At 42.1% G+C, this 72,089-nt stretch overlaps 1 long non-coding RNA gene across 1 annotated transcript; it reads left to right on the top strand.

Moving 5' to 3' along the window:
- Positions 1–17,233: 17,233 nt before the first annotated feature.
- On the top strand, positions 17,234–26,114 carry LOC112848058 (uncharacterized). Its single transcript, XR_003221978.1, has 3 exons — positions 17,234–17,521; positions 25,605–25,680; positions 25,966–26,114. It is a non-coding gene; the product is annotated as an uncharacterized LOC112848058 (long non-coding RNA).
- Positions 26,115–72,089: the final 45,975 nt, after the last annotated feature.

Raw genomic sequence — 72,089 nt, 5'->3', positions numbered from 1 at the left:
ATGTTTCCCTCTCACCACATATCCAAACCATCATGACCAGCAGCTTTACAGCTGTGGCTCCAGCAAACATCAGCTGATACTAGAAATTAATATTAAATAAATTCTAACAACAGCTTATCAAGCTTAAAGGTGCTGACATCTGCTGGTTTCCTCTTTCTGGCGCAAAGTGGGCGATAAACAAACAAGAGAAAAGCTGATCAGCTGATCATTGATCAGTTTAATGATTGAAGTAGCAACAGGAGAGGGAGGGGGAGAGAATGAGAGAAGAGGCAGCTGTGCAGCGTAAACACAGAATAAATCCAGCTTTGTGTCTTTTTCATTCTAGCTTAAGTACGGGACAAACTGCGTCTCTTCTCAGCTCAATACAAAACCTGTAATATTTTCTCTGAATGAGGGACCATTCCATTTTTAAGGAGCCGTTGGCAACTCTACTAACTAACCTTATGAATTAAATAAAGTTCACCATCAGTAACATCACAGCACCCACCCAGCTGTACAGAAACTCCGTCATGCTAGCTAGCACGCAGTACCAGTTATTGTAACTGACTGTAAAAAGTCAGTACAACGAAAATAAACTCCACCTACACTTGGTTTATATCTGACCCAGATAGACTGCAGGTCATAACTTCTTACCTGAAGTTCAGTTCACCTGACACTCGGACTGGCGGCTGCCTCGGGTCTCTCCTCCTCCTGCCTACACTTCCCTCATCCACCTCCTGGCCGCTGTGGAAGCTCCGCCATGCTCGATGGCCAGTCCAGCTACGTTAAACTGTTAATCTTTCGCCGAAAAACTGTTTTCTGCGGTGCCTCTTTCGTGCTTGGCTCTCCTACCTTTGCTAACGTGATGCTCATAGCGCAGAAGCCGATGCTGCATTCACTTACACTCGGATATCTGCACTTCACTGTGAAAACATAATCGTACATTTGATATTTCATTGGATTTTATTGTTTTGGCTTCGGGGTGGCACCTGGGGTGGCCAGTCTGGTTGGGGGGTGGCCTGTGCCCCCCCAGGCCACCCCGCTGGACACGCCACAGGTTGGACTGACTGAAGCTTCCAGTCACAGTGAATCAGTGTGTGTCAGTGAATGCATCGTGTGTGCTTCAGGCTCCATCTAGTGGACTGATAGTAGAGCAGCTGATGGCAGCTTCCTCTGCCTCACACTGCTGTCTGACTGCATCCAGCTGACACTGAGATGAAGCAGGAAAGAAGCAGCTGATATTTGGACAGCACACATGATGGAAAGGAGGATTTCAGTTGATGTGCACATGAATGATTTGTGTTTCCTCTGCAGGTGAAGGTAGAAAGTGTGTGTGAGCTGATGTGAGCAGCATGGATCAGTGTGAGGACAGAGAGGAGGGAGTCCCTCCCTCTAAAAGCACTCTGTGTGGGGAACATGAGAGCCAGACCAAAGCTCAGAGGTGAGATGACCATCTCTAACTGTCCATGACTCTTCTTCATGTCACAGCTCAGCACTCACATCACTGCTCCATCATTATTCACAGGAACCAGCCTGGACCTCCACCCAGCTCTGTGTCCTTACAGAGCAACTGGTCTAAAGATGGTGATCCTGACTTTAAATCAGGCATGTGTCATCCTGCAGAGAGGTAATGTGTGTGTAAATGTTGTTGTGTGTTTGTGAATAAATCCTCCATCATGTTTAATGTCAGCTGTTTCACACACATGTCTATGTTCATATGTGCAGCGGTGTGTGTTGGAGTGTTTCCACAAACACAGCAGATACTCAGAGAGATTATTTTTAGGAAGGGGAGATGTTCTCAAACTCTGTCCTAAAACTCTTCACTCAGTCTGATCCCCACTTCCTGCTCCTCAGCAGTGCTGCTGTTTTCATCAACCAGCACAGAAATGAACTGAACTGTTGTTTCCTCATCAGCTTCTTTCTGTCTGCTGAATCTGTAGTGAATCAAAGTGAAACGTGTGTGAAAATGCAGCTGTTAATAATCCAGTTTGTTAGATGAACGTGTGAATGTTGCAGTGTGCTGTTAAACAGTAACACGTGTCCTGATCTGACAGTAGATCACGTTTGTGTTCTTGGTCACATGACACAGGTCAGCTGTTCACACAGAGTTCAGCTTTATAGGCTGGAACAGTTTGGAATAATACTGGGAACAATGGTTCTTATATGGAGCTTTTCTCCTCTGAGCTCTTTGATACTTGCCTCATTCACACATTTATACGAGTGTGTTTCCTCTTTTCCTGTGAGTTCATATATAAATGATAACTCACTGTTAGTGGATCACACTGGGACTGCATCTTTCTTTTTAATCTCACCTTCAGTGTCACACAGACAGGATCTGATGAGCTTCTTGTTCCTATAATGAAGTGACTGATAAAGAAAGTCCTTTAAACATGAAGCAGCGATCCAGCTGCTGTTGGCGGCAGAGATCCAGCTGCTGTTGGCAGCAGGCCGACCACAGTGATGAATCCACAGACACCTGGATCAATGTGACAGATCAGGAGGAGAGCAGGATTCATCCAGAGGAGTTTACTACACCTTACTGACTGTGCTGATCTCACAGTGACAGCAAGTTTGTTCCACAGTGTTGATGCTGAAACAGTGAAACACAGTCCTGTGTTTGAACCCTGACCTTTGACCCTGTAACTGTCATTTATTCTCTGGTCTGAGGGTCTCAGCTAGACGATGCTCTGAGATATAAAGTGCAGCTGTAACATGTAGAGAGTTGATTCAACTGGATTCTGCAGTGAACGTGAAGCTGCTGCAGTGATGTGTTCACTGTCCTCAGTGTGTGTAGGAGCTTTGCTGCTGTGTGTTGTACTGACTGTAGACGAGACGCTGCTGCATCATTTAGGCCTGAATACACTGAGCTGCAATCATGTGATCAGGAGGAAATGAGGGTGTGGATCAGCTGATCAGGAGCATTGATCGCACTCTAGAAACCTTTGTAACCTGTACAAATGAGACTGAACTAGTCATTAGATTAAAAATGCCTTTGACTGTTTCTCAACACTCAAGTACTCCCGTTCTCACGTTCTTGGCAGAGATGGCATCATACCACTGGTTTATGTACTGATATCATAAATTTGGATATGAATCTGATATGGTCTATTTTATAATCACTAAAACTGCTTTTTTAAATCTATCTGCTGCATTTTTTTACTCAAATTTAAAAACAAACACTAAAGCTGTTCTGTTATACCTGCAAAAACTACACTGGACCCAAAATATCTCACAGTTCAGCAACACTGATCTTTTTATATAAACTGTTAGCAAAATTTTAACTCTCAGTATGTAAAGTAATATTAAAAAAAGTACATGGTGGGCCATTTATGTGGATACACCGTAATAACATGGGGATGGTTGGTGATATTAAAGTCCTGTTTGTGGCACATTAGTATATGTGAGGGGGCAAACTCCTCAAGCTGGGTGGTGACCATGGTGGCCATTTAGAAGTCGGCCATCTTGGATACAACTTTTGTTTTTTCAATAGGAAGAGGGCCATGTGACACATCAAACTTATTGGTAATGTCACAAGAAAAACAATGGTGTATCCATATAAATGGCCCACCCTGCAGTCTGTGTGATCACAGCTGCTTCAATGACTTTATCATGTTTGTGTCTGCAGAGGTCAGAGGTCACAGTCTGCAGGGTCCAGCTGTCCGTCTGTGAGGAGTGACTGGTCCAAAGAACCACCTCTTCGTTTCAGTGGTGAACCTGGACCAACGAGGTCAGAGAGCTGTGATGACTCCTTTACATGTTTGTGTTTCCTGGATAAATCTGACCTGAAACATCCTCAGATTGTTACAAAGATTCATTAAAAAGAAAACAATGAAAGAGAAAAGATCCAAATGTTAGACTTGGTCATTTGCTGTTTGAGGACAGTGATGCTCATATCTGTGGGGAAAGTGTGACCTGAGTGGGTTCATGTTTGTCTTTAAAGAGCTGCTCTGATTCTCTTTGTGTCTGATCTGTTAAACAGTCTGAGAGGTCACACAGAGACCCAGCAGCTAAAGCCTGGATCATACTGGCTGCTGTTACTCCATCAGGACAACACTGGACCACAGTGCTGTTCATGGAAATCAATCAGTGCAGCTTTACACTGTATTACCAAAAGTACTGACTCGTCTGTCAAGTTTACACATGTAAACTTGAGTGACATCATATTCTGAATCCACAGCACTTAATATGATGTCAGCCAAGAGTTCAACATATAACAGCTTAAACTGTTGTAAAAAGCTTTTTTTCACAGGTTTAAAATTAGAAAGGCTAAATTCATATTTTAATAATGAAAGTGGCTTTGTGTGTGTGTGTGTGTGTGTGTGTGTGTGTGTGTGTGTGTGTGTGTGTGTGTGTCCATGGTTCGTCCACAGAGTGGACCAGCAGAGCTCAGAGGTTCCCAGTGGTCAGTCTGCCCAGCAGCATCAAACACAGCTGGACTCCATATTTATGGTCTGTACATGTACAACAACTACTTTATTATTAATATTAATAATAACACATTTATTTATAGTTCCCTTTCAGAACACCAAGGACTCTGTGGACTAAATGAGCAAAAGAAACAAACTTTGAAATCAGACGGAGCAAATGTGATCACAGGGAAACGTTTTAAACATCGAGGCTTTAAACAGAAACCAAAGTGAAACAGTTTGTAGTTGAGATCAGTGGGAATGAAGCTGAATAACTGTTTCTTCAATAACTTTGAGCTCTTAAAAAAGAAAAACTAGCTGAAAGTCTGGCTGCTCTTATGAAAAGTACAGAGAAATTATGGGTCGCTCAACACTTTTGCACAATATAAGTTTAAATAAATCTAAAGAATAACTCAAAATCCTACAATCATACTGAGAAAATCATCAACATCTAACTATCCAAGTGGATTTGTTTAAGAAAGCTCCATCTGCTGGTGGCCCTCTGCAGGTGCATGAAAGGGGCGTATTTATAGTGAAAGTAGTAGAGAAAGTAAACCCCATGGGAAGGAGGAGGACTCTGAGCGGCTTCCAGCTCATATTCAGACATTTGACTTCTCACTGAAAGCAGCAAGTTTAAGTGTCTGTACCTTAATTAGAAGAGATAACATGGCAATAGTAATTAGAGTTGATTGAGCAATGCTGTCCTTGTAATGTAGTTTATGATTTTTATACATCTTTTTGTGGACAAGTCCAGTTTTTCTGTAGAGCCTCTCAAGTTGGTGACAGCAGTCAAAGTTCACGTGTAAACCAGAGCAGCAAATCGGGTCCAAATGTGTTGTTCACAGTGAGTGGGATCATCAGTGTGCTGCTATGTTAACATCCTGCAGCAGGATGTGTTTGGTCAGAGAATGGATAGATCACTAAGTCATTGTTGAGTTTAGGGGGATGGTAGACAGTTGGAGTAGGTTCAGCCAGTTGACACACAGTAGATAAAAATAACTGAAGGCAGGAGCAGACACCTGTATGACTTCCCACCTCTCACATAGATTATTGTCCCTGGGCAGAGCCACAGGGCTGGTAGATGTAAACAAACCTGGAGGAGAGGATTTATTCAACTGAGAAAAGTCACAGAGTTGTGTCTTGATGCTCAATCATCCAGGTGAGTAAATCCCAAAAAGGTTGATTCTGTTCATCTGGACGTTTTCAGTGAGAGAAATGTTTCATCATCATCAGGTGACGTCTTCAGTCTCAGCTGACTGCAGGTTTCCAACCTTATAAACTGAAACCAGCCTACTGAAGGAACAATGGGCTGGGAGGTCAGTTCATTGATCATTGGTACGCATATTGTCAGGACCACTGATCAACAACCACTGATCAATGGCCATGAGTCCCATTCACAGAGAGTTGGGCCGTTTCTCAATTCTCAAGTACGCGAGTATGTACTCGCGTTCTCGGTAAGTACGTACCCGCCGAGAACGCGAGCACGGACTCGCGATATGTACAGTCGGAACACCAGCGTACGTGATGATGTCACAGGTCCGGAGTTTTTACTGCCGTCCCCTCCTAATTTAACTGTGAGTAACATGTTATGAAGCTTAACTTTAATCACAGCCAAACCGGTTTACTCAGGAACAAATAAAACACTGAAATAAACCAAACATTAACATTTAGAAGTGATCTAAGTGACTTATATATCATTGTTAACCTCAGTAGTGAAACCTCTATTAATAAAAATAGTGTACATGTACATACGTGTACATACCTTAATAAAAACAAGCAGGTGAAATGCTAGAACGCTTTTATTTCTATTGTAGTGGACACTCAATACTATAGACAACTGCTGGGGTTTGTTTAACCTGAGTAGTGAGAAGACCGCGAGCGGGGGGGGGTTGAAAACGATGTGCCGGGAGTCCGCTGTTGAGTTTTGGACGAAATGCATTCTGGGATATATAGCTGTCCCAAGTCCACACCGATGCATGCTCGATAAAACGGGCGGATCGAGAACACATCCGGGACTTTTTCGCGTTCTCGGCTTGATGCGTACTTCGAATTGGAACAGTACTTGGTCTCCGACTGATCACGTATCACGAGTACACGAGAACGCAAGTACGCACAAGTACGCATATTGAGAAACGCCCTTGGGGAATGGCTGCAATCACAGCATTGTAAGATGGTGACAGATGTACCCTTAGACCCCTCCTCCATTCAGAGATGGTCTTTCCCTTTTCACATAAATGGCCTCCTTGACTCCGCCCTCAAACCAGCGTTCACATCTACTCAGGACCTTCTTGATGTGATGTTCTTCTGCTTCCCTGGCTGCTGTGTCTGTGGGGATGGTGTTTGTTCTGTGTTGTAGCGTCCTGATGACGCCCAGTTTGTGCTCCAGTGGATGATGAGAGTCAAACCTTAGATACTGATCCGTATGCGTAGGTTTACGGTACACGTCAGCTTTTAGATGTCCCCCATTACCGATGGAAATCTCACAGTCTAAGAAGGCTAACCTGCCACTTTTCACAGCTCTGAACACCAGTGAAATGTTTCTCCCACTGAAATCGCTGCATTCATATGAACAGAATCAACGTTTGGGATCATGGAGTTGTGGAGAATGTCTCAGTGAATCAGATAAAGTCAAACTTATAATTGGTGAGGAGATCGTGGATGATATGCTCCTTGATCGTAAAGAAGTGCATGTTGTGTAGACTGAAGTTCAGAGTGGTGGGTCATTCATAAAGTATTCTGTTGCAGCTGCTGGAGGACAACATCATCACTTTTGTGAAGAACGAGCTGAAGAAGATCCAGAAGGCTCTGAATCCAAATAAGCCCCAGTGCTTGGAGTTTCAGAGGGAGGATGATGAGCAGAGGAGCAGCAGAGAGGCATTTGTGAAGATCACAGTGGACTTCCTGAGGAGAATGAAGCAGGAGGAGCTGGCTGACCGCCTGCAGAGACGTAAGAGGATTTCTTACTTAAGGTTTTAAGCTGTTAGATAAATGAGACACCTGTGACACCAGCGTGTTCAGTCAATTCTCAGTGGGTCAGAAAATGTCATCAGCATTTTGTAAAATAGGATTGTTGAAGTTGTATTTTTATTATTATTATTCAGAACTTCCTGCTGCAGTTTGTCATCGTAACCTTAAATCCACCCTGAAGAAGAAGTTCCAGTGTGTGTTTGAGGGCATCGCTAAAGCAGGAAACCCAACCCTTCTGAATCAGATCTACACAGAGCTCTACATCACAGAGGGAGGGACTGCAGAGGTCAATGATGAACATGAGGTCAGACAGATTGAAACAGCATCCAGGAAACCAGACAGACCAGAAACAACCATCAGACAAGAAGACATCTTTAAAGCCTCACCTGGAAGAGATGAACCAATCAGAACAGTGCTGACAAAGGGAGTGGCTGGCATTGGGAAAACAATCTTAACACAGAAATACACCCTGGACTGGGCTGAAGACAAAGCCAACCAGGACATCCAGTTCATATTTCCATTCACTTTCAGAGAGCTGAATGTGCTGAAAGAGGAAAAGTTCAGCTTGGTGGAACTTGTTCATCACTTCTTTACTGAAACCAAAGAAGCAGGAATCTGCAGCTTTGAAGACTTCCAGGTTGTGTTCATCTTTGATGGTCTGGATGAGTGTCGACTTCCTCTGGACTTCCACAAAACTACAATCCTGACTGACCCTAGAAAGTCCACCTCAGTGGATGTGCTGCTGATAAACCTCATCAGGGGGAAACTGCTTCCCTCTGCTCGCCTCTGGATAACCACACGACCTGCAGCAGCCAATCAGATCCCTCCTGACTGTGTTGGCATGGTGACAGAGGTCCGAGGGTTCACTGACCCACAGAAGGAGGAGTACTTCAGGAAGAGATTCAGAGATGAGGAGCAGGCCAGCAGGATCATCTCCCACATCAAGACATCACGAAGCCTCCACATCATGTGCCACATCCCAGTCTTCTGCTGGATCACTGCTACAGTTCTGGAGGATGTGCTGGAAACCAGAGAGGGAGGACAGCTGCCCAAGACCCTGACTGAGATGTACATCCACTTCCTGGTGGTTCAGGCCAAAGTGAAGAAGGTCAAGTATGATGGAGGAGCTGAGACAGATCCACACTGGAGTCCAGAGAGCAGGAAGATGATTGAGTCTCTGGGAAAACTGGCTTTTGATCAGCTGCAGAAAGGAAACCTGATCTTCTATGAATCAGACCTGACAGAGTGTGGCATCAATATCAGAGCAGCCTCAGTGTACTCAGGAGTGTTCACCCAGATCTTTAAAGAGGAGAGAGGACTGTACCAGGACAAGGTGTTCTGCTTCATCCATCTGAGTGTTCAGGAGTTTCTGGCTGCTCTTCATGTCCATCTGACCTTCATCAACTCTGGACTCAATCTGCTGGAACAACAACAAACAACCTCCAAGAACTCTGACACAAGAGACTCTCCACAGAAACTCTTCTACCAGAGTGCTGTGAACAAGGCCTTACAGAGTCCAAATGGACACCTGGACTTGTTCCTCCGCTTCCTCCTGGGTCTTTCACTGCAGACCAGTCAGACTCTCCTTCGAGGTCTGCTGACTCAGACAGGAAGTAGCTCACAGACCAATCAGGAAACAGTCCAGTACATCAAGAAGAAGCTCAATGAGAATCTGTCTGCAGAGAAAAGCATCAATCTGCTCCACTGTCTGAATGAACTGAATGATCGTTCTCTAGTGGAGGAGATCCAACAATACAGGACTTCAGGAAGTCTCTCCACAGGTAAACTGTCTCCTGCTCAGTGCTCAGCTCTGACCTTCATGTTACTGTCATCAGAAGAAGATCTGGATGAGTTTGACTTCAAGAAATACTCTGCTTCAGAGGAGGCTCTTCTGAGAATGCTGCCAGTGGTCAAAGCCTCCAACAAAGCTCTGTAAGTAAACATGAACTCATCGCTTAAAATCTTATAATCCATAAAAATCTTAAAACCATGGGAAATAAATCAGAAATTGTGAGTTCAAAGAACAGTTAAAAAACATAAAAATAGTGACTTAAATGATCATCAGTCACTGAGTAAATATTTTTTCAGTCCAGCAGGACGTGTCAGCAGGGTCCTGTTTCTTGACAGTATTCATATCTAACTGTAAGGCTGCCATAACCAGTGTTCCCACAGCATTACAGTGGGTTCACTCTGGGTCCTCTACAGTTTCCTCCCACTGTCCACAGACATGCAGTTAGGTTACCTGGTAATCTAAACTTCATGCAGGTGTGAGTGAGAGTGGTTGTCTGTCCCTCTGTAGGCTTAGTGGAAGAGACTGGATGGATCTCTGCTTTTCCTTTGATATTTCCTGACAGCAAACATTCTCCATGAAGTCTGTGTTTCAGCTCATCTCCTTTATACACACCTTTAACAGGAACAGGTTTATACAGCTAGTGTTTAAAATCCAGTGTTACTCACAGTACGCAGGTAATTAGCATAATAATTACTGAATTAGTAAAATTTTCTAAAATAATTGTTTTAGTTAATATTGTGTGATAGTGTACACAGAATTATTAGCTCAGTAGGGTGAGTGGTCGCACCATGATCGTAAGGTCGGGGGTCGAATCCACCGAACAGCTACCCCGAGGTTCCCCTGAGCAAGGTACCATCAAGGTACCAATAGTGGGCACTGGACTGGTAGCACTCATAGTCTCATAGGTTTAAAAAAAAAACCAAACAAACAAACTTTAACATGTAAACAAATTTCATTTGATCACATATATTGTCTTTTGTTTTGTTTTTTCCTTTCTCTCTCAGACTGAGCAGCTGTAACATCTCAGAGGAAGGCTGTGAAAATTTGTTGTCTGTGGTCAGCTCTCAGTCCTGTAGTCTGAGTGAGCTGGACCTGAGTACCAACAGCCTGAAGGCTTCAGCGGTAAAGCTTCTGTCTGCTGCAGTGAAGAGTCCACACGCCAAACTGAATATTCTGAGGTCAGATCAATTTGTATTATGTTTAGTTCTGTTTGTTTATATGTTTGATGTTTTGTTTATATCAACTAACAAAAATAATCAACAATTTAACCAGTAAAGGTAAACTTTATCCAGTTATCCTTGTTTCATAGCATTTGTATTCATTTCTAAGTTAAAGTGAACTTATACCAACCTGCTCAGCACAAGACAATAAGCTATTGCACCCTCATTACACATTAACAACTATCTCTATTCATGTTTTTATCTTCAGACTTAACATCTGTGAACTCTCAGAGGGAAACTGTGAAGCTCTGTCCTCAGTTCTCAGCTCACAGTCCTCTAGTCTGACAGAGCTGGACCTGAGTATCAGAAAGCTGCAGGATCCAGGAGTGAAGCTTTTATCTGCTGGACTACAAAGTTTAAACTCTAAACTAAATACTCTGAGGTCAGATCAGAAAACAGTTTTTAGAATTATTAATTAAAGTTCATACATATGATGTTGTATCTTAGTATGTTAATGTTTCCTTTAAAAATAGAAAGTCAAGATTTAATGTTGTGAAATGTGTTAACAAACTCTGCATGAGTATTTGTTTTATAGACTGTCTTTTATTTTTCAGACTGAGTGGCTGTAACCTGTCAGAGAGAAGCTGTGAAGCTCTGTCCTCAGTTCTCAGCTCACAGTCCTCCAGTCTGAGAGAGTTGGACCTGAGTAACTCTGACCTGCAGGATTCAGGAGTGAAGCTTCTGTCTGCTGGACTAAAGAGCTCACAGTGTGCAGTGGAAACTCTCAGGTCAGGATTCAAACGTTAACACATACAATCATTTAAAATGTGAATTATATTAATTCAATTCAATTCAATTTTATTTATATAGCGCCAAATCACAACAAAAGTCGCCTCAAGGTGCTTTATATTGTACAGTAGATCGCACAATAATAAATACAGAGAAAAACCCAACAATCATATGACCCCCTATGAGCAAGCACTTTGGCGACAGTGGGAAGGAAAAACTCCCTTTTAACAGGAAGAAACCTATTATTGATTGACTTATCTATAGAGCTTTTAAATGAACTTATATTTATATTTGAGTGGATTATTAGACTGAATTACTGTGGAAAATTTGTCACAGTCATGTGTTTGTTTGTTTATTTTAATTAATGTACTGGCCATTTTACATAAATTTGGCTAATCTTCCACAATATATACATTTGACTTCGTTTAGAATAAAATGTACAAATTATATATTTTGCTGGATATTGGGTATTAATGAAATTATTATGTCTTTAATGACACCACATTTCCATATGTGGCAGGTTACTGGTGGTATTGTTTCAGTGTTTGAGTTTTCCTTGCAAAGAAACATCTGGAATTTAACAATACATATTTTAAAGCTGTTTTCTCCAAAGGGGTTTGTATTAGTGATGGTAAATTTGATTCTTTTTACCGAATCGAGTTTAAATGAGTCACTCACGAAAATGCATCAGGTTTTTAAGTCATTTGAGTCACTGAGTCAGTTGCCCAGAGAGTGCCAAAAATGTACTTTTTCACTCAAACTTAAGTTGTTTTTATTTTCATGTAAATCCTACTGCTACGATGAGTGATTGAAAAATAAAAACAACTATTTTATAGAGCAAAAAAAATTAAGATTTCTAAATCGGACATTTATTTTGTTTATTTTATTAGTATTTCCTCAAATGTGTAAATATATATTTTCTCATCTAAATAATTTAGTCAAATAGTGACTTTTAGATTATTTTACTTGCAATCTGCTGCTGCAGTAATGTGAGTCAGACACTGTTTTCTTTTTTTAGTAGTGGTGGAACTGAGTTCATATATTTTTTCCTTTAGTCTGCTTATCATCTTTGCAAAAAAAACCCCAAAGTGTAGACTGAATGTTATATTATATTCAGTTATATCATCCAGGTAAGTAAGTCTCCAAAAGTTGATTCTGTTCATCTGGATGTAGCGTTTTTGTGGGAGAAACGTTTCATCACTCATCCAAGTGACTTCTTCAGTCTCAGCTGACTGCAGGTTTCCAACCCTATAAACAGTGCATCTACATAATGACTGAAACCAGCCCACTGAAGGAACAATGGGCTGGGAGCTCTGTTCCTTAATCATAATTATGCAAATTCTCATGACCATTGATCAACAACAACTGATCAAGGCCCACTGATCAAAGCCCACTGATCAATGGCCATGAGAACCTTTCACAGAGAGTTGGGGAATGGCTGCAATCACAGCATTGTAAGACATCATCATGGAGGAGAGGAAGGCACTCACATCACTTAGTGATGACAACAACATTAATTTTTAATCATTATTTTAAAGGCTGTAGATTGGGGCTATTGCTCTAACAGTGTATAAATGTAACAGGGCTTGGTGCTGATGCTAACAGTGCTAGCTTTATTTACACATTATAAGCACATTTAGCTTATTTTAAACAGTATGTAAAACAGCTAGTACTGCTGTGACTTTATATTTTCACAAGCTAACATGAGCCAATCAGTGAGACGTCTAGCCATGACAGTTGTATGTTCCTGTGAGAAGAGTTGGGCTACATACAGTGATGCTAGTGTTAGCCATGTTAGCATGTTAGCTTCTGTGTTTTTATAGTTTATTTTTTTTATTTTTTTTTTTTAATTTGTTCATTTCAGGCACAACAATAAAGTTGAACATAAAGTGCACAAAAAACAAAAACAAACAACAAAATGTACCTGAAAAGGAGTGGGATGAAGAAAACTTATTAAATCCCACCCCTATATTCACTTATCAACAGAAACAATAAACTTCCCACAGCTACGCCCAAGCAAAACAAATAGAACCTTCATAACTGAATACAGAATATATTAATTATAAATTGCGTTACCACAGGTAACAGGCAATAATAATTACAAGTAACAAACACACATACATATACATACATACATATATATCTACACACACATGTACATATATATACATACATACACACAAACTTTTTTTTTTTTTTTTTTCTTTTCCCCCTTGGAATCCATACCAGCAATGGTAAGAGAACAGACATTTCAGAGCACACTAACACCATCATTGATTATACTGTGACCAGACCAACTGTTTGTAGAGAAATTTAAATCTATGAATATTTTTGCATTGTTTCAGTTGTAAACTCAGACTGTTCCAGATTTTCACACCACATACAGACACACAAAAACCTTTACGGGTTGTTCGAGTTCTGGGTAATTTGAATTGTCCAAAGCCTCTCACATTATAAGCCCTTTCTCGAATTTCAAATATAGATTGTAAATTTGCAGGTAGAAGTTTATTAAAGGCTTTGTATAAGATTATGGATGTATTGTAATTAACCAGATCCTGGAATTTAAGTAACTTTGCCTGAAGAAAGAGTTTGTGAGTATGATCTAGATAACCAGCCTTGTGAATAATACGCAGTGCTCGTTTCTGTACTGTGACTAATGGATTAGTTGTGTTTTTATATGTGTTTCCCCACACTTCCACACAATATGTAAAATATGGAAGAACCAGAGTACAGTACAGAGTACGAAGTGCATCTTTATCAAGGTATGGTTTCACTTTATTCAAAACTGCGAGGCTTCTGGAAATTTTGGTTTTTATGTGTCTGACGTGGGGTTTCCATGAAATTTTGTTATCAATTATGACTCCCAAAAATTTGTTTTCACTCACATTATCAATGGGTACACCTTCTATAGTAATTGGTAATTCTATATTATATTTTAAATTACCAAAAAACATTGCCTTAGTTTTATTTATATTTAATGATAATTTATTTATATCCATCCATTTTTTAATTAATTTTAGCTCCCTGTTTACGGTCATTACAAGATCGGTATAATCATCGCTACTGAAAAATATGTTAGTATCATCTGCGAACAGTATGAGTTTAAGTACTTGAGAAACATCAAAAATATCATTTATGTAAACATTGAAAAGTTTTGGTCCCAACACTAACCCTTGGGGAACACCACATGTAATACCAAGTTTCTCTGAATGGTAATGCCCTATACTAACATATTGTTCCCGACCCGTTAGGTAACTTTTTAACCAGTTTCCAGCTTTCCCTCGAACACCATATCTTTCCAATTTATCCAATAAAATTGAGTGATTGATTGTGTCGAAGGCCTTCTTGAGATCAACAAAAATACCGACTGCATATTTATTTTTATCCAGTGCATTGGTAATTTCTTCTACTGCCTCAATTATCGCCATAGAAGTGGTTCTTTGCGTTCTGAAACCATACTGACCAACATTTATTATTTTATGTTTTTCAAGGAATTTTTTAGACTTCTTGTTTATTGTTAGCTGCTCTGTTTAGTTGCTTTAGGGTTTATTAGTTTACTCTTCCTGCTTTATTTTGGTAGTTATCGTGCTTGGTGTCATAAGTTCAGTTTGACTTCCTCCCCTGACATTGTCTACATTAGTTTCAGCTGTCGAAGGTTTTATTGAGTGTTTTCTATTTCTTCCATTTGAACAATAGAGGTGCACTCTATGCTTGTAGCTGCTGTGTGCTAAGTTCTTCTGTCAAGCAAGATGACGCCTGTGTTTGGCTTTGCCGCTGCTGCAGCTTGCTGGAGGCAACAATGTAGTTTTTCACTGTCGTCAATCATTTTTTATAATGTCATTTTTGCTCTTTTGTGTTCTGACTTATTTTCTGCTGCTTTAAATTATGATTGGGAGATACTGTTAACCCTTTAAGGCCGGTCTAAGCGGGAATGCTCAGGTTTGCGTAACTATTTTTAAACGCCTGTAGATCTGCAACCACATAAGCTAGCGCAATAATTTTTATTTTTGCATGTGAAACCGGAGTTGTACTTACATCTTATGCATCCAGCTTATCCTAGGTCATTGTTTCCTTCCACACATAGCTTTGCAAAAGTTGCATGAAAAGCACTTGCAGCAACAAAAAATATTCCAGAAACACGCTTTGCCAATCCGATCAGCTGTTCATAGCACTTCCTACATTGGAATAGATGTCAGTGCGAACTTTCGTATGTCCGCCATTACCTGCCCGAAACCTGAAGTGACGTCATTTTTGCGGAAATTGTAGTTGTTTGTTTTTTTATACCTTCAAGGCCTTACAAGCCTACACTGGTGTTTTTTAAACCCATGTTTGAGTTTATGCTTTTCTGTATAGTTTCTGGGATGCTTACAACTCAAATTACACAGTTGGTAATAGTTTATTTTGATGCACTGCAGTTTTTCTTGCAAATTCGCATTGTAATATTTATTTTCGTTTTTCATGCAGTATATAAAAATGGGTGTATCTCAAAAATAAAACTATGGATACACTCAAATTACATTTCCTGTGGTTGGAAACTATTTTGTGCAACCTTTTTTGGTTCTTCAGTTTTGAAGGATAAACCTCTTAAATTTCTCTAACTACAAATATATGTAAAAAAAAAACAATTTAAAAAATTTTGTAGTTTATTGCTCTTTTTTGCTATATATGTAGTTACTATGGACTGAATGCATACATATTATTAAAATCTGGGCTATAACGGTTGTTCTGATGTATAGCTACTTGAACTGCTCCCCAAAATGGCACTACAGTATGTAAAATTCTAAAGATAAGCTCTGGTGGACCTGGTTCTATGGTAGGTCTTAAAGGGTTTAACATCAAAGATTCAGTGGAGAGCTACTGTAACAGCTGAACAGAAAAACTCTTCCTCCTCCTCTGGTGTGCTACTGTTCACAACCCGCAGGACTTCCACCCTCAAGAGACAGAAAAGGGGAACGAGGGCCAACGTCCAGTTAAAACTGAGAAGGTACCAGAGGCTAGCTTCTTGTCTGTGGGGAGAATCCTGGTGCCTGCGGCCACTTCCTCTCCTGACATTTAGTTAATATGTTACGCCGGTGCCTGGGACCTGGGCTCCGTGGCTCAAAAGCAGTTTGCTCACGGTGTGTCCGTCAAACGCTCACTGTTTTTATTGATAACCGCTACGTCTGCTCATCGATCATTGCTTCCTCCAGTTCTGGAGTCACCACCCTGCCCAGCAGGTCCACAGGTGTGCATTGGTCTTTATTTCAAGTGCCGCTGCAGTCAGCTGTTGATTTTGCAGATCGACCGCCATCAACTCGGTTGGCCCTGCTTAACGTTCGCTCCATAACAAACAAATCATTTATTCTAAGCGATCTCTGTATTAAAGAGTCTCTAGATTCTATGTGTCTGACTGAGACGTGGCAGCAAAATAAGGATTATGTCCAATGTTCCCTCTAATGTTTCATGTGTCTGAGCGAACACATAAACTCCCTGAGCGGTCCCTTGGATCACTGGATCACATTGTCATTAACGTGGCTTCACTCCACATCAACCAAAACACCGGTGTCGCCACATAAGGACGCTGTCATAGCCTGTCAGTGACATTGATTTGCTGCGTATATACGAATGTGAATCGCATCATTGGCTGGACTATAGGATAAGGTGGCATCGTTCTAATTCCGAACTGGAGCAGCCAGTCACTGACTAACACTGCAAAACAGAATTTTTAACCTATTTATTTTAAATTCAATTCAGGTTAGATTAAGTTTTTTTGTGCGCAATGCAGATTTTCTGTGTGCAGAGACCGTGTTAACGGATTGCACACGTGCGCAGCTTAGAGGGAACATTGATTATGTCCACTTGAATGAAATCTGCCCGGCTGGCTGCTCCGTCATCTGAACTCCACGTCTTTTAGGACGTGGTGGAGGACTCGCTGTTGTTTACCAGGACACATTCACATGCAGCAGGGCTCTAGACTAACTTTTTGCCATGGGCGTACCGGCACAAAAGTTAGGCGCACACAAATTTTATAATAATTTATATAATATAATGTGTTTTTCTGCATACACTGTGCTTTTTCAGCATTCAAAGATTGATGACACCGTGTCAGAGCACTGGCTATGAATTTCAGACGGATCAGGCCTTAACAGAAAAGTTAGTGTAACCCATATTTAAGGATGGCTTGGATAAAATATACCAAAATGAAAAAAGGACCATTAATCCTAGCAGTACACTCTGTTTATAGTGAATAAGCCTCAGGTGCAGCAGTTAAAGGGTTAACTGCTCTGGTGTAGGCGTGAGTTGCTCTAAGCCAATGAGCTGCTGAGACGTGGTGCAAGGCCCCGCCCGCCATCTCCGTCTGAGAGAGCACAGGCTTTTCCTTCTCTCTCTCGTGAGCTCTCCATGAGCACGCTAGCGAGGAAAAAGACACGGCGATTCACTGAAACGAGGTATGAAAAAAAGTAATATAAACGGGAGAGTTAGCACTCGCTGCTTATGAACGATCGTTTTATCGTATGTGTACTGCTAAGACAAGTAACTAGCTGGTTCCTTTTACATTGTTTGGTCGACGAAGGTCGGGAGTTAGAGACGACACCAATTCATCATTCCTGCGCCATCTCACGCTGCTCCGCCTTTCTTTTCTGAGATCGGTGAGCTAAGTATTTTAATAGTTCATTGCTTATCTGCACTTTTCATGAGTTCTTTGCAAGCAAAATGTTCCAGTGTTTATTGGATAATTGTTTAAAAATATTTTGTGGAAAACTTTATTCAATCTACTGAAAAACAGCATTTGAAGCAAATGCACAGTGTGTGTTTTACTGTTTATTTTCAATTTGTAACATGGGTAACGTTGCAAATAATACATTTTAGGTGATAGGACTTTGAACTGTGATTATATGAGAACTTAATGTGTCCTATGACACTGTCGTTGACAGGTCAGGTTTTTTTTGTTTCCCTTTGTATCTTCCTTTTGATGCATTGCAACGGATCCGGTAATCGATGGCGAGCCAACCCCGTTGATGGACCAATTGACTTTGTTCTGTGCTGCACAGCAGAGTGTGGTAGGCCAGTTGCAACAAAACAAAAACACACCACGCCACTTTGAACTTGCTGTTCCCTTTCTTCACACACATCCCCCTGGACTTACGGACGGTTTATTTTAAGGACTTTTTACGGACTCTATACATCCCACGAACAAGAAGGGAAGTGGGTGTGGGCGGTTGGATCCATGTTTCCAGCTTAATGGTTGTTATACTTTATTAACAAAGTCTATGAAGATACAACCAAGTGTTGTTATTTGGATTTTGCTAAGTGATATTGTGGTTCATTTTGGAAGTGAACTTTGTACATTTAGAAGGGTGCACCCAGGTAAGGTTTCTTTTTTTGTGATTACTGTGATTGTGCCACAGGGTTGTCACTGAGGAAAATACTGGTACCAAAAGGAGACTTTTATTTGTAATGTTTTGTATGTTTGTCATATTTTCTTTCTTTTGTTTCTCGATGAGTAAAAATACAAAGCCGGCATTTTCAAAACTCACAGTCGCCTGAGTCTCATTCAGTTTGCCTCTCCTGTACGTAGCTGAACCTACTGGTCCAAAGCCTTTCGGTCTTAGAGTATTTGAAGCACATCAGTGTTACAGTTGGCGAGCCAGCAGCCAGGAGTTATTGTGAAACTGCATGAGACTCATCTTATTAAATATTACAACAATAAGAAACAATCAAAACTGAAGTCTGGTAAAATGGACATAGTACTTAAAGAGGCAATTAAAATCCCTAACTCAGTAATCATAAAAGGGCTTACCAACAGTGACCTTGATGAAGAAGTAGCTATTTACCTGGGGAAACACGGTTCAGTTAACCGTCACATCCGCATAGATGATCCGCATTCTCAGTTTCACAGGCAGATGATAGCTGAGTTCAATCATGCCAGTGCAATGGACACTTTAAACCCCCTTTTGCCACATACTATCCAAAGCTCTGCTCAGCCTGAAATCACATTTGAAATCAGGAGTTTAGCTGAGGTGTATGCAGCAAATGCAAGGGATGTCACCAGAGCATACATGAAACAACTGTCTGAAATGGCTAACCTGAGTGGACACTCACTAGAGGATATGCTCAAAGAGGGGCTAGCTAATTTAAACGCGCCTCCTCTATCCTCTCAGCCTACAGTTTCTCCCCCTGCTAACAGAGGTGAGACAAGCTTGTATGTACAGGGTGACCATTCCTCCGATCAACCTGCTGTTGATTCTTCACAGTCTAAGGATCCGACTCCAACCTTAAACCAAAACCTGATCGATCTTAACTTGCCGACACAGTTCTATCCCACACTTGAGCTTAATCCGCCAAGTGTCCAGCGGGTAGTAGTTGAACATGTAGTGCGCAGTAGTGAAATCTCTTCACACTCGCCCATGCCAAGTAGGTTTAGAGCCTTCTCTGGGCGCATCCCCCGCCCAAACAATGAAGCAGATTACGATACATGGCGCACAAGTATTGAAGTCCTCATAAATGACCCAGCCGTTTCTGACTTGAACTGCACACAAAGAATACTTGACAGCCTTCTGTCGCCTGCTACAGACATCACAAAGCATTTAGGCCCAGATGCTAAACCCCCTGAGTACCTGAAAGTACTGGACTCTGCGTTTGGAGCTGTCGAAGATGGTGATGAGCTTTATGCAAGATTTATGAACACGCTTCAGAATGAAGGAGAAAGACCATCAGCCTATTTGCAAAGGTTACATGTTTGTCTGACAAAAGCTATGCGGCGCGGGGGTGTCAGTGTGTCAGATTTTGACAAGCAATTGTTAAAGCAATTCCTTCGTGGCTGTTGGGAGGACAGTCTCATCAGTGACCTCCAGCTAGGACAAAGGAAAGAGAGTCCACCTTCGTTTTCTGAGTTACTCTTGCTTTTACGCACGGAAGAAGACAAGCAAGCTTCAAAAGTCAGCCGTATGAGACAACATCTTGGTCAGAACAAACCTGGCCCTAACAATCCAAAGCACCGGGCCATGTCAAATGTACAAACCATAAGTAGCAGTGAATCAGACTTTGATGTGTTAAAGAAACAGATAGCTGATTTGAGTGCACAACTTAACAGTTGGAAAATGGAAAGTCAAAACCAAAATCAGCCCAAGCAGTCAAAGTCAAAGTGCCAAACAATTAATGCCAAAGTTGAGGCCTGCCCCATGAAAAAGAAAGTTTCAACCACACAGAGCCTTGCTAAAACCAATGCAAAACCGCGCCCTTGGTACTGCTTTTACTGTGGTGAGGACGGTCACATTGCCTCATCGTGTGAAAACGAACCAAATCCGTCCTTAGTTGCCACGAAGAAGAAGCAGCTGAAAGAAAGACAATCCAGTTGGGAAGCTTCAACTAGGGCCAGTGATGAGCCGCATTTAAACTAATCCCAGCCTCCAGTGTGGGACAAGTGGGGGCTTCAGGAGACAACTCTCGTCCCAAACCACAAAGGGCCTTTTTAAAGGAAACTCAGTCAAAAGTGCAGTCTGTAAGCCTTCCAAGGGGTTTGGTTGGAACCAGAACTTCTGCTACTGTCATTATTGCTGGCAAAGAAACAAACTGTCTTTTAGACACAGGGTCACAAGTGACAACAGTACCTCAGAGTTTTTACGAGCAACACCTCTCAGACTTACCTATAAACCCACTGGGCGATCTCCTGGATGTAGAGTGTGCAAATGGCCAATCCGTCCCTTATCTAGGTTATGTAGAGCTCTCAATCACTTTTCCCAAGGACTTCGTGGGTTCAGATATTAATGTTAACACCCTGGCATTAGTTATCCCCCCACTGCGAGCCGAGGCGCGAGAACAGATTTTGATAGGTACAAACACTTTAGATGCCCTTTATACCGACTTCCATGAGTCCAGTGCAAACTTTCAGCCAGTCCCTTATGGCTACCGAACACTCCTTAAAATCCTTGGAATACGTCAGAAAGCAGCTAGCAATTGCAGTCTTGGGTGTGCAAAGCTAACGGGTAAATGTCAAACTGTGGTGGCAGCAGGGCAGACGGCAGTTTTGGAGGCCTCAGTGTACATTCCCAACTCCATTAATGAGAAATGTGCAGTTGTCGAACAGTCATCAGCCTTTCCCTTGCCCAGTGGTTTGCTTGTATTAAGTGGTCTTGTTAACCTGCCAGCCAAGCAGCCCTGTAAACTGCCGGTCGTAATAAAAAATGAAACCTATCACGACATTGTTGTCCCTTCAGGCCGTGTGCTAGCTGACATTAATGCCGTAACCAGAGTCATACACAAAGAACAAACAGAGAAGGTGTTAAACTCCTCAGACCAGTCAGAAGATCCTTCTCAATCTAAAAAGATCAGTTTTGACTTTGGAAATGACTTACCTGATGAATGGAAAGATCGTGTCACAAAAATGCTAAATTCAATGCCTGAAGTGTTTTCGCAGCATGAATTAGATTTTGGACACACTAAAAAAGTACAGCACCACATCAAGCTCAGTGATGAAACCCCAATTAAATCCAGACCCCGACCAATACATCCACATGATGTGGAGGCTGTGAGGAAACACCTCCAGGAACTACTCGACACGGGAGTGATACAGGAATCTGAATCACCATTCGCCTCCCCGATCGTAGTTGTCAGGAAAAAAGATGGTTCTGTTCGCTTGTGCATCGACTACAGGAGGCTAAACCTCCAAACCATAAAAGATGCATACGCACTACCAAATCTGGAGGAAGCATTTTCTGCTCTGGCAGGGTCAAAATGGTTCTCGGTCTTGGATCTCAAGTCGGGATACTATCAGATTGAGATGTCAGAGTCAGACAAGCAGAAAACAGCCTTTGTGTGCCCTTTAGGGTTCTGGGAATTCAATAGGATGCCCCAAGGGATCACCAATGCACCCTCCACATTTCAAAGGCTCATGGAGCGGTGTATGGGTCCGATGAATCTTAAGGAGGTCCTTATCTTTATTGACGATCTCATCATTTTCTCATCATCTCTTGAAGAACACGAGCAACGCCTGAAGAGAGTCCTGTTGAGGTTGAAAGAGTTTGGGTTGAAACTGGCACCCGAGAAGTGTAAATTTTTTCAAACCTCTGTTAAGTATCTTGGCCATGTAGCGTCAGAACGTGGAGTCGAAACTGATGCAGAGAAAATCAAAGCCCTCACAAGTTGGCCTGTCCCCACCAACCTTAAGGAGTTAAGGTCATTCTTGGGCTTTGCTGGGTATTACCGGCGATTCATCCAGGGCTATTCTAACATTGTAAGGCCATTAAATGAGCTAACCACTGGCTACCCACCACTGAAAAAGGGGAAGAAAAGACCCACAAAGCAACAAAACTCTGCATACTACAACCCAAAAGAGCCATTTGGTGAGAGATGGGCTCCAAAATGTCAAGAAGCTTTCGAACAGATCATTGGTAAGCTAACCTCAGCCCCAGTGTTGGGTTTTGCAGACCCCAAACTCCCGTACATCCTCCATACGGATGCTAGTACCATTGGCCTCGGTGCAGCTCTTTACCAACTTCAGGATGGACAGTTGAGGGCCATAGCGTTTGCTAGCAGAGGACTTTCAAAAAGTGAAATGAGATATCCAGCCCACAAGCTGGAATTCTTGGCCCTTAAATGGGCTGTCACTGAAAAGTTCTCAGACTACCTTTATGGTACAGAGTTCACAGTAGTGACAGACAGTAATCCGTTAACGTACATTCTAACATCTGCAAAACTGGACGCAACGAGTTACCGTTGGCTCTCAGCCTTGTCTACCTTTTCATTCCAACTCCAGTACAGGGCTGGTAAACAAAACGTAGATGCGGATGCGCTGTCTCGTCGCTCTCATGGTAGCCCAGGTGATGATCCTGTATCACAGAAAGAAAGTGAAAGGATCAGGCAATTCGCTCTCACTCACCTTAGCAGCGATGACAGAGAAATGGTCTCCAGAGAGGTTGTACAGGCCATCTGTGAAAGGCACTCAGTTAATTCTGTAGGCCTGGATCCAGAGTCATTTACTTGCCCAGGCTTAGCCTTAGTTGAGTCTTTAGCCCTACATGCTACGGCTGTTCCTGATAGCTTTGAGGAAGAGCTGTTAGGTGGTTCCCTTCTTGCCCCGCCTATAACAGAGGATGAACTCAGACAGAAACAGAGGTTAGATCCTGCTCTTAACGCTGTAGTCACTCAGTTAGAAACTGGCCAGACTCCACCTCCCAGTCTTAGAGCAGAACTACCCGAGCTTCCCTTGTTACTGCGTGAGCTCAGCCGTCTTGAACTTCAGAATGGAGTTCTTTACCGAAAAAGGCAAACCGGTCCAGACATTTCCTTTCAACTCGTGTTACCCGAGGAGTTAAGACCAATGGTCTTCCAACACCTCCACAATAACATGGGGCACTTAGGGAATGACCGTACTATTGATTTGGTCAGGGCTAGGTTTTACTGGCCAAAGATGCAGGTGTCAGTTGAGAAAATGATCAGTACGTGTGAACGTTGTGTTCGCCGAAAGTGTAAACCTGAGAGGGCAGCTCCTCTCATGAACATACAGACAAGTAGGCCCCTCGAATTAGTCTGTATAGATTATCTATCTATTGAGCCAGATCAGTCTAACACTAAAGACGTATTAGTTATGACTGATCACTTCACTAAGTTCGCGGTGGCCGTCCCTACACCCAACCAACGAGCGCGCACTGTTGCAAAGGCCCTCTGGGAGAACTTCATTGTTCATTATGGTGTCCCAGAGAGACTCTTAAGTGATCAAGGCCCCGATTTCGAATCAAAGACAATAAGTGAACTGTGCGAAATCATTGGCATGAAAAAGATACGCACAACACCGTATCATCCCAGAGCCAATCCAGTTGAGAGGTTCAATAGGACGCTCCTCCAAATGCTTGGTACCTTGAGTGACAATGAGAAGTTGCATTGGAAAGAGTATGTAAAACCTCTAGTACATGCATATAATTGTACCAAGAATGATGTGACAGGCTATTCGCCCTACGTACTGATGTTTGGAAGGCAGCCAAGGCCTCCCCATTGACCTAGTATTCGGGTTGCCTGTTAATGCCCAGAAGAAGTCACACTCACAGTATGTCAGTGATCTGAAACATAGGTTGGAGGAAAGTTTTAAGATCGCAACCTCAAACGCACAAAAGAATGCTGAGCGCAATAAGACACGCTTTGACAAACAAGTGGTTGACTCAACTCTCAATGTGGGCGACAGGGTCCTTGTACGTAATGTTAAACTGAGGGGAAAGCATAAGTTGGCAAACAGATGGGAGGATGATGTTTACGTGGTTCTGAGAAAAGCAGGTGAACTACCTGTCTATACGGTTAAACCGGAAGCGAAAGAAAGACCAGTCCGAACATTACACCGAGACTTGCTCCTTCCTTGTAGTTTCATACCTATCACGGAGTCAACCGAAAACAGTTCCCAAAAGCCCCATGCTCAGCGGAACACAAGGCAAACTGTTGTTCAGGAGGATGATGACCTTGACTCCGAGTACTTACCAATACCTACCTGGATACCAATGTCCATTTTCAACTCTGCCAAGTCACCTAAAGTGTCACCAGCTCTTGTTGTGCCCCGTACTGAAAGTGTGCAAAGGCAGTTTTTAGCTTATGATGAAACCGAATGTGACAATTCCACCGGACGTGACAATTCCACCGGACGTGACAATTCCACCGGACGTGACAATCCCACCGGACGTGACAATCCCACCGGACGTGACAAACAAACAGAGGAAATTAAGGAAACTGAAACTGAGAACTTACCTGAACGTGCAAACTTACCTGAGCCTAGCTTGCTGGGGACCAACATTCAAGTTGAGGATCCTGTGGAGAAAACCCAGCAACCTAGCGAGCAAATCCTGCCCAGTGCAAATGCAACAATGCCAGAGCATCTCAATGACCACGAAGCAGTCATAACTGAGCAGCCCAGTGCACCTGCTTCACAGAATAGCTCTCAGGAAAATCATGACGTTCTTCGTCGATCCCAAAGGTCTCATCAGAGACCAGAGAGGTTGCAGTATTCCAAATTAGGTGACCCCTTACTGTATGTTGTTAATGCAGTATTCAATAGCCTAAATGAAGCCATTTCAAGCTCTATGCAGTTTAGCCATTTAGATGCACAGGGACGTGCATACCATCAAAGTGGGGAGGGTGTAACCCATATTTAAGGATGGCTTGGATAAAATATACCAAAATGAAAAAAGGACCATTAATCCTAGCAGTACACTCTGTTTATAGTGAATAAGCCTCAGGTGCAGCAGTTAAAGGGTTAACTGCTCTGGTGTAGGCGTGAGTTGCTCTAAGCCAATGAGCTGCTGAGACGTGGTGCAAGGCCCCGCCCGCCATCTCCGTCTGAGAGAGCACAGGCTTTTCCTTCTCTCTCTCGTGAGCTCTCCATGAGCACGCTAGCGAGGAAAAAGACATGGCGATTCACTGAAACGAGGTATGAAAAAAAGTAATATAAACGGGAGAGTTAGCACTCGCTGCTTATGAACGATCGTTTTATCGTATGTGTACTGCTAAGACAAGTAACTAGCTGGTTCCTTTTACATTGTTTGGTCGACGAAGGTCGGGAGTTAGAGACGACACCAATTCATCATTCCTGCGCCATCTCGCGCTGCTCCGCCTTTCTTTTCTGAGATCGGTGAGCTAAGTATTTTAATAGTTCATTGCTTATCTGCACTTTTCATGAGTTCTTTGCAAGCAAAATGTTCCAGTGTTTATTGGATAATTGTTTAAAAATATTTTGTGGAAAACTTTATTCAATCTACTGAAAAACAGCATTTGAAGCAAATGCACAGTGTGTGTTTTACTGTTTATTTTCAATTTGTAACATGGGTAACGTTGCAAATAATACATTTTAGGTGACAGGACTTTGAACTGTGATTATATGAGAACTTAATGTGTCCTATGACACTGTCGTTGACAGGTCAGGTTTTTTTTGTTTCCCTTTGTATCTTCCTTTTGATGCATTGCAACGGATCCGGTAATCGATGGCGAGCCAACCCCGTTGATGGACCAATTGACTTTGTTCTGTGCTGCACAGCAGAGTGTGGTAGGCCAGTTGCAACAAAACAAAAAAAAAACACACCACGCCACTTTGAACTTGCTGTTCCCTTTCTTCACACACATCCCCCTGGACTTACGGACGGTTTATTTTAAGGACTTTTTACGGACTCTATACATCCCACGAACAGGAAGGGAAGTGGGTGTGGGCGGTTGGATCCATGTTTCCAGCTTAATGGTTGTTGTACTTTATTAACAAAGTCTATGAAGATACAACCAAGTGTTGTTATTTGGATTTTGCTAAGTGATATTGTGGTTCATTTTGGAAGTGAACTTTGTACATTTAGAAGGGTGCACCCAGGTAAGGTTTCTTTTTTTGTGATTACTGTGATTGTGCCACAGGGTTGTCACTGAGGAAAATACTGGTACCAAAAGGAGACTTTTATTTGTAATGTTTTGTATGTTTGTCATATTTTCTTTCTTTTGTTTCTCGATGAGTAAAAATACAAAGCCGGCATTTTCAAAACTCACAGTCGCCTGAGTCTCATTCAGTTTGCCTCTCCTGTACGTAGCCGAACCTACTGGTCCAAAGCCTTTCGGTCTTAGAGTATTTGAAGCACATCAGTGTTACATTAGCAATAGTTCTTTTCTTATTACAGCTACATCCACTTCTGTCAGGCCTAGGCTGCTCACTAGGGCTGGGTATCATCACTGATTTCTATAATCCATTCGATTCCGGTTCTCAAAGTCCTGATTCGATTCAACTTAGCCTCAGACAGTCAGAAATATTATAATTCTGATCAAATTATCAGTACTGACTTCATCAGAATTGTGAACATCACAGCAGATGCCTTTGTGTGAAAGTAACTGAGAATAAAACACAGAAAAACATGAAGGAGATTTTTCTGGTCTGGCTTTTTATAGCAGATAACCTTATAAATATTCTACAATGTTCTGCATATAAAGTTTTAATTTCTTCAGTATTGAACAACAGAAAAAATAGGCTTTCTTGTCCGAGGTCATTTAAGTGAAAAAAAGAAAAAGAAAAGAAAAGACAGGGCCAACAGCGCTGTAAACAACGGTAGACTGGTGGGTAATAAGCGAATAAATAATACAGAAGACAGAGATTTGAGACGGAAACTGTTCTTGAAGTACAGACACACAGAGAGAGAGAGCTGTGCATGAAGTGTGATTTTAATAGTCGTGGACGCAAAACAGCAAAACTCATGACGACATTGCTCAAATGTGAAGCGCAGTTTGCTGCTTCTTTTGCTGCTGGCTCAGTGAATTTTGGTTGGAGAGACAAAATCTGCAGCTCAGAATCAGCGCAAAAAGACGTAAACACAGAGCGGACCCGACGCATCAGAATCGCTGAGCTCCGACAGCGTGTCCGTGTTCGGGCCGTGGGGTGAGAAAGCCAAGAAAGACAAAGCTGATTCTGATGCGTCGGGTCCGCTCTGTGTTTCCGTCTTTGTGTGGAATCCGTGTGCCTGCTCTCATTTACTGTTTGGTTGTTGTTGAAATGGTTTTGTGAGCTTTAATTTGTTTTTAATGTACTCTTAGTTTGATCTGTTATTGTATATTTTACACATGTTGGTATGGGATATTGTATTTGTTTTAAACGTTATATACTTATATGGTATGTGTATTTTGACTTTTGTTGCCATGATGCCAGGTCTCTCTTGAAAATGAGACTTTTAATCTCAATGAGATTTTTTACCTGGATAAATAAAGGACTAATAAAAAAAAATAAAAAAAATAAAAAATCTGAGAATCTGGTCGCATTTGCGACCAAATTGGTCGCACTCTAGAGCCCTGTGCAGTCTGATGTCCTCGGACTCCTTTCCTTCATTTGAGTCACAGATGATGGTCAGTTCTCTAAAAACCATTTATTGTATTTTATTCTCCCTGATGGGGTCTTTCTAACTGAATTTAACGACCTTCTGACATCCATCATTACATTGGAGAAGGTTGGTTGGGAGATTTGAACCTTCATGTTGATGAAGAATCCTGTAACACTGCTGCTGAGCTCATCACTATCACTGAGTCTTTTAACTTTAGGCAGCATGTTTCTGGCCCCACACATACAAAGGGTCACACATTGGATCTTGTTTTCTCCCTGGGTTTAAATATACATGATGTATGTGTGGAGGATGACCATGTGAGTGACCATAGCTGCATATTTTTTAACTTGTTATTTTACTTGGATCCTTCATCTCCTAAACTGATGATCCAAAGGCGGATTATAAACCAAGATGCTGCTGGAAGGTTCTCTGCCATGTTTGACCCTCGCATGGCTCGTAGTGACCTCGACTCACGTATTTGATCTTTTAATGATCAATGTAAATTGTTGGAAACCCCACTGATAACATGTTGTTTACATGGCTAAAATGTTATGGCTCATTCATTGATAGTATTTTCGCCGTAGAAATTGTTATGTCCTATATTATTGATGCTGATGCTACTTGAACGCACCACACAGGTACTCGAGGCCATGCGGTGGCTTCTAGTCTGTGTTCTCAGTATTTTTCTCCTCTCACCGCCAACCTGTGTTTCCTTGGTTTATTGCTGTGTGTGAATGACAGAAGGTGGGTTCTGATTATATGATGTTGTGTAGGTCAAATGTTATTGAGCTAATTGATGCTAGTTGTAACCTTGTGTGCAGTGATTGTTGAGGTGTTGGTACCTGTGAGTGCTGAGTACAGTTTCCTTGTGTAATCATGGATCTATGTTTGGGTGCATTGAATGTTTGATGCTTCTTTACTGATGGTTCACTTTATGTATCATCACTACAGACCTAATAAATCACCTGAACTTGGAAGTCTGCCTCCGTGTTCTTTAACCTGAACACACCCACCGTACCTGGCCACTCTAAACCAGCTAAACTCCTGGAGACAACACTTTGTCCATTTTATTCAGATACAGCGGCACCTCTGAAGCAAAGTGTTGTCCATTCTTCAAATATCTATCCCTGGATAAATGAAAATACTGAAAATTTCAGGAGATATTGTGGCAAGTTAGAACGTTTATGGAAGGCTTCCAAGCTTGATGTTCATCGAGTACATCTCAAGGAATCAATATCCTCACTGAACGACATGATAAAAAAGCTGGAACTGAATATTCTTCAAAAAAGAACAATCCCAAAGTGTTGTTTGATACAATTATGAAAATTGTCTCTCCTGATATTCCTCGTGTACCAGTCTATACTAAATCTGATTGTAATGAATCTTTTAACTGTTTTGTAAATAAGGTCGCTGCCGTCAGGTCTAATATTTCTCCATCATCCTCCCAGTATCACACTGACATGTTGCTTACTTCTGATACCTGCTTGTCTTTTACTCCTGTCACCTTACAGGACGTCAGTGCTCTGCTTGGTAAGATGAAACTGACTTGAAGCCACCTTGATGTAATTCCTCCACCATTTTTCATCAGTGTGTTTGACTATATTGGCCCCTGTATTCTGGACGTAATTAATACTTCTCTTCATACTGGCTCAGTTTTACACAAGCTGTCGTTGAACCATTATTAAAGAAACCAAATTTGGACCCATCTCTTCCAAGCAGTTACAGGCCAATATCAAAATGACCATTGGTGTCAAAGATCTTGGAAAAAACAGTTGCAGAACAACTAAACAACTTTCTGGAGAAAAACAATGCGCTGGACATTTTCCAGTCTGGTTTCTGTAAACTGTCCTCCACTGAAATGGCTTAACTTAAAGTGTGTGGTGACGTTCTGATGGCAGCAGACTCTGGAGAGTACACCGAGTTGGATCTCACCTCTGCTTTTGATACTGTTGATGACAGCATCATGATAAATAGGCTGAAGGACTTGTTCAGGATACCTGGTGTTGCTTTAAAATGGTTTCAGTCGTATCTATCTGAGAGATCTTTGACTGTCTGTATGAATCATGTGTTGTCTGAAACATCAGTTCTGCAGAAAAGTAGAAATGTTTCTGTTTGGTTCTAATCTGCTGCTGAGTCTCTTTTACAAAGATGGAACTGCAGCTAATCCTGCTCATGGAGCCAGTTAGTAAAAACCCAAGTCACCGTCAGACACAGCAGAGATTTAGTAATAATCTCACTGTATGTGGTCTTTTAGCACCTCCTAGTGGTGAATAGGGCTGCCACGATTAGTTCACTAGTCACGATTACGTCGACTATCAAAATCATCGACGACTGATTTAATAGTCGACGCGTCGTTTGAAGCTTTGTAAGATCCCAAAAGACGCAGGAACAAGTAGTAGGATTTAAGAGTGTAATAACAGACTGAAACAGTAGATGGCAGCACTGCATGTACAAGGATGCCAGCTGCCGTTAAACCCCGAAGAAGAAGAAGTAGCTCTGTCCAAGAATTCATAGGGCAGCCCAGCTCAGTTTCCAACAATGGTGGCAGCTAGTTAGTTTTAATGTTACTCTTATTATTCTTTCTGGGTCACAAAATAAACGTTTAGCATATTTTCAGGCGAGAATGTAGCTGTGTAAACCTCAAATATCTGTTCAGTTTATTAAGACATCACATATTTTCAAAAGCGCTCCAACGTTTTCGGAGACGTCTGTTACCCACCAGCTCGATAGCTAGCCGGTGTTCAAGGCTCACTAGAGCCCGTGAGAACACCGGACTCCCGGCAAATCGTTTTCAAACCCACCGCCGTCTTTTGCTACTCAGGTTAAACATATATAAGTCACTTAGATAACTTAAAAATGTTATTGTTTGGCTTTTTTTAGTATTTTATTTGTTCCTGTGTAAATCGGTTTGGCTGAGATGAAAGTTATAGTTTTACACAGCTGAATAAACGTCAAGCAGACAGCTGATTATCAGAAATGTGAGATGCTTGAGAATATACTCCGGTGTCCTGTTATATTTTAGATAGCAAGGAGTTTATTAAACTTCACCAAAACAATCTGCAAATTTCATTAAAATTTAATAAACTATCATCTTGTCTTTATTTTTAGTTAGCACATACCTTAAACACTTAAAGCTGTAAGCTAATGATAGTTGTACGTCCAATGGATGATGATCTGATTAGTCGACTAATCGCAAAAATAATCGGTGACTAGTCGACTATCAGAATAATCGTTTGTGGCAGCCCTAGTGGTGCATGTGGGGAGTGTTGTTAGTCTGGGTGACGAGTGTAACTGTTGAGTGAGACACACTCAACATGCTGGTAGCTTCTCCACACCTGAGCTGTGGCTAAGCTGAAAAAGAAGGTTTTCTAGTTTGTAAGGAGGAAAAAACTGAGAGGACTGAGTTAAAGAGAGGCTGGAGAGTAACACAGAGCAGCCACAAAAGCTGCTCACACAGTTTAGACAGACCTGTTAGTTAACCAGACCAGCTGACTAGTGAACCGGCTAACTAGCACACCAGCTGACTAGCACACCAGTTGACTAGCGAACAGGCTAACTAGCACAGCGGCTAAATAGCACACTGGCTTACTAGCACACCGGCTAACTAGCAGATCAGCTAACTGCAGCCACAAGCTGAAGGACGATTAAATGTAGTGGAGATATCAGGGATGACACTGGTGTGTCCGATTCACTCTTTAGCACTCCGGTCACTCCAGTGTGTCAGCAAGGACACCACTGAAGGCCAAATGATCCCAGCGTGTGGAATAAGGAGCTTAAGGTTCGGTTTGAGGCACTTTATTCTTTCACTGATTGATTCTTCTGGCTGTGATCACGTGTGTGGTTTCTTACAAAAAGGAAGTACACAATGCAAATACATGACAAATAAGATGAATAGATAAGTTACATATGCAGTTAGATGCATACGTCAGTATAGCAAACATAACCATATATGAGGACAAAGATCACAGTACTATAATGCAGTAATGTTAAACACAAAGGTGTATAGCTACATAAATCTATCCTATCAGTGATCAGAGTACTGTAGTATACTTCTACTACTTACACTATACAAACTAAACGACATTAGTGTGACTTTAAATTACCATCAGTACAGACGAACTGATGGTAGTTGGACAAAATAAAGGCTTTTCAATTATTGTGAAGGGCTTCCGGTTAAACTAAGATCAGCTGATTACCTCATAACAAATTGTTTGCTATAGAACGCAGCTCCCACTCTTCATTAAAAACTGTGTTAATGTGCGATAAAATAATTGTTGGTGTTAATCAGTTAATGAGTTAACAAGATAATAACAGGTTAACTTGCACTAATAATTAGACTTTGGTGACAAACTGATGAATATGTTAGGAACAGACAGAAACACTGAGGTCAAATCTTTATTTTACCACTCGCTGCATTCTTGATGTTCATGAATTCTGCAGGTTCATGATTGTCTGCAGCATTAATCTCATATTTCCATCTAAAGTGTTGAATTTGACTGTTTGATGTTCTCTATGATCTCTAGCACCAGTTCATCTGTAGGCTGAGCTCAGTCCATCCATTTAGTGAAATGATGTTTAAAGGTCTCCTTGTTCTGTGAGCATGCACAGATCCTGAAGCAGAAAGCCTGGGTTAACAGAGAATGATCATCACTGTGATGATGCTCATCATCTCTGACTGGGATTTGAGGTTTTGTCAAAGCAGCAAAGAAAGCCTGGCTGTGTTGGACTTGGTGTGGAAGCAGCTCCCAGTTTGAGTTCAGGACACAGACACCCTCTCTACTTTGAAGATCAGCTTCAAACTTTCCTTTTTGATAAAGCTTATAGTTCGAGCTGGATCAGGTGACCCTGAACCATCCCTTAGTTATGCTGTTATAGGCTCAGGCTGTTGGTGGACTTCCCATGATGCTCTGCTTTCTTCTCTCTTCTTTTCACTCCTGATGCTTTTATATGTCACTACTGCATGTCCTTAACTTTTGTCTTCTCTCTCCTTAGTTTGTGTTTTGTTCTTGACTCTCTGAGCTCATCTCTTCTCTTTCCCCTCACCCTGCAACCAGTCATGGTAGATGCTCCTCCTGGAGCCTGTTTTCACTGGGAGGATCTTTGTGTCAAAGGGAGTTCTTCTTCCCACCATCACCAAGTGCTGCTCACAGTTGCATAGTCGTTGCAGCTTGACTGCCTTTCTTGCATCATTAAAAGCCATGGCCAGAAAGTATTGAGGCTTAGTTGGGCTGATTGATTTCACTGCCTTAACTGAAACTGACAGATGTGCCAAATTATGATTTTTTTTTTTCTGATGATTGGGGCTTTCTCTCTAATATTGGAGGCTGTTACCTTACTCTGTTAAACAGCTTGAGATGTTTTGTGTGTCTGCAGTCTGTCAGGCTGTCTGATCACAGAGGAAGGCTGTACTTCTCTGGCCTCAGCTCTGAGCTCCAACCCCTCCCATCTGAGAGAGCTGGACCTGAGTTACAATCATCCAGGAGACTCAGGAATGAAGCTGCTGTCGGCTGGACTGAAGGATCCAGGCTGGAGACTGGACACTCTCAGGTATGGAGAGAATGTCTGATAGAGGAGGAAGAGCTGGAAACATTTCCTGTGTCCTTCACTCACTTCCTGTTTGTTTCCTGCAGATGAGACATGAACAATCACACATGCAGGAATATTTTCAGGGACAGACACACTAGTCTAGCTGGATAGTATGATATTTATGTAGGGGGTCTCCAAGGAGTCTGTTTGCAGGAACATTTAGGTCACAGGTGTACCTGAGATAGATGCCATTGTGTACCTAATAAAGTGTCAGCCATGTGTATGTTTCCCAAGCTGTATGTCCACAGTCACAGTGACAGTCAGTGACACTGACAGAAGGATGAAACAAGACTGTGAATCATTTCAGTCTGTGTGTGTGACAAAGAGGCAGACAGGAGCAGCTAACATTTGGAAATTGAAGCTTAAATACTGGAAACTCTACATTCACAGCTGAATTCACAATAAATTTGTTCTCAAGTGCACATTTAGCAGCTAATGCTAATACTGTTTTCCCTTGCTTTCTACAACTTGAGCAGCTATTGCTAAGTAGGCCACTTTGCTCTGTTAACGATTTGTGTGACGATGATAGAAAGTCTGATAAGCTATTGCTGCTAAGCTAATGCTGTTTATGGGCCCTGTTAGAATCAATATTTCATTCTCATTCTGTTGTTTGAGAACAATGTTAACGTCTCACATCATTATAACACAAGAGAAAAGGGTATTAGTGTTAGCTACTAATGCTTATTCGCCTCAAATTAGCTTTAGCTGCTAATGGCAGCCTACTTAGCATAAACCCTTCACATCGTTATAATGCAAGGGAAAAGAGTCACTCATGGCAGCCTATTTGGCATTAAGGTCACATCATTATAACACAAGAGAAAACGGTATTAGCATTAGCTACTAGTGCTTATTCACCTCAAATTACCTTTAGCTGCTAATGGCAGCCTACTTAGCATTAACTCGTCACTAATATAATGCTAATTCACATCAAATTAGCATTAGCTGCTCATATTTTTATAAGGAAAGAGAAAACTGTATTATCATTAGCTGTTAATAATTATTCACCCCTAATTAGAGTTAGCCCATAATGGCAGCCTGCTTAGGATTAACTCCTGACATCGTTATAATGCAGGGGAAAAGAGTTACCATTATCGGATAATGCTAATTCACATCAAATTTGCATTGGTTAATAACGGTAGACTTCGTATCATTAGCTGCTGTCATTCTTACAAAGCAAACAGTATGAGCATTAGCTGTTGATGCTTTTTCATCTAAAATTAGAATTAGCCACTAATGGCGTATTATTAAAAAGTAAGAAAAAACATTGTTAGCATAAGCGGATAATGCTAATTCACCTCAAATTAGTATTAGCTAATAACAGCAACCTACGTAGCATTATCTGGTCACATTGTTTTAAAGCAAGAAAATATGGTATTTGCATTAGCTGCCAATTCCTATTCACCTAAAATTTGCATTAGCCACTAATGGCAGTCTACTTAACAGTAACTCCTCACTAATATAATGCTAATTCACATCAAATTAGCATTAGCTGCTAGCATCAGCCTACCACTAGCTGCAAACATTGTGTCACGAAATCGATCAATGTAGAGCAGTGAAACAAACCACGGAGGCCCCAGAAAAGTGCAATCAAACGGTGAGTTTATTAATACAGAACAAAAAATTACAGCATGAGTCTTCTCTCTCTCTGCTAAAAATACATGTGGAGAACACTTTTAAAGCAATGGGGTATCCGACCCCCCATGGCGTCAAATACAGGTCAAAAATACATTATGTACAGTCATTGTTTACAGACAAGGGTACATCTTGTACATCTCTAATAACTATAAACAGACATGTAACCTCTCTTTTCTATAACACTTTCCATGCAAAGTCATAGTCTTAAGCCTTCAGGGTGTCTGAGGGCTGGTTATCGCCTCCAGTCATCTGTTACCAAGTAGGTAAAAGGGCAGCCGGTTACAAAAAGGTCAAAGACACTTGGGCCTTCGCTCAGGCCTGTTGCTAGATTTATGTATTGTAAGCATGCATGCAATCAACCTGCTATGTTCTCATCCTCCCTCAACATGTATCACCTGGACACTCTCACCAGTGAAGCTTAAAACCCTCTTGGATGGAACATCAACTCTAAACAAGCACAGATATGCATTGTGTATAGAATGAACTCAACCTGTGAATAGAATGAATGTGATGACAAACATATTCAATGCAATATGAACCCTGTAAGGAATATTACTAATCAAATAATGCTGTAAAACATGTTATTAATGCAATTATAATAATGCAGGTTATATGGCAGCAATAAAAGAACTTCTGAATCTCCACAATTGTTAAAAGGGAAGGGAAAAATGTTAGCATAATCGCGTAATGCTAACTCGCATCGAATTAGCATTAGCTAATAACAGCGGCCTTCTTAGCATTAGCTGCTCACATCGTTATAATTCAAACAAAAATAGTTAGCATTATTTGATAATGCTAATTCACATCAAATTAGCAATAGTTATTAACAGTAACACACATCACATTGTTAAAATTGAAGAAAAAATAGTATAAGCATCATCTACTCATATTGTTAAAATGTAAGAAAAAACATTGTTAGCATTAGCAGATAAATTAGCATTAGCTAATAACAAGATAAGATAGATAAGATAAGATAATTCTTTATTGTCATTGCACAGTCATACATAGTACAGTATTACAATGAAATTGGAAAAACTGTTCTACGTCGGCACTACATATAACACAACACGACACGATATGACACATCACAACGCAGCACAAACAACACAACACAGTATATTAACTTAGAAATAAAAAAGAAGAATAAGTGTTACCCTATTTAGCACCCTATTTAGCATTAGCTGGTCACATTGTTATAAAGAAAGAAAATATGGTATTAGCATTAGCTGCCAATTCCTATTCACCTAAAATTTGCATTAGCCACTAATGGCAGTCTACTTAACTCCTCACTAATATAATGCTAATTCACATCAAATTAGCATTAGTTGCTAGCATCAGCTAGGGCTGGGCGATATGGCCTAAAATCAATATCATGATAAATTGAACAGTTAACCTCGATAACGATAAATGGACGATAACCACCCCAAGTGCCAAAAAACCAAACGTTGAAACAAACGAATCACATGGTTGTGCTGCAGGTGGTGGAAGAGGTTGGTTGTGTTACCTTGACTTGACGCAACAGTCTTTTTGCAGAGTTTACATTTAACAATTTTTTGATCAATATCATCCTTGTTGAATCCAAAATGTTGCCAAACAATTGATGATGCATTTTTTTTGTTAACAAACGTCTCCTCTTCCTCCTCCACCAGCTCTACCTCCGTCGCTGCTGCTTCAACATTTAAATCGTCCTCCATTTGTTCACCCGTGTCTCGTCTTGTTACAGGTAGCAGTGTTGCCAACTCCTCAGTAAGGAAAATCGCTATTGGCTGTCCTAAAAGTCGCCAGAAGTCGCTAAATGACATCACCGCCTAATTTGCATAATTGGTCATGCTAATATAATTGTAACCTACGTTGTTGGAGAGAGAAATAACATTGTGGAAGAGACATAAAGTGAGTAAAAAACGTCCTAAATGCATTTAGAATTTATTTAGAACTACAAATTAAATTTATTTTAGCAATTATTGTTTTTTTTAAAGTCAGAATTCCAACCCTGCTCCTTTATCCGGGCTTGGACCGGCAAAAAAGACCCGAAATAGGCACTCTGGTGGAGTTACTTTGTGTGTGTGTGTGTGTGTTTATAAGTAGTTTTAAACCTCGTGATCCACAAAACAGCATAACAGTAAAAGAAGAACTGACTGCGTTACAGTCAGTGCGGGAGCAGCGGCTTCGCTCATGCGCGATTCATTTGCAGTTCGGACGCATAGGTGTGAACATCGTCTGCCCTGATAGCAGCTGGGGGAGGACTATCCTCCGCCTGTGAGCGCTTTGGTACGGGCGAGGTGCCCACGGCAGCACCCGCTGCTTGTTGAGAGTAAAAGCGATACCCACTTTCACGTCAAAAAGTCGTCATAAATAAATCTCCAATAACACCAGAAAAAGTCGCCAGATTTGTCGCTAGTCGCTTTTTAGAAAAAAAGTCGCTAAGGGGGTCTGAAAACTCGCTAAATATAGCGACAAAGTCGCTAAGTTGGCAACACTGACAGGTAGTAGAGTCATGTGACTCCACCCCATCAAGTCTGTAACGTAGCACAGCGTCTTAAAGGGACATGAACATCGCCAACCTGCACATGCCTTTTCTTTTTTTTTTAAATACCGAATTTACCGACATGGGCAAAATGACGTCGATGAGAGTCATAAATTTCGGTAACGATAAATTTTTTGATATATCGCCCAGCCCTAGCATCAGCCTACCTAGCACTAGCTGCTCAAATTGTTAAAAGGGAAGGGAAAATGATATTAGTGTGGTGTCGCGGAAATGAGATATAACCGGGGACGGTTACTAAAGTAGTGACAACGCCACCTGGGGGAGGGCGCTACAACCCCAGGAAAGATTTCTCTAGCCAATGAGAAGATTGTATTGGCTACCAAAGCCCACAGACTCGTTATTTAAAGGCAGAGGTGAGACAAAGGGAGTTTATAATGCAAAGTTTATTAAGAGAAACTACTAAAACATAACTAAAAGATTAAAAAGGCACCTAGGGTAGCAGGGGTAAGAGAGTAAAATAAATTAAAACCCTTTATTACCAAACGATAATTAAAACAACATACTCCCTGCCACAATGCTACCCTAAAACAAGCACAATATATTAAAAAGAAGCAACTAAACAAAATGGTGGAGACCGGCCACTTGAGGAGGCAACCTACAGGGAGGAGTGCCCAAGGGTGCCACCAATTACTCACCCGTGTGATTTCACAGCAAACCTCACTCACACTAAACTCTAAATGGTGCAATCTGCCTATGCCCGGTGTGTACACTCGCATGCATCGGGGAGGGGATTCCACCTCACGTGCCTAGCCTCTGAACAAGCGGCCGCACCTCCACTAAAGCAATAAAAGAAAAGATAAAAACGTTAAACAATCAATAAAAGATCTACATAAAAACACATCCCGAATCACTGTTCGTTATAAAAGTAGTGCGTAACAAGCAAAACAGCATCTGACAAGACAGCAGCAGTATAATGCACACCTGCAACAAGAGAGGGAAACAGTAGTCAGAGTCCACCCTACTATGCCACAGTATGATAAACAAAAGTCGCACTTACCACTCTCTAAGGGCAACTGAGTAGCTTTCCTTAAGAGATATGTGGAGCTCAACTGCCTAGTGCTGCAGCCACCTTAGATTGCCAAGACTGCCAAATGCCTTCTCTCAGTAGTGAAGCGCAGCTGTTTCTTATAGCCAGGTAATTGTCGGCTGAAAGGTGTGGATGTCAGTGGTGCGTTTAGGGACATCATGTAACATCCCAACCCAAAATCTACTTCACTACATTAGCATTACCTGGTAATAATTATTCACCCCTAATTAGAATTAGCCACTAATGGCAGCATACTTAGCATTAACTCCTCACATCGTTATAATTCAAATCATGCTAACTCGCATTAAATTAGCATTAGCAAATAACAGCAGTCTATTTAGTAGTAGCTGCTCACATAGTTATAAAGCAAAGGAAAACGATATGAGTATTAGGTTGTAATGCATATTTGTCTTAAATTAGATGTAGGTGCTAATGGCGGCCTACTTAGCATTAGCAGCTCAGATTGTTGTAATGCTAGGGAAAAGAGTGTTAGCATTAGCCGTTCACATTGTTTTAAAGTTAAGGGAAATAGTGTTAGCATTAGCTACTCACATTGTTAAAAAGTAAGTGTTAACATTAGTGCATAATGCTAATTCACATCAAATTAGCATTAGTTAATAACGGCAGCCTATTTAGCATTAGCAGATAATGTTGACCTTGGCCCACTGGAAAAGTTCAGAACTAAAGATTTAGGAGTGTTTCTCGATAGCTCTTTCTCATTTGAGGAACAAATAAATTCTGTTATTAAAACCAGCTGTAAGGTTTCTATTGTTGATCATTTATGCTTAGAAATATTTACTCATATATGCTGAGAGTTTTATAATCGATTGCATAATGATAGAGGTTTGATCCTTAGTAGTCTGTAAAGACTCTGTGTGCCTTCCAGAGTGCTCTGGCAAGCACACACACCTTGGGGTCATGAGAGAGGTCGTACCTTCTCTTACTGATTTATGGTGTAGGACAGGGGTCGGCAACCTGCGGCTCCACGTGGTTTCTGAAAATATATTAGAAGTATTTAGCTGAAGTGTATTTTATTTATGTTAGTTCTTTTTTAACTTGTATTTTGAAATTAGAAGATTATTGTGATATTGAAATATAAATATAAAATTATATTCTATTATTTTTTTGATCATAATAAGCGTCACACTCGCGGAAGCCGGTGTACCCGCCGAAACACCGTGCATTTATGGAGACTTTATGTAGGCCAATTATGTATCTTCAGATCCACATAATGTCAGCAGCTCCATCATGAACTATATTAAAACAAACACGCTCACGCCTCACAGACGACGGCTTACAGTCCTGTAAAGATGAAAGTGACTTCGTACAGCCCCGATCTGCAGACGCTGTGTGCAGAGGCTCAGGAGCAGAAGTCCCATTGGAAACATACCATGACAGACCCGACGATGTTTGCATGAACACTCTTTTCACACACGGTTGCTGTACGCATACAGCCGGCTGTAGCTTTTCACCTCACAGCCCGACACATACCAACAACAACACAACAGCAGAGAGAGCACAGACGTAAAGGCAGCGAGGCGCAATTGCGGGTGTCGCTCAGGTGCATCCGCCTCCCCTGCAGCGGCGCTGCAGACCACGCCCTGCCGCACACATTAACCAGGTAAAATACATGTTTAGGCAGAATTTTGAAAATATCTATTTTTCATTTTTCAGCAGCATAGTGCTTTTTTCTAATTATTTTTTAAAAGTCAGGTCAAGGCTCCAAAAGCCCAAAGGTGATATAAGGGTGGCGGCTGACAGCAGTTTTTGTTTGCTGGATCATTTTAGTTCAGCTGGGTGTCTTTCCTTTGTTATATTTCTTTAAGAGTTCAAAATGTGTTAATTACATAAATAAAATGTAATTTTCTCTGTAGCACTTCATGGATTTCATAAGCAGCACACCTTAGTTGTTCACACAAAGGTAAAAAACATTATATACAGTGTTATCTTCATTTTAGATGTCAAAAAGTATTTGATCCAAATGGCTGTTTGGGTGTTAAAGGTTGCTGAGCCCTGGTTTAGGAGGACACCTACTCTGTGTCTGATTAAGTATAAGAGCCCTTTGTTAGGGGGACCGCTGGACTCTTAGCACCAGCTTTGGGGTCACAGGGTCACATCTGGAACACACACACACACACACACACACACACACACATACCTACACTATGCACAGACTGGTACTCTTTGTTCACACCTGTGTAAGACGTCATATGTTAATGAACTTATGCATATTCATGTAACCTCAATAAAGAGCAGTGTTACGAGGGAGCAGACGAGAGCGACTGAGGTCAGGTGTAGGAACAGCGCTGTCACAGTTCTCTCCCTCATGAATTGTCTGGTTCCAGCGGTGGCTCTGTGCTAGACGACCCATCACCAGCTTTTTCCAGCTGTTTCCACTGGTTACCAGTACGTCGTAGAATCCACTTCCAGATCTTGTTGTTTGTCTTTAAATCTCTGAATGGATTGGCTCCATCTTATCTCTCTTTAACAAAAATAATCCAAGCAGAGCCCTCAGGTCTGCAGATAAGTAGCTTCTGACCAGAACTAGCCGTAAAAACAGAGGTGAGCTTTATCGATGGCTGCAGCCAAACTCTGGAACAGTCGCCCTTCACATCTGGTCGTCACCAACACTCAACATTTTTAAAACCCGGTTGGAAACACATTTGTACTCTGTAGCTTTCAATTCTGACGAGTCTTTATAGTAATTACTGTGTATGTTTCCTATTTTATCTCTACTCTGTGCAGCACTTTGGCTCAAGCTGTTTTTAAATGTGCTGATAAATAAATGTAGATTTCTTTGAATCAAACAGTGGAGCCGAGCTTTGAGCTCAGTGTGTAACAGTGTGTGTATGAGAGCCATGTAATGTCCATGTGTGCATGCTGACTGCTCTGACCCCTCCTCCTTTCAGGGTGGAGCCTGCTGGAGTCCGATGGTTGAGACCAGGTCTGAGGAAGTGTAAGTGTGTTTTTAATGGGATTCATGAAAACAAAGCAGCACACATTCAACCATCTTCATCATGTCAGGAGTCATCATCAAAGTGTCAATCAATGAACAGATGATGGATCAATAACTGCAGCTGGATTGTGTTTGTTCTCTCCATCAGATTCCTGTCAACTCACAATCGACACAAACACAGTGAACACAAACCTCCAACTGTCTGACAACAACAGGAAGGTGACACGTGTGGAGGAGGTTCAGTCATATCCTGATCATCCAGACAGATTTGATTATTGGCATCAGCTGCTGTGTAGAAATGGTCTGACTGGTCGCTGTTACTGGGAGGTCGAGTGGAGAGGAAACGTTCGTATATCAGTGAGTTACAGAAGCATCAGAAGGAAAGGAGACAGTGAAGACTGTGTGTTTGGATTCAATGATCAGTCCTGGAGGCTGTACTGCACTGATGATGGTCCTCAATCTGTCTTTTACAATAAGATAAAAACATCCATCTCCTCCTCCTCCTCCTCCTCTGTCTCTAACAGAGTAGCAGTGTATGTGGACTGTCCTGCTGGCACTCTGTCCTTCTACAGAGTCTCCTCTGACACTCTGATCCACCTCCACACCTTCAACACCACATTCACTCAAACTCTTTATCCTGGGTTTAGGTTCAGGTTTCCTGGTTCCTCAGTGTCCCTGTGCTGAGTGGAGTGTAAAGAGTGTCTCCTGTTAGAGAAACACTCTGACTGTTGAACAGATAGTTCAGTCTGTACATGTCTGTCTCTTTCACTCACAAACACGTTTGCAGATTCATTGATTCAATCAGTTGATGTTTGAAACTCTTCTAGATGATTCCTTGTAAACTTCTTCCTCTTCAGTCCTTTAAAGATGGAAGCTCCCATTATTCCAGGATCCACATGTTGTTTTTTCTGTCTTTTTCCACTCAAAGCTTCACAGTGAATCTCAATATGTTGTGTTTCTCTGAAGCTCAGTTCACAACCAGCTCCTCTGCATTTTCAACAAGTCTGAGCTCATTAAAATGAATCCAAATGTCTGATTTATCTTTCTTAATGGGATGTTTCCAAACTCTCCACATGCTCTTACTGTTTCACTCATTGTTGGAAGCTCATCATGTGAAAATGAAAGAAGGTTTCTATGTTTCACAGTGACTGAGATCTTCAGTGGGGGTGGACATGCTCCTGTACAGACCTCTGAGGAGAACCAAGGTGCAGTCAAAGAGTCCAGTCTGTCCTCACAGATGTCAACATGTGGTTTCATCAGGTCTGCTGTCAGCTAGCAGGCTCACATCAGAATCACTGTTCCTGAAAAACACAGTCTGTGTGACATCATCAGTCAGCTGATCGTCCCAGATCTGAATGGTTTCTGTCTCTACTGAGGAAGTCAGAGAATATCACTGAGGTGTGGATCAGGTCTGAGTGACCTGTGGAGGGACAGCTTTAAACAGTCCACAGGTCTCACGTCCTGCTCAGTCTGGTAGCAGATACCTCGTATTGTTCCAGATGTGCTGACATCACCAGCAGCAGCAGCAGCACAGCTGTGTGATACGATGAATCTCAGTTATTGATCCAACACACAGTAAATACAAAGATCAGGATTTATGAGAGTAATCATTATGAGTCTGAACACATGATCACTGAATGTTAGTCTCCACAATAATAAGCTAACACAAGCAAACACAGCTTTCAGCTCTTATTTTGAAACTTCTTTAGAGAGCTGTGATGTGAGCGTGCCTGGCTCTGAGGCACTTGGGTCAGCCTCTGTTGTTTAGAAGTGTTACAGACTGTGAATGACACAGACCTGTCAGTTTCATGTTTGTCTGTAACACAGCTCAGGGGCTCCATGCTGAACGCATCCATCCAGTGTTATTGATCCAGGACTAATACCAGCATTGGGATCAATACTACACAATCACATGTGTCCACGTGATGGATTTGACCAGCTTTATTCATTAATGATCAATCAACTTATTTACTGCATCTGAGTCCAGCTTCATTTAAATGATCCAACCATGAAAATGACATCAGTCCTACAGAAGCACTTAATGCTAACAGGAAGTCATTTATTAAGGTGGAATAACACAGAGAGACACAACCACTCACAGTTAACCTGACCCCACTAACTGCATGTGTTTGGACTGTGGGAGGAAGCCGGAGTACCGGAGAGGACGCACACAAACACGGGAGAACATGAAGCACTGAAACAAAGATGGTGGATTTGACCTCAGGACCAGGCGCGTATTTTGCAGGGGGGTTACGGGGGTCATGACCCCCCCCAATAATCAGATCCAGCTACACTGAAACTGGGAATTTTATTTACTTTTACTGTTTTTAAAGCTATCAGGCTGCTTTGTGGCTCACTTATACTAAACTAAGATACTTTCAGTGTGAATCATTTGCAGGATTTAAAGTGCAGAACTTTACAGTCTCTGTCTCAGAGTTGGTCTAAACATGCTAACAGCTCTTTGTTTTTTTCAGTTTTCACTGGTTTGATGTAATACAAGAAATTTTAAAGAAGCAGACAATTGTTGTTATTTTAGTTCTATAGTTTCATAAATAGTGGTTTGGATCTAAGTCAAAATTCAGAATAAATAAGATAATGTGTGTGTTCCAACTACAGGGGGATCACACTCCTCAGCCTCCCTGGGAAAGTCTATGCCAGGGTGCTGGAAAGGAGAGTTCGTCCGTTAGTCGAACCTCGGATACAGGAGGAACAATGCTGTTTTCATCCTGGTCGCGGAACACTGGACCAGTTCTTTATCCTCTCAAGGATACTTGAGGGTGCATGGGAGTTTGCCCAACCAGTCTACATGTGTTTTGTGGACTTGGAGAAGGCATTCGACCGTGTCCCTCGGGGTGTCCTGTGGGAGGTGTTGCGGGAGTATGGGGTGTCTGGCCCATTGCTACGGGCCATTCGATCCCTATACAACCGTTGCAAGAGTTTGGTTCGCATTGCTGGCAATAAGTCGGACTCGTTCCCGGTGGGTGATGGGCTCCGCCAGGGCTGCCCTTTGTCACCGGTTCTGTTCATAATTTTTATGGACAGGATTTCTAGGCGCAGCCAAGTGGCGGAGGGCTTTCACTTCGGTGGCCTCAGAATCTCATCTCTGCTTTTTGCGGATGATGTGGATCTGTTGGCTTCATCAGGTGAGGGCCTCCAGCTCGCACTGGAACGGTTCGCAGCCGAGTGTGAAGCAGCGGGAATGAGGATCAGCACCTCCAAATCTGAGGCCATGGTTCTCAGCCGGAAAAGGGTGGAGTGCCCACTCCGGGTCGGGGATGAGTTTCTGCCCCAAGTGGAGGAGTTCAAGTATCTCGGGGTCTTGTTCGCGAGTGATGGGAGAAGGGAGCCGGAGATCGACAGACGGATTGGTGCTGCGGCTGAAGTGATGCGGACGCTGCACCGGTCCGTCGTGGTGAAGAGGGAGCTGAGTGTAAAAGTGAAGCTCTCAATTTACCGGTCGATCTACGTCCCTACCCTCACCTATGGCCACGAGCTGTGGGTAGTGACCGAAAGAACGAGATCGTGGATACAAGCGGCAGAAATGAGCTTCCTCCGAAGGGTGGCTGGCCTCTTCCTTAGAGATAGGGTGAGAAGTTCGGCCATCCGGGAGGCGCTCAGAGTAGAGCCGCTGCTCCTCCACATCGAAAGGAGCCAGTTGAGGTGGTTCGGGCATCTGACAAGGATGCCTCCTGGGCGCCTCATGGGTGAGGTGTTCCGGGCATGTCCCACCGGGAGGAAGCCCCGGGGCAGACCCAGGACACGCTGGAGAGATTATATCTCTCAGCTGGCCTGGGAACGCCTTGGTGTTCCCCCGGATAAGCTGGAGGAGGTGGCTGGGGAGAGGGAGGTCTGGGCTTCTCTGCTTAGGCTGCTGCCCCCACGACCCGGCCTCGGATAAAGCGGATGAAGATGGATGGATGGATAAGATAATAGAGCACTTTTGATGTTTGCCTTTTTATTTTCCCAGCAGTGCTCAGGTTGGTTCTCGGCCACATTTACATACAGATGTTAATGTGTTCAGCAGCTGGACTCATCTGAGGAAGGAACATTGGAAAGGTGCTCAGTGCACCATTGCGTCACTAATGTTATGTAAGAGCCTGTATTTTATTGTATTTATATATTTTTAACATTTGACTTAAACACTTTTGTGAAGGATGAAAATATTTTCAGGAGTTTTTCCTTCTGTCCGACTGCAGTACACACAATACTGCGTCTCCCCCCATTATCACTGCACACTGCCTCAGGCTGGTGATGAGCGCCCCCTGGTGTCACAGTGTTGATGAGGTCATGCAAAGTGAAAAACAAACAGTGTCTGTTAATAAAAATCATGTGTCCATTCTCATGTTTGCATCGTGTTACTGTAAAATCATCAGCTGTGTTCTGAACCTTCTTCATTGTTTGACTCGTTCCAGCAGCTGTGAGCTGTGATGGAGTCAGAGCAGCTTCATCACTGATGTTCAGGTGAAGCTGAACTTAATAAACTGTAGAAATGATCAGGATGTGTTCAGGTTGGATGTGTAAAATAGTTCTGTGTGAGGTCACAGAGCTTCATATGTGTGTGTGGGCTGAAGCACACACGTGTGAGTCCTCAGAGGTTTCACACACATCACTCATCTCAGTTATTGATCCAACACACAGTAAATACAAATATCTGATGGAGTTGTGTGTAAAATAAGGCAAAGATGTGGATGGAGCAGAAGAAGAGCAGACGCTGAGCTCCTAGTGTTTCAAACATACACACCACTGTGTTTGTGCTGTTCCAACATACGCACAGTGGTGACAACAAAATAGTCTCGTCCAATAAATCTGATGGTCATTTTGTGTGACATATCTGAGAAGTTTGAACTTTTTCATACAAACATTAGTAAACGAGGCCACACAGGTGATGACTTCATGCCTGTTGCTCTCTAATCTGGAAACACAGAAGAAGAGTCAGACGTGTGTGCAGCAGGGAGACGAGCGCTGTCATGAAGTGTGATGCTTCCAGCCTGCAGTCAAACACCACCTTCAGCATGTTTCAGCGTTTTCTCCACCATCACACCATGAAGCCGCCTCCAGTCAGAGACGTTACTCTGAGCACTTTGTCATCGGGTCTCCTTCGCCTCCTCGTGTCCTTGTCTCCTCCCTCCTCGTGTCTCAGGTGAAGCTGCACAGAAACCTGCCCAGCTCGTGTGATTCATCTGTGCAGAGCTTTAAACTCACACTCTCCTGTCACACAAGCTCAGTGAAATCAAGTTTTTGTCCTCATGTGAACAAAGTGAGTGTGTGTGCTGAAAGCAGCTGCTGTGTGTTTCACTTCTTATTGCACACTAAAACACACACACTCTCTTTCAGCTCAGTTTAGTGTGTGCAGCCAAACATCACGGCAGACTGCCACAGAGTTCAGCTTCCTCATAGTTTCACATAAGCCTTCACATCACTTCCTGTCCTCATAGTTCATATTTTCTAATCTATATCTGTGGGCAGGTCTGGTCTGGAACAGGTGAGTGATCAGCAGGTGTGACCAGCCCACCTACTGACCAATCAGCTGTCCTGAGGGTGTGTCAGAGCTGTGTGGGGAGAGCACAGTTGTTCACAGTTGTTCCTCTGATGAGCATCAGTGTTGATTATGGAAGCTCAGACACAACTTTACTCTCTGATTCTGCCTCCATCTGCTGCTCTGTGAGCAGTAATATAGGATCCTGTCTCTGACAGACAGATGATGACCTTTGATGACCTTTGTGAACTCTGTTTTTTAGTTTACTCTGAGCGTGAAACAGCATGAAAACTCACATTTAAACATTCATTTAACAACATTTAACAACAATTCAACATTCCTCACATTCTCCTCGTCTTCATATTAAGATAAAATAAGATGACCTTTATTAGTCCCACACGTGGGAAATTTGTTTTGTCACAGCAGGAAGTGGACAGTGCAAAAGTTATGAAGCAAAAATTAGAATAAAATAAAATAAGAATAAATACAGTACACAACTGTACAGAATAGAATAAAATACTATATACAGTAGAATAAAATAGAATAAAATATACAATAAGATAAAAATAGAATACAAATGTTATATACAACTGAGTAAAAATACAACGATGCCAGAAAGATTATTGCACATTTGTGGATGTGTGTGTTTGATCAGTTGAAGTCTTTGTTGTGGAGTCTGACAGCAGTGGGGAGGAAAGACCTGCGAAATCTCTCCGTCCCACACCGTGGGTGCCGCAGTCTCCCACTGAAGGAGCTGCTCAGTGCTGTCACAGTCTCATGCATGGGGTGGGAGATGTTGTCCAACAGGGATGACAGCTTAGCCACCATTCTCCTGTCACTCACCACCTCCACTGGGTCCAGAGGGCATCCTAGAACAGAGCTGGCCCTTCTGATCAGCCTGTTCAGTCTCTTCCTGTCCCCAGCAGAGATGCTGCCACCCCAGCAGACCACACCATAGAAGATGGCTGAGGCCACCACAGAGTCATAGAAGGTCTTCAGGAGTGGGCCCTCCACTCCAAACGACCTGAGTCTCCGCAGCAGGTACAGTCTGCTCTGCCCTTTCCTGTAGAGGGCGTCTGAGTTATGAGTCCAGTCCAGTTTGTTGTTCAGATGAACACCAAGGTACCTGTAGCTGTCCACAGCCTCAATGTCCATACCTTGGATGTTCAGTGGTTGCAGTGGAGGATGTTAGTGCCTGCGGAAGTCTACCACCAGCTCCTTGGTTTTACTGGCGTTGATCTGGAGGTAGTTCAGCTGGCACCAGTCCACAAAGTCCTGAGTCAGTCCTCTGTACTCCTTGTCGTCCCCATCAGTGATGAGGCCGACTATTGCAGAGTCATCAGAGAACTTCTGCAGGAAGCACTGGGTGGAGTTGTGGGAGAAGTCTGCAGTGTAGATGGTGAAGAGGAACGGACCCAGAACCGTTCCCTGTGGGGCCCCCGTACTGCAGACGACCCTGTCCGACACACAGCCCTGAGTCCTCACATACTGTGGTCGGTCGGTGAGGTAGTCCAGTATCCAGGTAGTGAGGTGATGGTCCACTCCAGAGTTCTCCAGCTTGTCCTTCAGAACCGAGGGAAGAATAGTGTTGAAGGCACTGGAGAAATCAAAGAACATGATTCTCACAGTGCTCCCAGCGGTCTCCAGGTGAGCGAAGGAACGATGTAGGAGGTGAATGACGGCATCATCCGCTCCAATGCCAGGTTGGTAGGCAAACTGAAGTGGGTCCAGTGATGAGCTCACAAGGCGCCGAAGCTGAGCCAGGACCAACCGCTCCAGGGTCTTCATCAGGTGGGATGTCAGAGCCACCGGCCTGTAGCTGTTGAGGTCCTTGGGGCGTGAAGTCTTTGGCACTGGTACAACACAGGAGGTTTTCCAGAGCTGTGGGACTCTCCTCAGCCTCAGGCTCAGGTTGAAGAGGTGCTCCATCACACCACACAGTTGGTCTGAGCAGGACCTGACGACCCTCGAGCTGATGCCATCTGGACCCGCTGCCTTCTTGGCGTTAATCCTCCTCAGTTCCCTCCTAACCTGGGTGGATGAGAGAGACAGGCTGGAGGCCTTGTGTTGATTGTGTATTGGATGCTGTTGTTGGGGGTGGGGAGGGGTGAGCAGGGTGAATAGAGGAGGTGTGAAGTGTCTGAGGTGTCAGAGGTGGAACAGCAGCAGTGGGGGTGGGTGAGTCTGCAGCCGATGTTGGAGACTGCCTCATGGCTGAATCAAATCTGTTGAAGAAATGATTCAGTTCATTTACCCACCTCACATCCCTCCCAGGCAGAGAGTTCTGATGTTTGTGGCCCGAGATGGTTCTGAGGCCTCTCCAGACTTCACCAACGTTATTTTGCTGAAGCTGGTTCTCCATCTTCTGCCTGTAGCTGTCCTTCCCATTCCTTATCAGTCCCCTCAACTCTCTCTGCACCCTTTTCAACTCCTCTTTGTCTCTGGATTTGAAGGCCCTCCTCTTCTGCTTGAGGACAGCTTTAATTTCTGGGGTAATCCAAGGTTTGTTGTTGGAGAAACACCGTACAGTCCTGGTAGGTACGGTGTTATCCACACAGAAATTAATATAGTCAGTAATGCATGTAGTAAGGCTGTCGATGTCCTCTCCGTGGTCGTCACAGATCACCTCACACACAGTCGACTCAAAACAATCCTTAAGAGCCTCCTCGCTCTCCTCCGACCATCTCTGCACTGTGCGGGTGGCTGGTGGCTCCCTGCGCACTAAGGGCTCATACACAGGGACAAGGTGCACCAGGTTGTGATCAGATCTGCCCAGGGGAGGGAGAGGTGATGAACTGTATGCCTCTTCAGCATTGGCATACAGTAAGTCCAGTGTTTTATTGTCTCTGGTTGGGCAGGTCACATACTGGGTGAAGGTGGGCAGCGTGGAGTCCAGTGAGGCATGATTGAAGTCCCCTGATATTATGAGAAGGGCTCTCGGAGATTGTGTTTGCAGTCTGCTGACCACAGAGTGGAGAGAGTCACAGGCTGCATCCGCGTTGGCCGAGGGGGGGACATACGCTGTTATCACGATAACATGCGAGAATTCCCGGGGCAGGTAGTATGGACGCATGCTAACAGCTAACAGCTCAATGTCTGTGCTGCAGAGTTGTTCTTTCACAGTGATGTGCCCAGGGTTACACCATCTGTCATTCACAAACACTGCCAGTCCCCCTCCTTTCCTCTTACCGCTGTCTCTCGTCCTGTCCGCTCGCAGCAGCTGGAATCCCGGTAGTGTCACGCTCGTGTCCGGAGTTAGTGGTGTTAGCCACAACTCCGTTAGCATCATGATGCTACATTGCCAGTACTCCCTCTGTGACCAGGTTAGCGACGTGAGCTTGTCCATCTTATTGGGCAAAGATCTTACATTTCCAATAATTACAGAAGGAAGAGATGGTCGATAACGTCTCCTTCTCGGGCGACGGCGCTCCTTCCCAGCACGAAACCCCCGTCTTTTCCTCCTCAGCTCGCTGGGAATGTCGGGTCTGTCCGCCAGCAGTACAGCTGCGGGACGCAGCGCTAACAGCTGATCCTTACTGTAAACAAAGGATCCCTGCTCTGGATCCCCAGACACGGGTGAAAAAAGTAGAAAAAAACTAAGAAAAACGACCAGAACTAGCACAAAACGGTAGAACATGGTTGCAGAGTCTAATTACTAATACGTTAGTTATAGAAAAATTACGAGAAGAAAAGATAAGAAAGAAAGAAACTGAGAAAGAGCAGAGCTGCTGTAACAGGCTGCCGCACATGGGGGGCGCCGGAAGTAAAGTTACAAACCGCATTATACTAATTTCTATCAATTTAATTAACAGCAGCCAGTATGATCCAGGCTTTAGCTGCTGGGTCTCTGTGTGACCTCTCAGACTGTTTAACAGATCAGACACAAAGAGAATCAGAGCAGCTCTTTAAAGACAAACATGAACCCACTCAGGTCACACTTTCCCCACAGATATGAGCATCATGCAGACTGTGACCTGTGACCTCTGCAGACACAAACGTGTTTTATTCAATGATAAATTATCTGATAAAGTGATTGAAGCAGCTGTGATCACACAGACTGCAGATAATGCAGCTGTTTCCTGTCAGTAACATCCTCTTAGATTAGAGTTCAGCTTTTTACAGGAAAACAAATGTCCCTGAATGCAGCAGTGAGAAACCGTCTGCCTGTGTGGCTGTGATAGCTGCTGTTAGAAGCGTTCATGTGTTTGCAGTTAGATGAGGAGATGTTACCATCATGGACATGTTAACAAATCCTGCAGCATCACGTGTCACAAACACTTTGTTTTCCTGTCATCTGCAAGCAACAAGAAGTTCATTAATAAAGGTGGAAGACCTGACTGTGATGGTTCTCCTTCATCCAGCTGTTACACACATCTGGGCTCACACAACGAGCCTTTGTCTAACAAAGCAGCTGCTCTCTGAACACTTTTCTGAAGAGGAGCTGCACAAACCTTTGTTTGCTTTCTAGAGCAGCGTATCATCCTCACAGAGCACAGCTGGCACGCTGGTTTCTGTTAGCTTAGCCACCAGGCTAAAGTCAAACTACCCACTGCTAGCAGCTGTTTCTATCATAGTTTAGGATCCAGATGTGTGAGGTCTAAATTTACACCGGTGATTAAAATAAATAGTTAAAAACAGCCAATTGTGTCCAAATGTGTCTTAAAACCAGATAAACTGACAGTTACAGCTGAGCCTGTGTGTCCTTTGAGACACTGCTCTACGACAGAGATGCATTTTAGAAACCAGGAAACATCAAATCATTTAAATCAGAGAGATCAGAGAGTTCATGTTATTAACAGCTCACCTCTCTGCAGCAGATGCATGATGGACTTTAAAATAAATGGGTTCATCTTTAGACCAGTCACTGTGTAAGGACACAGAGCTGGGTGGAGGTCCAGGTGGGTTCCTGTGAATAATGATGGAGCAGTGATGTGAGTGCTGAGCTGTGACATGGAGAAGAGTCATGGACAGTTAGAGATGGTCATCTCACCTCTGAGCTTTGGTCTGGCTCTCATGTTCCCCACACAGAGTGCTTTTAGAGGGAGGGACTCCCTCCTCTCTGTCCTCACACTGATCCATGCTGCTCAATTCAGCTCACACACACTTTCTACCTGCAGAGGAAACACAAATCATTCATGTGCACATCAACTGAAATCCTCCTTTCCATCATGTGTGCTGTCCAAATATCAGCTGCTTCTTTCCTGCTTCATCTCAGTGTCAGCTGAATGCAGTCAGACAGCAGTGTGAGGCAGAGGAAGCTGCCATCAGCTGCTCTACTATCAGTCCACTAGATGGAGCCGTGAAGCACACACGATGCATTCACTGACACACACTGATTCACTGTTACTGGAAGCTTCAGTCAGTTGAACATGTGTGAAGAAGCTGATCCATGATTCAAAGAGTTAAAAGCTTGCACTTACACAATGACTACCAATAAACATTACTGTGATTGTTTTTGTCTGAACTAACAAATGAACATTACATATAATGTGACAAGCACTAAATTCAGGTTAAGTGTATTATCAGCATTTCGAGGAGCTTCTTATCCTTCTCTCTACTGGTCACCTCTTACAAACGGGGTGTCCAAAACCATGGGCTGCATCCTCCCGAGGACACATTTGTAGGCCGATTACGTCACAACTAGGCGACAAAGGCTGTCCAAAACCGTAGACTCCTCCAAATGCGGCCAACAAATGCGTCCTCCTTTTCACTGGATTTGGAGTATGGGTCCAGTGTATCCTTCGTGGCGAACATATCCCAGAATTCGTAGCGCGGCCCAGTCAATTCCAGTTTCCAACAATGGCAGCAGCTACTTAGTTTTAATATTTCACTTTCTGGGTCACAAAATAAACTTTTAGGATATTTTCAGGCGAGAATGTGGGTGTGTAAACTTCAAATATCTGCTCGGTTTATCAAGACACCACATATTTGCAAAAGTGCTCCGATGTTTTCAGAGACGTCTGTTTACCAGCTCCATACCTAGCTGGCCCAGAATTCATTGCGGAATTTAATGGCCAAAGCAGGAGATAAACTGGGAGATTAATACACTTTTAAATGTAAGTATGAAAATCTGGTGGTACAAAAGTTAAATTTTCATAGCGGTTGTGTTGTTAGGCTTTGGGCATTTGCATAGAGTTTTTTTTAAATTAAAATAATCTTAAAATAAGCTAGCGACCGGAAATACACGGCAGGAAAGGCGGGAACAGATTGAGAAGGCTAGACCGTCCAAATTCAACAGCCACTCACTTCCGGCCTACCTGGCCTCCTGAGGACCCAGCCCACCTAGACCGCGAAGGCCTGGTCCTCAGGAGTTTGCTAGCTTCTTTCAGCCTGCTAGCTATGCTAACAAGTCTACTGGCTACACACACGCGACTTGCTCAAATGACAGACAGCAGAGATGGCGGCTGCTCTGCTAGCTAAGCTAACTCATGTTAAAGGTCAACGTCTCGCCTCTGTCAGTGCGCCCCAGGGTGGCTGTGGCTACAACGTAGCTTGCCATCATCAGTGTGTGAATGTGTGTGTGAATGGGTGGATGACTGGTTGTGTAGAGCGCTTTGGGGTCCTTAGGGACTAGAAAAGCGCTATACAAATACAGGTCATTTACAATTTACCATAACGTAAAGAAAAGATGTGATGCTGCTGGGAATGACCTCACAGACTAGCAGCATTTAGTTACTCAGTATATATTTAATATATTCACCCCTGTTTACCTCTGACAATAAGAACATTTAGCCAACAGTTTGTTAGCTTTGATGAAATTATGAACAGGCATCAGCGCGGTCACCTATACTGTCCTTTAGTGCTGCAGCAGCAGGAACACCAGTTGATCTGAAATCTCTTTTTCTCTCTGAAACACAGTGACAGCAGGCTGAGTCAAAGACAGAAACCTTATTTAAACACCAAATATTCACCGGCTTTACTTCCTGATCCAGGATCCAAAGAGGACGTTGAACTTACTCAGCTTCTTCCCATGAACGTCTTCGCTCTGCAGCTCTCTGCTGTCTGGACCAGGTCTGTGTAGAAACAGAGAAAATCCTCTGCTTCTTCCCCGTCATCAGTCCTCTGTGTCTGCAGGCTGTCACATTAAACACTTCACACCTGAGTCGGAAGCTCACAGGTCAAAGGTCAGCTGCTGCACCTTATATGATATTAATTTGATCAATAATTAACCTGCAGCAGGTTTCTGCTCCAACACTCTGAACAACCCTGAGAAATGAGATAATGTGGGTGTGTCTGCAAGCTTCAATAGATGAGCATTAAACACTTCACACCAGCAAAGAGTCTGAAGCTCGCAGGTTAAAGGTCAAAGATCAGCTGCCACACTGTATATAACATTTCAACAGTAGATAACCTGACTGTGGGCGTCTCTGCAGCCATAAACAGTTTAAACATTAAACACTAAACCATAAAAGAGGCTTAAACTGCAGCTCACAAAGGTCTGCTGCTGTGCCTTCATATCAGTTTAAATAAATCATTAATCATCATCTTTTCCCTCTCAGCACATTCACTTGGCCTTGGGGTGTTTTGACTGAGCTACACTGATTGTGTCAAATGTTGTAAATAACCGAAGTCCTGAACTGGGAGTGATTTGGTTGTATTATTGGTTTGGTTGTTGGATATTTATTTCCATGTAGATGAACAAAGACAGATTCATTCTTACATTTTCAATATGACTGTATGGTCCACCACATCTATGCTTTTATGCGTCTTCCCGAGATAACCCCAGTGATTTTCACTTGCTCTGAAATCTCACCTGATTTGTGACATTGCGAGTCATCTGCCTTTAAGGCAGCTAATGTTACGGGTTCGAAATTGAGGACGAGAGTAAAACAATGATGGTCCAGAAGAGGTCAATCAAACAATTGATTTTAATGAATACACGCAGCGTGGAGAGGTGTAAACTGCCAAACAGTTGTACATCTCTCCCCAAAATACACTCTAGATTGCTTTTATAACATCAGGGTATTGTAACGCCCCTTCTTGCGTTTACAAGCACATAATTTGCATGTACAGAACATTCATGTATTTTAAGAATTAACTGCAACATAGAGGTTCCTCCTTGTGGCATACTCTTAAGAATATGGTGATGATCTAAGGCCTTTGAGGTCACCATGGGCTGGACATCCTTCCGTCACCTGTAACTAGGCAAACTCAAATGCAACAAGAAGCTGAATACATTCAGGCCTTTGCTCAGCTACTTTTTTACTGTAACAATATACTCAGCATATGAGTTATGATACATATATATTTAACTCAATCATTTTAAAGTAGTTATAACTGCACCTGTAATAAACATGTTAATATTTGATTATGATAACCCCTATAATATAAATTATAACATAATGCCAGCAGCTTCAATAAACACTTTGATGAAATGATAATTAATGCAATGATAAGATGATGGTTATGTAAAATAATCCCTGTAATTCCACAATTCCCCCTTTTGACGTCTTCCAAAGACGTCACTACACCATTCCCAGGTCCACTACCTTCGCTCTGACCCTCTCTTGCCGCCCCCTGACTCAGCAAATCAGACAACAACCTCATGTCCTCTAGGTGGTCCAGCAATAAAACACCAGCTCCCACTTGAAAACACTTCATGCTTAAGTGGTCTCTGCTCCTTTTCTGGGTCCCTCTCTAGTGGAAATCTTCTCCTGTAAGGGATAGAAAACAAACAACCTTTCTCTGCTACACCTTACTAACTTACTGTGTTCATCTCAGGTTCCTGTCATTATTCAAAGTTGGTTCACAATATCATATCAGGCCAAATCACAAACCCTACGGCCACGTCTGCTTTGTTAAGCTCTTCAGCTAGACTCTGTACCGGTTTGCCAATCTGTGTGTACATGTCTCTACACTTTTAATGTCTAAATGCACATCTGGATGTATGTGCACTTGTATGTCTATCTGCATCTATGAGTCAATGATTTGTCAGATATAAGGCGTTAATGTGAGAAATGTTTCCTGACTATTAACTCCTGATACTCAAGGAACTTTCCTGTTTGCCGAACTTCCTAGGTTTGGCCTTTTACACTTTTACTAAAGAAATTTTAACAAAGCCCATTTAGATTTTTATTTTGCTCCTGTGCTTGACAGGTTAAGCGAAGTTGTTTTTTGTTTTGTTTTGAAATTTTTCCCTTCTATGTGTGTGTGTGTACATAAGTAAGAATATAATAATCAACATAAGATCCCTGGTTTGCAAATGATTTTCTGCCCCCGCTGCAGGGCAACATCATGTGATGGTAAGTCTATGTTGGCTAGTTTAATACAGATATGTAACAGTTGCTTGATTGCATGGCCCACTCAGAGTTGCACAGTTTTAATGTATGTGGAGAGTGTTTTCACAGTTTAAACATAGGTTACTCACATTTCTAGCCTGATTGTTTCCCAATAAAAGTGAAATCAAACATTACATTTGATTTTACTTATGTATTATCCTGTTCTGGGCTCTATCCATTATATTAACTTTATTTAATCTCAATACTCTTTATGTGTGTGAGCAACGCTTTTAGTCTTATTAAACACAACCCAAGTAAAATGCACACCATCCCCATGTCAGCCTAAATCTCCGCTAAAAAGCACACTTCAAAATTTTCTATCTGGATTTACGCCTCTTTTGGCCTCAAGCATATACATAACATGCCAAGGTTACTGTTAATGCCCGTTAGACAAGTTTCCATTATCTACAACATTTTGTTTCACCCGGCTCACCCTCACACATTTCCTGTTCACTTATTGCATATTTATCTTTAACACCTTTTACCTCAGTAGTTGCTAAGCAGAAACAAAGCAACCTGTGGTCCACCTTTACCCTGTAACATAAACCCCTGTCATGTTTGTGTCTGTAAGCATGTTTTGCATTCATTCATTACACTCCACGCCATTCCTGCAAGTTAGGAGCTGTAAAGTTAAAAGCTGCATCAAGTCCAGGCCTCTGGCCTGGCCTATATATAAATCATGTGTGTTTGTAAGCGTGCGTGCAATTAACCTGCTATGTTCTCATCTTCCCTCAACATGTATCACCTGGACACTCTCACCAGTGAAGCTTAAAACCCTTTTGGACGGAACATCAACTCTAAACAAGCACAGATATGCATTGTGTATAAAATGAACTCAACCTGTAAATAGAGACATCACTGTTATGACAAACATAAAATAATACTGTACAACACATTATTAACACAGTCATCCTAAGGCAGATTATATGATAGCATTAAAAAATCTCTAAATCCCCAATCCCAACAGGTCCTGCTTTTAAATCTTCCCTGACTTTCCCTTCAAGTTCTGCTGTGTTAGTACAATAATTAGGTCCTCCTAATCCCATTAAATCTGCCATATTGATTCCTTCATGTGTAAATGTCAGGTTTCGAGCATCTAAAACTTTACTCAGTCTCTGTTGTGCTAATGATGTCATAGTGAACGCCTGCAAGTTCACATAAGCCACCACACTATGTTAGTTAGAACTTTTAGTGAGTGTCCTCTCCCTACATGTGCTGTTTCCTATATTATTTTGGCAGCCCCTGCTGCATGCTGTGCGCATTTAGGGTGCCTTGCTTCTGTTGGACTCAACCTCATGCTAACCTACGTAAGTACCTGTCTTAAGAGAGACCTCTGCACAGCTCAGACGCCAGTTGCAAGAGCTCTCTAACATTAGAATCATCAACTGTGACTTATATAGTGTTATTTCGGTACTTTATACTTCACACATTTTTGAACGTTGTTTATATGGGGAGTTCCTCTTTTTGTGTCTATATTTATTAATATGCCTTGTGCACTAAAGCTTCCTGTTTTTCAGTCTGGCTGAGCACTTGTTTGTGAGTAAAAACTGGCCTCTACAAGCCTGCCTTCATTAAAGTACATAAAACAAGATAATGAGCAGATACACATTACAAATGCTTCATATATACAGAGAAAAACCCAATAATCCACATTTCACTATTTTATTCTTCGGTTCTGATTTGGATTCTGCATTGTTCTTTATTTATTATTATTTATGTTTAGATTGTTTATTGCTAGTCTTGGTTTGTTGTTGTCTGTTTGGGAGCTGACATAGTCTCTATAAATAAACTTCTTTTGGTGGAGTAGCATCAGGAGAGAAGCTCCAGAGAGGCATCTTCCATGTTAAACACTAAAATATAACAAAAGAGATCTTCTCAACGTGTTGTATATTTTTAATATTTCCTTATTATTTTGTCATAAAATAAATCACCCAAATAACTTAAGCTGTGTGACAGCACCTTGCGTTTACGCCGGGCTGTGAACTGCCCTGAAGCTACACCCCCTTTTACCCCATTTGCTTTCTCAATCTTAGTTTAAACTATTCCTGACCTTCTCTTTCTCTCGTCTGATCATCTCAAGTACATCCTGTACCAAATTTGCTTCCTCTTTTCAAGTCCCACATTTAATTACAAGCTCAAACACATTTGCCCTATATTGCTGTCTCGACGTGTTTCCTGTCAACTTAACAGAGTTATTCTCAGAACTCAGAGCTGAGGTTCCCCTTTTCTAAGTCTGTATGTTCTACAAGAGAGCAAGTCGGTAAACAAGTTTATCATCACAAAGGTTATTAGGTAAAGGTCATGTAGACATTTGCTTAGTAACCCTAAAAGAGCACATTTCATGTAGCTAATCGCATATATTAACACCCCCCTTTTTGTGACACATCTCATGTGTTACAAACTCAAAATCCTTCACTCAGGTTAGGCAATTAAAAGAAAAGTTTAGTCCTATCATATTATGTATAAATGCTCCGGAGCTTAAACCTGTGTTTAAGGAATGAAATCAAATTAATCATCATGTCAAATCCTTTCTTGGCTCCATCCACAGCCTGCATCCTTGAAACGTCCTATAAACAAAAGCCTGTGTTAACCAGAACATCACCTTTTATACTCAGTTTCTCCACTTATGATCCAACCTATGTTTTTTAAAAAAAGAAAAGTTAAAACAGAACAATTATCAGTCATGTGTCCAACCTTAGTCCAGTCTTTTGTCAGTGTCCAGTCGGTCCAACCTATGGTCTGCCTCGTCCGTCCAGTCACCATCCATTTACACACATTCACTCACATGCATTAACATCAGGTATTGCTGACAGTGGAGACTATCTCGCAAATATTCAGTCTTCACTCTCAGCAACATCAACTCATTTATTTGTTTTACTTTGTTTTTAAGAAAATAGTTCTTTCTGCTTTTAGACTGGATTGGCTCGCGGCAATCCTTTTAGACAGAGACTTAGCCTTCTCCTCTGCCTATTGTAATCTGGAGAAGGTCACCGAGAATTTTCAGCGCTGTTATCCACTCTTTTGCAGGCCTGCTTAGAACAAAAATGAGAAGAAGAGAGCTGATTGTTAGCTCATCAAAGTACAAAACAAAATCACCTGACAGGTTTTTTCTAAGTGCACTGTTATAAAAACTATGGGCCCTTTTAGACATGTCCATGTTTATCAAAACTCCCTCTATTAAAATAAAAAACAACAGCCCCAAAAAATCTTAAACCATCTTAAATTTCACCCATTCAACGCACTGAAAACCTTGTCCAAACTGCACCGTTTTACACACAACCATGTCCCCTTAGACACTTCACCATACTTAGATTCAGCCTAAAATATAAACACGTTATAACAATGTGTCAACACTAAATTATAAATTTCTTGTCCAAATCTGCACCTTCAACAGAAATGCATGTTGAAACCTTAACACCTTATTGAATTATTTTCATTTTCTTTCTATACTAATCACTTACTTTTATCAATCAGTGCAAAAGCACTCCTAACTCACTCTTCTAAAACTGCTTTAATCACTTTTCTTCTGTTAATTTCCATTTATTTTATTAAACATTCACACCATTCTCTCACTCATACAACCAGCAAGCTGATCTTCATTGCATACGCTTGTGTTCTTAGCCGGGTTTTCAATCAATGTCTCTATACATCAAGCTTTGATTAGACAAGCTTCATGAGCTTGTCTTTGTAGGGTTAATGCATTTTCTGTTTGTGTGTGGTATTTTGCATCTATGGCTTTGCAGTCTCCCAGACTCCTTCCCAATTCTCCAGTTAAGCAGTCAGTTTTTTCTTTCCCCGAATTACTAGCCCAAACTTTTGATCTCCCACCTTAAATAAAAGCACTCCTGGTCTTCAGCCAGGAGTTAGGGCTTACTTTTCAGGTTCCTGGACACATCATTCTGTGAACAATTCAACCAGAAACTTGCCTTAACCTATCCATTGATGTTAACCTATAATTTTCTTCCGACTGCTGCTGTGGAGAATTTGTCCGGTTCTGCTTTTACTCCTGAGAATAACAAAACTAAGACATTTTCATTATTATCACAAGTGCCTAAATAACCCATTTCTCTATCTCTGATCAGAAACACCAATTATGCCATGCATGTAAGCGTGTTCTTCCTTGCATTTTATGTTAATTGAGTGTAAACTGCTTCTTCATTGCATCCTATATATTCATATTTAATTTATGCATTTCACCACTGAGCTTTAGATTCAAACTATCTCACTTCTAATTCATTTCAAAAATAATCTCACATGTAACAATTTGTATGTGTTTTCTATTCCTTAAGGTAATGACAATTATTTCTTTCATTATTCTCACCTTTTCTAGTGTTTACCTCTTTGTTATGCTGTGGTGGACATCCCTAAACAGTCATGAGTTCAGGCTTTCAACTTTCAATCCAATTATATCCTATATTCTCGCAGTCCAACTCGTCCAGCTTCATCTCTCACTGGTCCTCTCTGCACAATGTCCTGTTCGGGCTTCAAAGCTCCAGTAAACACAGTCTCAACTCAGCTGTTGTCTTCTTCTCTGTTTCTTTACAGTCTTTCTTTCAGATTAAGTCCCAGCGTGGCAAAATATCACTCAATGTCCAGTGCTCTTCCACAATTCTTTATCCCACTGTTCAACTGCCCAGCCTGTATTTTCACAGTACATGTTGCAGTACTCTTACATGCTGCTGCTGGTCGTCAGTCGTCATCAGTGTTAATGGATCAGTGGCACTGTCGTTTGCCTGCTGTATTCAAGTCCACGATGTTCTGTCGGTCTTCATCAGGCGATTGACTGTCCTTTGAACTTCTTCTCCGCTTCAGGGACAAAGTGAGAGATCCAGCCGCACAATTTCGAGCCAAAAACTGGCTTATTCTCCCAATTCTTTTAATCTACTTTTCTGCTGCTGAACTCAAGGTTGCAATGTTGAGAGAGTCCACCTGTATTGACACACTAAAGCATACAATTAGTAATATATTCATTTTTCTTAAAGGCTTCATTTGCTCCATGGGCCTCGTCTGTCTCTCTGTGTTCTTTCTGTACACACTCAGTTCCCATATATGGGCATGCAAAGTTCCTGTTCACTATTTCCTGTCGCTGCAGCCCCGGTACACAGAGCCATATTTCCTGTTCTTCAAACTAATCTAACTCCTTTATTCCATACACACGTTTAAAGGTTCTAACCTCTTTAGTCATTCAGTAATCGTCTCACACACTGCCTTTTCTTTCAAACTCCCCCTTTTCACTTACTCAGACAAATCACACAGTCACTCAAATCAAATACTGACAGCATTCACACAATTAAAATCACTCGAAATATGCTTTCATACGAGTATCTTGGACATGCCTTCCATGATCAGAAAGAGCAAGTCAAAAGAAAAAAGAAAAAGAAAACTGAAACCTCTCATAACATCACTGAAGGTCAAATATCTTCATAGACCCAAAAGTAAGCATATTATTTCCCTAGTCAAAAGTCAAACCGTTACTCACAGTAATTTTTAATCTCACAGCCTTTGTGTTTTTAAAACTAAAAAGAGGAAGGAACAGCGCCCAATTTAAACTGCGCATGTTGTCACTCAACAACACACACACAGAAAATGTAACTGTATATATTATCTCAAACTGAAACAAAACCCATCTAAAAATCCTAAAACATCTTACTTCGACACCCCAAAACACACATCGCTTACAGACATCTTTATTAATTAAATTATCTCAAATTCAGTTTCAGTTCTCAGAACCCAGGTAACGGTCTTAAGTATCAACAGTTTATGTATCCTATCTCAAAACCCCTCAAAAAGTCATACAGTCATGGCAAGAAATAAAACTTTACTTACATATTGTAATAAACAAAACCAGCATCTTAAGTACATGCATCAGCAATGTCTAGCAGTCTCTATAAACTTCCTCATACTCTATGGACCTCTCAGCTGCCTTATTTGCATTCTCACACACACACACACAGTCTAAAAATAATACCAGCCTGACTCACAGACTCAGACAAGTCTCTTAATATATTTACACAGACGTCCTATGATTACAACTGCACAGATTTTAGGCCTCTCATTTCAAAACCTACACAATTTAGACAATTTTTAAATTAACCCTCCAACGGACAAACTCCCTGAGTTTTTTGTGATCAATTTAACCAGTCTCGGCCCCGGGCCGTGGTCAAATATCTAAGACCCTACACAATTTAAAAGCGTCAACCAACTCAACCCCTGCCGAAAAGCTCTGTTTTGGGGAAACTTCACATCCCAGGCTTCCCCGAAGTTTTAAGTTAAAAGTTACACGCCCGAAACCCAGTTTCTACTGACCAAAAAAGTGCAAACCACCGTCCCGGACGGCAAAGTGGTCCAACCACTAGTTATTCTGGAGTGCCCCAAGCTCCACAGTGACCAACTGACTATCCCTCAACTGAGGACAAGGTCTAAGCGTCCTTGACCTTGGCAAGCGTTACCTCTGAGCAATGCACTTGTTAGACTCCCAGAGTCCCGTTCTATACAATTTAATTATTTTGAAGACACCCCAAAAATCACAAACCCACCATATCGGTGTCCAAGCCCGGCTTTATATTCAATTGAGACTTTAATGTCACAAACTTCACCAATTACCTATTATTCTAAATTCTCTTTATTCTAAATCCTCTTTATTCTAAATCTTCTTTATTCTAAATCCTCTTGTCTTCGCAGTCCAACTGCTTTTCCTTTAATCAGTACTGTCACTTAACCTTACATTACCATAACTTCAACTTCAATTCTCATGAGATTTTCACCAAAATCAAAACAGACCTTTACCAGTAATTTTCAGTGAGTAGACTTTCAATTTTGTCAGAACCAATTCAGCACTGTTTGGAAATAATTCAACAGGTAGTGCCTTACCTTTGAATAAGCCGGCTTATGTCCACTCACTTCGACCACTGACTCGTGTCTGCCTGTTTGAGCACCTTGGACCCTCTCAGTCTCATTCTCCGACTTATCTCCCTCAACCTCGGCCAATGCACCAAATGTTACGGGTTCGAAATTGAGGATGAGAGTAAAACAATGACAGTCCAGAAGAGGTGGTTCAAACAATTGATTTTAATGCACGCAGCGTGGAGAGGTGCAAACTGCAAAACAGTTGTACATCTCTGCCCAAAATACACTCTAGATTGCTTTTATAACATCAGGGTATTGTAACGCCCCTTCTTGCGTTTACAAGCACATAATTTGCATGTACAGAACATTCATGTATTTTAAGAATTAACTGCAACATAGAGGTTCCTCCTTGTGGCATACTCTTAAGAATATGGTGATGATCTAAGGCCTTTGAGGTCACCATGGGCTGGACATCCTTCCGTCACCTGTAACTAGGCAAACTCAAATGCAACAAGAAGCTGAATACATTCAGGCCTTTGCTCAGCTACTTTTTTACTGTAACAATATACTCAGCATATGAGTTATGATATAAATATATTTAACTCAATCATGTTAAAGTAGTTATAACTGCACCTGTAATAAACATGTTAATATTTGATTAGGATAACCCCTATAATATAAATTATAACATAATGCCAGCAACTTCAATAAATGCTTGGATGAAATGATAATTAATGCAATGACAAAGATGATGGTTATATAAAATAATCCCTATAATTCTACACTACCCTGCCAAAGACCCTTATCCATAGAGACTATGTCAGCTCCCAAACAGACAGCAACAAACCAAATCTAGCAATAAAACAACTTAAACATCAATAGTAAAAAAAGCAAGAACAATACAGAATCCACATATGAACCGAAGAATAAAACAGTGAAATGTGGATTATTAAATATTAGGTCTCTCTCTTCAAAGCCTCTGTTGGCTCACGCCGAGCGGTCGCAGCAGATGGCTGCCCGTACCTGAGCCTGGTTCTGCTGGAGGTTTCTTCCTGTTAAAAGGGAGTTTTTCCTTCCCACTGTTGCCAAAGTGCTTGCTCATAGGGGGTCACAAGATTGTTGGGTTTTTCTCTGTATCTATGAAGCGCCTGGAGCCAATTTTTGTTGTGATTTAGCGCTATATAAATAAAATTCAATTGAATTGTATTGAAGTAAACTTAATGTGATAAATTAGGAATTAGTTCATTTCTCAAGTGAAAAATGAAAAAGGGGGACTGGTGTTAGGAATAAAAGAAATATTTTTAATGTGTATCTGCTCATTATCCTGTTTTATGTACTTTAATAATGAAGGCTTGTAGAGCAAGGCCACCTTTGACTTACAAACAAGAGCTCAGCCAGACTGAAAAACAGGAAGTTTTAGTGCACAAGGCATATTAATAGATATAGACACAAAAAAGAGGAACTCCCCATATAAACAACGTTCAAGCCTGTGTGACGTGTAAAGTACCGAAATAACACCATATAAGTCACAGCTGATGATTCTAATGTTAGAGAGCTCTTGCAACTGGCGTTTGAGCTGTGCAGAGGTCTCTCACCCCCGGAAGACGATTGAATAAAGAAAGACAGGTACTTATGTATGTCAGCATAAGGTGGAGTCCAACAGAAGCAAGGCACCCTACATGCGCACAGCATGCAGCAGGGGTTGCCAAAATAATATAGAAAACAGCACATGCAGTGAGAGAACACCCACTAAAAGTTCTGACTACACATAGTGTGGTGGCATATGTGAACTCGCAGGCGTTCAACTATGACATCATTAGCACAACAGAGACTGAGTAAAGTTTTAGATGCTCCAAATCTGACATTTACACATGAAGGAATCAATATGGCAGATTTAATGGGATCAGGAGAACCTCATGATTGTACTAAGAAAGCAGAAGTTGAAGGGAAAGTCAGGGAAGATTTAAAAGCAGAACCTATCCCTGGAGCTGAGGATTGGTTCATAGATGGCTGCTGTTATCGTGATGAAGAAGGATCGAAAGCAGGCTATGCTATAGTCTGCAAACAAGGAACTGAATTTGAGCCCACGAGGAGCTCCAGCAGTGGAAGGAGCCACGCTGGACTGGTCCTTATGAGGTCGTTGCCAGAACAACTATAGCAGGTCAACTAAAAGGGAAAGGCGATGCCTGGTATCATTGGTCGCAGTGTGCGCCAGCACATGAGAGCTTCCTAGAGGAAAACTCGTCTTTAACTAACACAGGTGTCAACGATAACGAGCAGAGGCAAAATAAATCCTCTCACCTGTGCAACGGGCCAACCAGTAGTCTACCTGGGAGGCCGAAGAGAGAAGAGGAGCAGTGTAGAAGGTCACCACGCCAGCAGAAAGGAGCGGTGACAAGTTGAGGACTCCACAAAAGCAGGGGAGTTTCATTCCAGGATATAAAGTTTATATAACATGATGCAAACACACGAGTCAGAGACACGTAATGAGAAAACTGATTAGAATGTTCCTTACAACTACATGTTTATTGTATGCAATGATATTAACTATGGCTGTGTTGTTTATTGTCTATATTTTGCAGGGCACTCCGGACCAGTTGTCTGAACACGGAGGCCAGTCCAGCCCAGCACTTCCTGAGACTGTAGTTGCTAAAACAGGATCGGTAAAAAGACAAAAGCGCGAGGTGTCAGGTAAAGGTGATGAGTGTCTCAGCATGAATAATGGCATAGAGTTGAATTATGGTAAAGGGTCTACCCGCTCATTCACATTTGATTTGTGTGACGTTATTAAGTGTACAGGAGCTAGTAGTAGCTGGAGAGCGTATGATGTACGGGTCTGCAATGACCCCATGATATGCTTAGGGTAAATTTAGTTGATGCAAAGTCTAAGCCGCTCGCAGAAAGCTTAATCACCATTCTGACTGATCAGATGGTAACTTCGGGAACAGTAGCTCAAAAGGAACAGGAACCAAAAGGGAGAGTACTTCTGACAACAGATTACTTTAGACTGAAGCCTAAGGATTTGATAAAGCGCGCCACCGGTTTCAAGGACAGTAACCTCTGGCTTGATTGGGTGGCTCAAAATGCTAGAGAACAACATGTATCTGACTGTGTTGCCTGTGCTTGGATAGACTCTATTGGAGTGCACAGGGGAGTTCCAGATGAGTACAAGCTGGTAAATCTGATAGTGGTAGAATTTGAAAGTAACTATGTTCATTGGAATCTGCTGAGACTCTCTAACCAAACCAGGGACGCCATGATGGGGTTCGCAGAACAATTGGGTCCGAGTTCACTGACGGGAGAGCAAAATCGAATTGTCTAAAACCATGCATGAGCACTCAGGTATCGAAAATCTGCTGGCGTCCTGGATGACATCTGTGTTTGGACAATGGAAAGGTGTGGCTATGTCAGTGATGTTTTCTTTGACTGTACTTTTGGGAATACTGGTCATCGCTAGTTGTTGTATCATTCCTTGTGTCAGAGGATTGTTGGTAAAAGTAATGGCGAGGGTTCCTAACCCTGGCTGGGTTGAGGGCATCTACCAGATGAACTTAGAACACATAGAGTGGGCCAGGGAGTGATACAACATGAGGTATGGTGACATTCCTTGATGGAATGTCAAAAGAGGGAATGTTGGGATTTAGAGATTCTTTTATTGCTGCCATATACTCTGCCTTATGATAAATGCATTAATAACATGTTCTACAGTATTATTTTATCAGTAATATTGTTTACAGGGTTCATATTGCATTGAATATGTTTGTCATCACATTCATTCTATTCACAGGTTGAGTTCATTCTATACACAATGCATAACTGTGCTTGTTTAGAGTTGATGTTCTATCCAAGAGGGTTTTAAGCTTCACTGGTGAGAGTGTCCAGGTGATACATGTTGAGGGAAGATGAGAACATAGCAGGTTAATTGCATGCATGCTTACAATACACATAAATCTAGTAGCAGGCCTGAGCGAAGGCCCAAGTGTCTTCTGCTTCTTATTTGAGACCTGCGCCAATTTAGTCTTCTTAGTGATTGAGGACGAGGGTCCATTATTAGCCCTTAGAGGCCCTGAAGCTTGAAGTTATTACCTTAAAAGGAAGGTGTTATCAAAGAGAGAAGTTATATGTCTGTTTATAGTTATTAGAGATGTACAAGATGTACCCTTGTCTGTAAACAATGACTGGACATAATGTATTTTTGACCTGTATTGACGTGTATGTGGGGGTGTGATCCTCTATGCTATAAAACCAGAACTCAGTGTATTTTTGTCAGAGCAAAACAGGCCATATGCTGATGGTTGTTCTCCGTTGTCAATAAACTCATCGTTTGATTGTACTTTTCTGGGCCTCCGTCGTTTGTTGTCTGGTCTACAGTTGACCGATCTCGCTTCAGACATCAATCAGCATGATGAGAACTATTGATAACAAAAGAAAGAATCTTTGAAAAAAAAATTATCTGAGGAGAATTAATCCATTAATCCCATCCACTAACATGGAGGAGGCAGTCCGACACCAGTTGGCGATAGAGACGCTTTGGCTTCATTTTTGGGAGCTGACGCATCGTCCATGTTTTCTGCAGTCATTGGTCCAGTCCATTGATAGAGACACATTAAACCAAACCTTGCTTGATGACAATAAGCAGAGTTAAATCAGTCCAATAAGTGTGTAGCCCTTTCTTCAGAATGTGTCTGCGTAGGTTCTCAGTCATCCAGGTCATGGTAGTCTAAGAAGCAACCACACCTTCCCGGCAGAAAATTTTGCAAAGTTAAATTTGTTTATTGTCCCATCAACAGTTTACCTACAGAATCTTCTTTGCAGGAGTGCGGTACAAATATCTTTACTGTGAGGAAGTGATGCAGAAAATACAACGTTTCCCTCTCTGTGACAATGAAAAAGTGCTTGAAGATATCAAGAGGCTCATCATTATTTGGACCTTCTGGTGTCATCACGAGTCCAGGCAGACCATCTTCAGATTATATATTATATAATTGCTTCTAATTATATTATATTACATTATTAATGTTAAGGTTCAGTTTGCATACAATTACAATAGGTTACAATTGTCCTACAATGAGCTGCTTTTTACTTTCAGGACATTTCAGCCTTTACTTTTTATTAGAGTATTTTTCAACACTAGTATCTGTACTTCTACTTAAATAAATACTGTGTGTACTTTTACCACCTGTGCTGACAGCTTTGCATTGTTAAGAGGTGTATTTTCTGGTACAAATGGCATTCAGCCCAGGTATTTACACTCTCCAACATGGATATATGAAGAATGTGAAGCAGGAACAGAGAGTTGAACGTCCGAGTGTGAGCCTGTGGACAGCCCGACCACCCGACTGCGAATGATTGCTATAATAGGTGTAGGCTGCTGGGGGATTCCCATGATGCACTGGCTGTTTCTATGTGTTAATAGACCCCTCTGCACTGAATCATACTTGTTATTAATCTCTGGGTCCTGTGATGTTTGGAAAGTGTCCATAAAAAGCAGTCAAAGCAGTGATTTGCAGTCACTTGCGTCCATATTGAAGGTCAAATCCTACAGAGACGACAGATCAAACTCTGAAACTGGAAACTTTCCTGTTTTTAAACACACGTTTGAAATTTGATGCCAGTGAGACGTTTGAAACCAGCAGGGAAACTGGTGCAGATGCTGAAGTGTCACAAACAGAGCCAATGAGCTCTCCTCTTTGTAGCCTCCTTCAGGCGGCCATCAACGATTGGACGGATGCTTTCAGCTCTGCTCTCAGTGCTAACATTATTTCTGGATGTGTTTTTAAAGTCAGCTGTCTCTGTCATCGGTGAGCTTTAGGCTGTAGCGACATTTACTAAACACCTCTAAGCTCCAGAACGCATCAATGTTAGCTTCACCGGTCTTTGAATGCCACACCATCGAGTCCTCCTAAACACAGCTCAGAGCTATGTTTAGTGTCCCGCTGTGACGCGCTGATGTTCAGATTTCACCAGTTTGAAGAGAACATTGAGTCACTGAGACTGCATCACCTGCTGTCTGAGGTCCAGGAGAAGAGCAGCAGCTGGAGCAGCTGACAGGTGGAGCTGGTGTAGCTTGTTGTTCCTGTGTGAACAAACTGTAAGTTTGCTTTGTTCCCTCCTTTAACAGTTTGACTGTTCCTGTGATGTTTGGAGCAAATGTTCAGCTCTTATTTCAGGACAAACTTTGATCACTCTTGTGTTTGAAAACAAAACCACATGATTATAGATTATTGATCAGCTGGAATCAAACTCACTGACTGATTTTTTCTTCATAAACAAACTGTGTGTGTTTGTTTGTGTCCTGTTTAGTTTGTCCTCTTCTCCTTTAGTGCTGACAGTCCCTGTAAAACATGCTGTCTATTTATAGCTGAACATGATCCTGTAGCTGGGCCCTGCAGTCAGTGCAGGCAGATATCTTAGACCTGATCAGGGGAAACACTGGGGGCTCAGCCCTGGAACCACAGCAGCTGTTTAAAGTTACTGAGTGTATTTGACAGTAAAGTGAATGTAAATGTGAGACACTGTGTGCTCACAACTAAAGGCTGCAGTCAGTGTGTTAGAGCGTCTTTCCCACAATGATCCTTTAATAAACACTCAGAGCTCCATGTTGATGACGCTGTCCTGTGTGAGCTTGTGTGCTGACATGTTGACAGAGTGACTTCAGAGCTTCTATTGAGGGATAATGGCTCCATTAAACTGTCAGACACTCTCCTCTTCTTCACTTCTGCACTCTTCATCTCCTCTGGTCTCTCCTCCTCCTCCCACTCCTGTCCTTGTTAGATAAACAAACCAATCAAACTGTGTCCAGATTATTTATCAATTTATTTTAAACATCAGCTCAAACTTAATCAAACACATCTGTAGGGTAATTTCCAATAAACCAAGTTCAAAAAAAGGAGTCTATGGCTGACGCGTGTTCCTGGTTTCCTAAAGAAATGCTTCCAGTTGCATTATGATTTGACGACTGTTTATTTATTACAAACTGAGGATGTAACAATGAACTCCTTCCTAAAAACCATGAAAGTTCCAAAAATTAGCAGTAATCCAGAACTACCTGTGCACACGGTCAGAAAACCGTGAGACTCCTAACCTCTCTGTCCATGCTCCTCCCCTTCCCTCTCACACAGGGTTTCATGCTACTATTGCACTTACATACTTAAAGTGAGAGGTACCCCCTTTAGTTTCCAATCCCAAAACAGTAACTTAAAATTACTTTATGTAAACACATATATTTTCACATTAATTAATTCTGAAAAGATGACTTATGTAATGAATCTATGAATTATAAAACAAACATGAACTCAATCGTAAATAAAAACATAAAGCAGATGTCTGGCGCTTACATTACCGGCCCCTAATTGTTCTAATAATGTATTACCTTAGAACAATTACCACATTTTTAACTTTACAAACTTAATATGAACCACGTTAGACATATCCAATGTTTAAGCACATGACAAAATATTATTTATAGACAAATGAATTGTCCCATACTTTGCCAATCAGCTTTGCAAAGTATATAAAGACTGGTTTTTGTCCATTTCCAAAAGAACAGATAAAAAAGAATAAGAAAGAAAAGAAGGAAAGAGAGAAAGAAGGAAAGAGCCAGAGGTTGCTAGCACATGGCTCACCGTAGGGGCTTAGTCTTTACCACTAGCCCATTCAGATTCCACAAGCAGACAAATCTTGGTGATGGGTCTGTCCAAAACATTAGTCTTTGTCTTAATCCGGACTCGGCGAACGAGACCTTTCTTGTCTGGAACTGTTTTGATGATCTTTCCCATAATCCATGAGTTTCGTGGTGCACAGTCGTCCACAAGAAGAACGACATCTCCTTCTGCAAAGTTTCTTGATTCTGTGGCCCACCGCTGACGTTCCTGAAGCTGAGGTAGGTATTCTTTAATCCATCTCTTCCAAAATAGATTGGACATATATTGCACCTGTTTCCATCTACGTCGTGAGTAGAGGTCATTCTGGTCAAACAATCCTGGAGGCAATGAAGGTTTTGTTTTCAACGACAAAAGATGATTAGGTGTCAGAGCCTCCAAATCATTTGGGTCGCTTGATGCCCTGGTGATTGGTCGGCTGTTGATGATCGACTCTGCCTCACATAAGACTGTATGAAGGCATTCTTCTTCCAGAACTTGTTCTCTCACAGTAGAATTCAGCACTTTTCGTATTGATCTTATCAACCTCTCCCATGCTCCACCATGATGTGAAGCAGTGGGAGGGTTAAATGTCCACTTAATTCCATGCTGTTGAAATAGATGCTGAAATGGTGAGGTGTTCCAGTCAGCAATTGCTTCCTTCAGCTCACGATTGGCAGCAACAAAATTCGTGCCATTATCTGAGCGAATCTCCTTCACTTGTCCTCTCCGTGCTATGAAGCGCCGGATTGCATTTATGCATGAATCTGTGTCTAATGATGAGGCCAGCTCTATGTGCACTGCACGAACCGCTAAACAAGTGAATATGACACCGTATCTTTTTAAGATGGTTCTTCCACGTCTTACTTCAAATGGGCCGAAGTAGTCTACACCAACCCGGGTGAAGGGTGGATCATCTGGCAACACTCGCTCTTGTGGAAGATCAGCCATCAGTTGTTTCCCAACTCTCCCATGCAAGCGACGACATTTCACACACTTCACGATGATCTTTCTAATGGCTGTGTTGGCACTTGGGATCCAAAACTTCTGTCGCAATTCAGAGAGCATGTGATTGCGCCCTCCATGACCAGTTTCTTCATGTATCTGTTGGAGGACTAAGTCAGAAATGTGAAAGTCTCTAGACAAGATAATAGGCTGCTTAGCGATTTCCGGCATAGCTGCCCAGCTCAGTCTTCCACCAACTTTCAACAGAT

Source organism: Oreochromis niloticus, linkage group LG10 (genome assembly GCF_001858045.2).
Source record: "Oreochromis niloticus isolate F11D_XX linkage group LG10, O_niloticus_UMD_NMBU, whole genome shotgun sequence".
NCBI classification, from domain to species: Eukaryota; Metazoa; Chordata; class Actinopteri; order Cichliformes; family Cichlidae; genus Oreochromis; species Oreochromis niloticus.
The sequence above is the reverse complement of the archived record's forward strand: the minus strand, read 5'-3'. Positions and strand labels throughout refer to the sequence as shown.